General features: G+C 41.5%; 2 protein-coding genes across 3 annotated transcripts; one reads left to right on the forward strand and one right to left on the reverse strand.

Annotated features, from left to right (window-relative positions):
- Nucleotides 1–29815: 29815 nt before the first annotated feature.
- On the forward strand, nt 29816–51424 carry LOC143887681 (U-box domain-containing protein kinase family protein). 2 transcript variants are annotated; one of them, XM_077391809.1, is made up of 9 exons: nt 29816–30191; nt 36469–36590; nt 36675–36790; nt 46748–46869; nt 46992–47386; nt 48104–48205; nt 48324–48752; nt 49364–50113; nt 50535–51424. In XM_077391809.1, the coding sequence occupies exons 1-9, from the start codon at nt 30017–30019 to the stop codon at nt 50727–50729; spliced, it is 2406 nt and encodes an 801-aa protein (XP_077247924.1). In that variant the 5' UTR covers nt 29816–30016; the 3' UTR covers nt 50730–51424. The 2 variants fall into 2 exon arrangements, with proteins under 2 accessions (XP_077247924.1, XP_077247925.1); XM_077391810.1 differs by having other exon boundaries at nt 36472–36590.
- A 297-nt stretch (nt 51425–51721) lies between these two features.
- LOC143888609 (uncharacterized) lies at nt 51722–58240 on the reverse strand. Its single transcript, XM_077393050.1, has 4 exons — nt 57024–58240; nt 55631–56375; nt 55188–55465; nt 51722–51836 (listed from the first exon to the last, which is right to left on the reverse strand). The coding sequence occupies exons 1-4, from the start codon at nt 58238–58240 to the stop codon at nt 51722–51724; spliced, it is 2355 nt and encodes a 784-aa protein (XP_077249165.1).
- Nucleotides 58241–72089: the final 13849 nt, after the last annotated feature.

Raw genomic sequence — 72089 nt, forward strand, 5'->3', positions numbered from 1 at the left:
CGCATGTGCGGAATTCCCTTGGTCGGATCTTCGTATCATGGTATCTAGACACCTTCTGCTTATACACTGCGGATCTGATCTGTGACTCCTCACGGACTTCCTCAAGCAAGTCGAGGTTGACACGGAGCCCGTCCCCATTAAGCTGTTCATTGAAGTTAACAATTCTTGGGGAAGGAATGCCGATGTCAACCGGGATCACAGCCTCTGTTCCGAAGGAGAGATTGAAAGGCGACTCACCCGTTGCAGTGCGTGGGGTAGTTCGATACGCCCAGAGCACGTGGTACAGCTCGTCAGCCCAGCGTCCGACCTTATCATCCAGTCTTTTCTTTATCCCCTGCAGCAGAGTCCTGTTCGTCACTTCGGTCTGTCCATTCGTCTGAGGATGTGCCACGGAAGTGAACCTTTGCTCAATCTTCAGATCTGAACAAAACTTTCTGAAGTTCCTTGAGTCGAACTACTTGCCATTGTCTGTTATGAGGACCCGGGGTATCCCGAATCTGCACACCACTGATTTCCAGAAAAAGTTCTGGACGTTCTGCTCGGTGATCTTGGCCAGAGGTTCAGCTTCTACCCACTTAGTAAAGTAGTCGATGGCGACAACGACGAACTCGCGGCCTCCGGAGGCCGGCGGAAAAGGGCCTAAAATGTCCATTCCCCAGACAGCAAAAGGGAGAGGGCTGATGATCGGGGCCATTGGCACGACAGGCTGGTGAACGGCCGGGGAGAATTTCTGACACTTCTCACACTTCTTCACAAGGCTCATAGCATCTTGTTCCAGTGTGGGCCAGTACAGGCCTCTTAGAAGGTCTTTGATGGCGAGGGCCTTGCCCCAGAGATGCTCTCCACAAATCCCCTCATGGGTCTCTCGCAGGGCGTACAGGGCATCAGTTGGCCGGAGACACTTCAAGTACGGGAGGGTGTAAGATCTCTTGTACAGAGCTTCGCCGTCAAGGGAAAACCTTGCTGCCCGCTGTACGACTTTACGGGCCTCTTTTTTCTCTCCGGGGAGCTCTCCGCTGCGCAGATACCTGATGATCTCATCCATCCAGCACGGCTCATCGTCGACCTGCATTACTACGATGGGCTGGCCATCAATACTGGAGGTTTTTAGGAACTCCATACGAATTTCTCTGAGAGCGGTGTAGCCCGATGCCGCTAGCTTTGAGAGCACATCAGCCTTTGCATTTTCAGTCCGGGGGACTCTGATGACCTCAAAACTTCCGAACTTACTGGCCAGGCTACGCACCCTTTGCAGATACTTGATCATTCGCTCTTCACGGGCCTCATATACTCCTTGGATCTGGCATACAACTAACTGTGAATCGCAGTACTCCTTCAGTCTCTGAGCGCGGGCCTGAATGGCGAGGTTCATTCCGGGGATGAGCGCTTCGTACTCTGCCTCATTGTTTGACGCACGGAAACCAAACCTCAGGGCATAATTCAGGACAAAGTCCTCTGGTCCTGTGAGAACTAGTCCGGCACCGCTGCCATTTTTGTTTGAAGATCCGTCGACATATACCTCCCAGAGCGGCTCTTCAGAATACGGAAGCGGGCTGAGTGGTGGAGCTGCATTCTCAAGCCCGGGAAGCGGAACCACTTCGGCTTCGATCTGCTGCTCGGATAGAACCGGCTCTGCTTCTAAAGGAGGCGCTGCTTCCGACTCGGGGTCTGAATCTGGCATTGTACATTCAGCTATGAAGTCTGCAAGAACCTGAGCTTTGATGGCTGGCCTGGGCAGATATTTGATGTCAAACTCGCTGAGCTCCACGGCCCACTTCACAAGTCTGCCCGAAGTATCTGGCCGGTGGAGTATCTGCCTGAGGGGCTGTCCCGTCAAGACCTTGATCGTATGCGCCTGGAAATACGGCCTTAACTTTCTGGCCGCCATAACGAGGGCGTATACGAGCTTCTCGACTTGCTGATATCTGGTCTCTGCATCATGGAGGACCTTACTGACATAGTAGATCGGCTTTTGCTGGTGGTGCTCCTCTCTGATCAGTACCGCTGCAACTGTCAAAGGTCCCGCTGAGAGATACAGAATCAGCTCTTCTTCTGGCTCTGGCTTGGACAGCAACGGCGGAGAGGACAAGTACTGCTTCAGCTCTTCAAATGCCGCTTGACACTCCGAAGTCCAGGGCGCTGTTTTTATACCTTTGACCGCGTTGAAGAACGGAAGACATCTTTCCGCGGACTTAGAGATGAACCACCCCAGGGCAGCCACTAACCCGGTCAGTCGCTGTACTTCTCTGATAGTTCTGGGCGGAGTCAGCTCCATCACCGCCTGATTTTCTCAGGATTTGCCTCTATCCCTCTCTGGCTTACCATGAAGCCCAGAAACTTGCCTGCTCCGATGCCGAACGTACACTTGGTCGGATTGAGCTTCATGTTGTGCTCCCTCAAGACTTGAAACGCTTCTTTGAGGTCGGCAACATGATTGCAGGCAGCTCTGCTCTTGACCAGCATATCGTCCACATATACTTCCATATTGCGGCCGATCTGCTATTTGAACAGCCTGTTGACGAGCCACTGGTAGGTGGCCCCTGCGTTCTTCAGTCCAAAAGGCATAACCCGATAGCAATAAGTCCCCTGATCGGTTACAAAGGATGTCTTCGGAATGTCGGACTCATGCATTTTGATCTGATTATATCCTGAGAAGGCGTCCATGAAACTTAGCAGCTCGTGACCTGCAGTAGCGTCGATGAGCTGATCGATCTTTGGGAGCGGGTAGCTGTCCTTCGGGCAGGCCTTATTCAGATTTGTAAAATCTATGCAGGTCCTCCACTTCCCATTAGACTTCTTCACCACCACCACATTCACGAGCCAGTCCGGGTACTGGATCTCGCGGATGAATTCGGCCTTCAGAAGCCTTTCCACCTCTTCTCTAATGGCCCTTCGCCTCTCCGGTGCAAAGTGCCTCCTCTTCTGCTTCACGGGCTTGCAGGTCTGATCAACCCCGAGCTCATGGGTGCTAATTGCAGGGTCGATGCCGGGCATGTCTGAAGGAGCCCAGGCAAAGACATCTGCATTGGCTCTGAGGAACTGAGCAAGATCCTGCTGCGCGGCCTCTGACAGGGCAGAGCCGATCTGGACAACTCTCTGGTCGTCATCGCTGTACAAAGGGATAGATATGAGGTCCTCGGCCGGTTCGTTTACTATGATCTGGGCTTCATCCCTTAGATCAAACAGCTCGATTGGCAAAGACTCGGACGCATTCTTCCCTTTCAGTGCCGCTGCATAGCACCGCCTCGACTGGGGCTGATCCCCTCTGATTTCCCCTATACCTCCTGGCGTAGCGAACTTCATCTTCTGATGATAGGCGGAGGGAACAGCTCGGAGGAGATTCTGGCCGGGCCGTCCCAGGATAGCATTGTAGGCCGACTTGGCCCTTACCACCAAGAAGTTCACCATGGCGAAGGACTGGCAGGGTGGCCCCCCGATAAGAACTGGAAGCTCGATCTGCCCTTCAACTTTGACAACTTCTCCGGAGAACCCGAACAGATCAGAGTTGGCCGGCTTCAGACGGTCAGTTCCGATCAGCATCTGCTCGAAGGCGTGATAATAGAGGATGTCTGCGGAGCTCCCGTTGTCGACCAAGATCTTCTTCATTTCCCAGTTCGCCACCAGCATGGTGATGACCAGGGCATCATCATGCGGGAGGATCAGGCCGTCGAGATCTGCATCTGAAAAGGATATCTCGTTCTCTAGCCTGGCCTTCTTGCTGCAGGTATGGACGGCGTTAACCTGCCGGGCATAAGTCTTGCGGGCTGATGAAGAGGTTCCTCCTGCGGTCGGCCCTCCTGAAATGGTACCAATAACACCATGAGGTTGAGGTTGAGGTACCTGAGGAGGGGGGCTGGCCGGGGCAGGAGCTTGGATGCGGTCGCCCAGAGGTTGAGCGCCCCGGGGGCTTCTGCCTCTGGTCCTCGGCTTGTCCTTGCGCTCTCTTCTGTTGTCATCATTTCTTAAGTACCTTCCGAGGTACCCTCTGCTGATCAGCTGCTCGATCTCCTCCTTCAAATGAAGGCACGCGTTGGTGTCATGGCCGTGGTCCTTGTGGAACCTGCAGTACTGGGACATGTTTCTTTTCCCCGACGAGGTCTGCCTCTCCGGCCACCGGATGAAATCCTCTTCCCGAATGGCTGCCAGGATCTGTGCTCTGGACGCGGTCAGCCGCGTGTAATGCTCTCTCGGGTGGGGGCTCCTCCCCTTTCGGGAAGGGCTTCTCTCCCTGCGGGAAGGGCTTCTCTCCTTGCGGGAAGGGCTTCTCTCCTTCTTCTCAGATTTATCATCCCTACGCTGCTTGGTAGGGTTCTTCTCCTCAGGCCTTCTCTTGCTAGCAGAGTCCAGGGCGGCGAGAGTTTCCTCCACCGAGATGTACTCCTCCGCCCCGGCCATCATGTCTGCGAGGGACTGCAGATTGCGCCAGGCCACTGCTCGTCTGAAGTCAGTTGATCGGGCGCCGGCAAGAAGGGCATTCGTGGTCGCGGAGGGATCCAGGTTGGGAACCTGAAGGGCTTCCCTATTAAAGCGACCAACGAACACTTTCAAGGCCTCATCATCTCCCTGCCTGAGGGCCATCAGCGAAGCCGTCGTCTTCCTGGGTCTTCTGCTGCTCATAAAGTGACGGGCCAGGTCGTCCCCAAAGTCATCGAAATTGTCCACGGACCTGGGTTTGAGCAGCGAGTACCAATCCCTCGCGGCTCCGGTCAAGGTGGTGGGGAATGCCCCGCAAAGGAATCCATCCGACGCCCCGTGGAGAAGCATTGTAGTCCTGAAAGTCTCCAGGTGGTCCACGGGGTCGGTGGTCCCATCATACTGCAAAAGCTGCGGCATCTTCCAGCCCGCGGGGGCTGCCGCGCTGAGCACTCTGTCCGTAAATGGGGGAGCGCTTGTGAAGATCCGGGAGGCAGGCCGGCCCTGCTCTCTGGCGAGCTCTTCAATCCGGTTGTCGATCTGCTGGATCCTTAGTAACATCGGGTCGTCTCTTTTCTCTGCCCGGTGGACGGGCCTCTCTCTTCTTGCCGGCGGGCTCATAGCAGAGCCGGACTGACTGGCCGGACTTCCTCGCCGGCGCCGCGATCCTTCTCCGTGCATGGGGTCTCTCCTGCTACCATGCTTTTGTACGGAAGGAGATCGTGACCGGTGATGTAGGCGAGGCTCGGGGCGCACATGCTTGTCCCGGGAGAGGTGATCTCGTCTTGTGGAGTGACGAGTCTGTTCCCGGGGCAGGGGCGTGTGCTCTCTGCGGGAGCTTCCCCTCCTCAGGGTGGGCTGAGAAGCCTCGGCTGGGTGCTGCTGGAGTGCGGGGCCGGAGTCCTGAACTGCGCAATCACAGCGGTCATTTCATGGAAAAGGGCCCGCATCTCCCTTGGGGTCGGGGTAGGGTCTGAGCGCTCCGAGCGAGTCGGACTTTGCTCCCCGACCGCCCCGGCCTCTATCTGCGAGGCCAGTCGCTCGCTTCTTCCTTCGCGGGGGGCCATAGCTCGGGTCGTCCGGGAGGTTGGCACATGCTTTACGTTTTTCCATACCATTGCTTGAGTGAGGTTCCGAACAGCTTTTTGTTCCGGGGTCCCATGGATGGCGCCAAATCTGTTAGGTCTAAAATTGGTAACAGGTTATGGTAGGGCCGGAAGGGCTGATCTGACAAGCCACAGCTGAAGGGCTAGTGGAGTCCTGCGCTGCACAAGCACAGACAAGGATGCAAAGGGTCAGAAGACCAACCCGGAGTGGTGCTCCGGACGGGCGCTTCGACACTCAAGTCAGTATGAGCAGGAGTGCAGAGCAATGTCAGAGCAGAAAGCTTAGGGTTTTTTATCTCAGATCCCTCACCTTAGCACAAGTGAAGGCTATTTATAGTGGTTCTGAGCCACCTGTCCAGGACAGGTGGTAGCCCCTGTATGGACCAGATCTCATACCTAGGAGGGGCAGGTGGAAGTCCCCGATTGGTCCAGGTGTCATACCTAGCAGGGATAGGTGTTGGCTTTGCAGTGGTCCCTGTGAGGGCCACGTGTCAACAGCCGATTGGTTACAGATTTTGGACCCCATCACCAACAACATTTAAATCCCCTAACCCCAGCAAATCATTGTATTTTGTTACCTAGGAAAAAAACAATCTCCAAAAATATTCAAATCCCCCAACCCCAGCCAGGAAAAATATCAAACCCTTTTCCCCAAGTTGCAACCCTACAAAAGATCTTAAAGAGTAAAAGCTAACCTGAATTGGATGAAGGTTTTGACGGGGAAGGTGGTTGGATCTGTGATTAGAGCGAAGAAATCGTCGGAATTAGTGACGGTGATCAAAGATAGATGATGGTGGTGGGCTTGGTGGCTAGTGGGTTAGGGATAGGTGAAGGAGATGAAGAAGATCTTTTTTTTGGGGAACTAGGATTTCCACAGTACGGTAGGGGAGGTGGAGGTGCTCGGAGCTTGAAGACGGTTCTCTCAAAACCCAAAAGAGGTTGAAGAGACGGCGATATTTTTTTTTGTTTTGCGGAACTAGGGTTTCCTTAGTACGTTTTATTTTTTAAGAAGTTATGAATTTAGATTAAAAGTTAAAACTTTAAAAGCCAAAACGTTAAAGGTGGGTGCATTTATCCGATTAGGGTTTGGGCAATTTAAAAGCCAAAACGTTAAAGGTGGGTGAATTTATCTTTTGTAGGGTTGCAACTCGGTTCTCGATTCCGGATCCCTAACCCAGAACCGAACCGATTTTCCACGGTTCCAGAATTTTGGACTCGGAACCAAACCATATAAATCAGGAATCGAACCGAACCAAATTGGCTGGTTCGGTTCCCCGGTTTGAACCGAAACCATGTCCACCCCTACTCTGCGGTACGCATTCGCCCCCCCCCCCCCCCCCTAAAAAGCATTAAAGTTGCCCACTGTTCACGTTATAAGGGGGGCCAATGCATACTGCAAAGAGGGGGGAGGTGAAAATATCATCTCCCTAAAATATTGCTTTATTTGATTTTGTTAGATTTCGTTCGAAATTTCAGCTGAAATTTTGGCTTCTGTGAGGACCGAAATGCATTCTGAAACTGAAATTTGAAACCATGCCTATTTACGTTGTGTCCCAACAAATGGACGGTTATGATCATCCTATGGAGTGTCGTACCGTATTTTTTGAAAAAATATGGGTTTGTACAACCGCACACCATATAATTTCTCAAAATGGTGTATAACTAATAAGGGCGCCTTATCCCCCTATCTATCTACCTATCTATCTATCTATCTATGATATGTACTAAGCATGTTTCTTTCCACTGTTATTCTTCCTTTTTTCCAAGAAAACCTTTTTTGAAAAATATTTTCTCTTAAAAATTTGGTTTTGCCACTACTATTTTCCTGCTGCTAATTCTATTTTACCGCTTACATTCATTTTTTAGTTTTGCCCATAACCTTCAAAGAGGAACAACTTTACTGCAAATCTGTTTACCCGCTGTCGAATTAATCGCCAAGGCCCTGTTTGTTTCAGATTGTGACCATGCTTTCTGAAAATATGCTAGGCAACCTAAGAGGGGGGTGAATTAGGTTTACAAAAATTGTAGTTTAGAAACCCTTGTTTTTAAATATCTTTTCTTTATGAATCACAATATAACTATTTAAAAGAATATTTGTAATGCAAGGAGATTAGGATATTACGAATATAATTGCAAAGAGATAGTGAGAGAGTAAGTAGAATGCACACCACAAGAACATCGAGATTTATAGTGGTTCGGTCCACAAACGAGACCTACTCCACTCTTCTTGAGGTTGCACTCAAGGTTGTCCACTATCCGAAGACCACACAACGCCCGGCTTCGATGCTCCTTATAACAATCGAGTCTTTAAACTCACCGAGTCTTGAAACTCTTCGAGTCTTTAAACTCTCCGAGTCTTTAAACTCACAAAGGGTAACAACCCTTCTTTTACAATAGTAGATGAAAAAATAAAAGCTCTCAAACCTCTTCAATAGGCATATACAAATGTAGGAGAACAATAATAACTATTGTCTCTCACTTAAGAAAATCAACCCTAAAAAGTTCTCTCTTAGAAGATTGAAAGTAATGGCACACTAGAGATAAACCAATGTAGAAGAATCTCACAATCAAAATCAAGATCAGAGTAGGTGTGAGAGTTAATGGCTTTGAAGATGATATTTAGGGTTTTTAGAACACAAGAGTTGTGTTTATGGTTTTCCAAGATGTTGTTTAAATAGCAAGTCACAAAGAAACCCTAACTTTTGGCTTTCAAACGCATCGCGGACGAAGTCCCGGACGTCCGCCCAATATAGCCGTTTGAATTCAAGACGCGCGCTAAAGTCTGTCCACGGACGTCCGCAAGATCCCGGACGACCGTCGTTTTCTCGGTTATTTTTACTCACAATTTCAGGGTGCAGACGGACGTCCACCAGATTTCCGGACGACCGCATTTCTCTCAGTTATTTCATTTGAGATCAAAAGGTTCAGACGTACGTCCGCCAGTTTCCCGACCGTCCGCATTTTCCTCTGTTATTTTTCAGAGGTGCAGGCAGACGTCTACCAATATCCCGGGCGTCCGTAATTCCTCTGGATACTAAATATCATATTTCTTGAGGAACTTTGCTACAAACTTGAACCTACTATAGGGAGTGTGATTCCTAGAGATGTCTAAGTTTATTTTAGGACTCCTTAAGTGCCATATGTGTACGATCAACCAAGAGAGACATACAAGACTAAGGGTATGAGATCAACTTTATCTTCTGAGCTTCTTGAGTCTTCAATGTTCTTGTTCAATCTTCTATTGATCTTCAATTTGTGATTGTTGTGATGTCCATGATGTCATGCTTGCATTCAGCGCATTAACCTGTTCATATCATATGCAAGCAACTTGACATATTCAAGCAATATGGGTTTGGATTCAATCAAAACTTTAGTGAGCGAAAGCCTTCCGGCATACATTCTCCCCCTTTTTGATTGATGGCAAAACACAGATTGATTGCGAGGTAGGAGCTAAAGATATGTAACATATAAAGCTTGCTCCCCCTCAACAGAAGCTCCCCCTTAATAGATGCACCAGTTTGTATAGGAAACTTAGTATAGGGAACTTCTAACTCAATTATATAGTATGTGCAAGCAATCAAGTTATATATAAGTTTTCGCCCCCTTTGACACAAGCAAAAAGGGTTCCATTCAACAGTAAATCAAATAAAGAGATCATGGCATGGTGAGAAGTAAGTAATCCATCAACCAGTTAAAGAAAAATAGATCAAATCAGTGCATACAATTCAACCATATCAACCATATGATGTTCATACCATTCAACCAACATATAGATCATCCATACAATAAAAGAAAACCATATCAGAGCATATCAACCATGTCTAAGTTATGGCATCAAGCAACCAAGCCATAACAACCAAAATAAAGAGTTAGAAAACTCCTAAAGAGTGTATCAAGTGCAATGCTGGAAAAAAGTAGTTGGTGAAACCTGAATAGTACATGCCAAAATAGAAATAATAAACTGAAGTTCGGGCATGCAAAAGATGCAATAGGACTCGAAGTCCTAGTCCTCTGGTGATGGTGGTGGCGGAGCGGCACCAAAGCGTTCCTTGAATGCAGTGAAATCCTCATGAAGGTGCGTCACGTCGATTGACAGATCCTCGATGGTGCTAGAGAGAGTTGCGATGGAGCCGGAGAGAGTGTTGTATTGGGCCTTGTTGGCCAATTGAGTGTGCTCCACTGAATGCTGGAGCCTATCGAAGTGGTGAACGAATGAACCTTAGAAACCACGGTAGAGGATATCAAAATCGTGTTCTGTGCCTGTGAAGGTAGGAGGAGCGGGACCACCAGTATATGAGAACGGTGGTGAAGGTACTGGAGCAACGAGTGGAGCAGCAGGAGCATCCTCATCAGCCTCGTCGGCACTGTCCTCAAGGACATTTGAATCAACATGCGCAGGGAGGTTTTCTAGGAATTGAGGAATGCTCGTCCATCGAAGGGTGGTTTTATCAATGTCCATAGTAGCCAGAGAAGATTTCACATTCTCGAGAGGGATATCAAGAAATTGAAACAAACGGTTTAGGAGCAGACCATAAGGAATATGAGTGTGTGCCTTTGTAGGGACCTTTGCCATATGTCGAAAGATGACATAGGCGAGACTGACAGGAGCATTGGTAAGGAGAGCAAATGTGAGAAACGGCTCAAGAGGGCGCACCTCATCCTTACACCCGGCCCGAGGGGTGATGTTACAGTAAATAATCAGATGATAGATACGGGCAGTCTCAGAAAGGTCGTGAGTCTTGACCGAAGTGGATGGATCATAGGCTTTGCAAATGCTGGAATACACGGTGAGATATGGAATACAGGTAGAATCAATGTCGTCATGAGGCCAAAAATAAATAGGAGCGCCATTATTGGAAAGTTTTAAGATGTTGGCAAACTCATCTAGGGTAAGAGTTACCTTTTTATGACGAACCTTAGTAGTGAGTCTTGTTTTCAATGGAAACTCGAAGATTTGTATAAAATTCATGAACGAGAGAGGGATATACGCACCATGGACCCTCGTAATGAGAATACCTTCCCAACCAAGGGTAGCGAAGTCGTTGATGAGAGAGAATCGCTCGTAGGCTTCCGTGTCGACTCGACGTCCACTTAAAATCTTCCGCTTGGGGATTTGTTGAATCATGAGCTCCGAATATATTTGAGGAGGCGGCGGAGGAGCAGAAGGTGATCGATCTTGATTGCGAACGCGTTTTCCCTTGTTTCTTCCTTGTGAAGAACCTTCACCTTGAACAGTGCGTGATTTTGGCATCGTGCAATGAACATGAGGCAAAGAGAAGAAAGATACAACGAAAATGATGGAGAGGTGAACGCCGAACGAAGCAGCATCGCCGGTGGGAGCAAGTTGGCGAAGGACTTGGTGCTGAAGGAAGGAAAAACTCTGACGGAGTTAAAAAAGGAGAGAGGATAAGAGAAAAGATAAAAAGATAAGAAGTGATAAGTGAAAAAGGGTTTTTAACCCATTCGTCTGCGCATCGCGCTTTCTTCCGGAAGTCCGGGAGATGGCGAGCGTCCGTCCGCCCAGAAAGCGCCAGTTTAATGATTTTAAGTGTTTTGGTTCAATTTTGAGCCAATAAATGCATCTTTGAACAGCAAAAACCATCCAATGGTGTGTGAAATGAGTAATTCATAGAAATAAGTATATATGCACACAATTATCACACACAATAGCCAAGGAGACTTGCCCACACATCAAATAACCAAATTTCAATGAGGATTATCAAATTCCAATACATGAGACATGCTCCAAATGTTTAAACCAATAAGGATTTCACAAAAAATGTTTTCATTAAGAGGTTTTGTAAAGATATCTGCTAGTTGATCATTGGTGTGAATGTATTCAATTGAAATGTCTCCTTTCTGAGAGTGATCTCTCAAAAAATGATGTATAATCTCAATGTGCTTAGTTTTGGAATGCTGGATTGGATTTTTGGTCAGATTTATAGCACTAGTGTTATCACAATGAATAAGTACACATTTAAAGTTTAAGCCAAAATCCAACAGTGCAATTTAAGAACTTGAGCACAACAAGCTCCAGTCGCAATATATTCGGCCTCAGTAGTAGATAGGGCAACAAAGTTTTGCTTCTTGCTAAATCAGGAGATCAGTGATCTCCCAAGAAACTGACATGTTCCACTTGTGCTCTTCCTATCTACTCGACAACAGGCAAAGTCGGCATCGGAGTAGCCTTCTAGGTCAAATGAATCTGATTTACCATACCATAGACCAAATGAGGGAGTTCCTCTCAGATACTTAAAAATTCTTTTGACTGCAAACAAATGGGACTCTCTTGAGTCCGATTGAAATCATGCACATACGCAAACACTGAACATGATGTCAGGTCTACTAGCAGTCAAATACAAGAGGCTACCAATCATACCTCTAAATTTCTTTTGGTCAACTTTTGCATTACTATCTTCTTTAGATAGTTTTGTAGATGTACTCATGGGAGTAGGTTTCACAAGAGATGTATCCATGCCAAATCTTTTCAATAGTTCATGTTTATATTTTTCTTGATTAATGAAAATAGAATTATTCAATTGATGTATTTGAAGACCAAGAAAGAATCTAAGCTCACCCGTCATTCTCATTTCAAATTCATTCTTCATGCATTGGGAAAACTCATCACACATACTTTCATTTGTTGAACCAAAAATAGTATCATCAACATAAATGTGCACAATCAACATATCATCATTCTTTCTTTTGATGAAAAGAGTCTTATCAGCTTTTCCGGTTTCAAAACCTTTGTTCAACAAAAATGATGTCAATCTTTCATACCAAGCTCTAGGAGCTTCTTTTAAACCACACAATGCCTTGTCCAATTTGTAACATTGATTAGGATATTTAAAATTTTCAAATCCAGGGGGTTGTTCAACATACACTTCTTCCATTATATAACTATTTAGAAAAGCACTTTGAACATCCATTTGATAGAGTTTGAATCGTTTATGACATGCAAAGGCAATGAGCATTCTTATAGCTTCTAATCTAGTAACCGGAGCAAAGGTTTCATCATAATCGATACCTTCTTCTTGGTTGTAACTTTGAGCAACAAGTCTTGCTTTGTTCCTTTGAATGTTTCCATGTCCATCAAGTTTATTTCTATACACCCACTTTGTGCCAATGATGGATTGATTGTTAGGCCTAGGAACCAACTTCCAAACCTTGTTTCTTTTGAATTGGTTGAGTTCCTCTTGCATAGCAATTATCCAAAATTCATTTTGTTCGGCTTCGGTGATGCTTTTAGGTTCAATATGAGATATAAAAGTAAATTCTCCACAAATAGTTCTATATTGTGCTCTAGTTTTGATTTCATATGAAGGGTCATCTAAAACTTGTGAATTTGGGTGATTCTTCATAATTCTTTTTCCTTTGTTAGTCATGATTTCTTCCTCCTCTTCTTTCTCTTCTTCAATTAATTCTTCATTTTCAAGATTGACTTCCTCTAGCTTCTTTGTTAAATCAATTGTTTCATTGTTTTCTAAACATTTTTGAGGGTTTTCTTCTTCATCATCATTAGTTGTTGATTTAGGGTCTTGAGATTCATCAAATTTTACATGAATGGCTTCTTCAACAATCAAGGTTCTTTTGTTGTAAAATCTGTATGCTTTACTTCGGTTAGAATAACCAAGATAAATCCCATCATCCGACTTTGGATCGAATTTGTGAAGATTGTCCTCGATGTTTAGAATATAGTATTTACAACCAAAAACTTTGAAGTGACTTATGTTAGGTTTTCTCTCTTTCTAAAGCTCATATGGAGTCTTAAGAGTCTTCAGTCTTATGAGAACTCTGTTAATGACATAGCATGCCGTGTTAACGGCTTCGGCCCAAAAGTTCCTAGGAGTGCTCTAATCATTTAACATTGTTCTTGCCATCTCTTGAAGCACTCAATTTTTCCTTTCCACTACACGATTTTGTTAAGGAGTTCTAGGTGTAGAGAAGTTATGATCAATTCCATGTTTAGAGCAATAGTTTTCAAAGTCAATGTTTTCAAATTCGGTTCCATGATCACTTCTCATAGATGTTATGAAAATTCCTTTTTTTATTTTGAACCTTATTGCATAATTTGAAAAACATTTGAAAAGTTTCATCTTTACTACTCAAAAACATAACCCATGTATATCTGGAAAAATCATCAACAACAACATACACATATCTCTTCCCATCAATGCTACAAGTTTTCATAGGACCAAAAAGATTCATATGAAGAAGTTGTAGAGGTCTAGTGGTAGACATAACACTTTTGGGTTTAAAAGAGTCATTTGCTTGTTTTCCTTTTTGACACGCTCTACAAACATGATCATTTGAGAACTTGAGTTTAGGAAAACCACTGACTATTTCTTTATTGCAAAGTTTTGACAATAATTCAATATGTGCATGTCCTAATCTTCTATGCCAAGTCCATGAATTGTTATCAATAGAAGAGGGACATTTGACATTTTGTGTTGTGAGTTCTTCTAGTGCAAGAGTGTAAACATTATCATTTCTAGTGGAAATGAAACTAAATGTGTTACTGTGTGTGCCTTTGACAATGCATTTATCATTTGTAAATGTGACCTCATTACCAACATTATAGAGTTGACTAATGCTAAGCAAATTCATAGCCAAGCCATCAACAAGTAAAACATTTGATATAGTGATGTCTGTAAAAGTAATCGTACCTTCACCAATGATCTTACATTTCTTGTCTTCGCCGAAGGTGACCTTACCTTGATTCCCCACGGTGATTGATGAAAACTTGGATGGGTCTCCGGTCATGTGTCTTGAGCACCCGCTATCCAAGTACCATTTTCGGTGGTGACACTTCCTTTCACACAAATCTACAATAACAGAATTCATTTTCTATACTTAGGTACCCAAGTTCTTTTGGGTCCTTTCATGTTAGTATCATAAATTCATCCTTTCTTACCCATATGTACATCACATTTACTTGCTTTCTTACTCTACAAGCATAGTTATTATGTCCAATATTTCCACAGTAATGGCACGTAGGAACATACGAGTTAGTTTTTGTATTTGACCTTGAGTTTCTCTTTTGTTTATACGGTTGGACAAACTTATTATTGTAAGATTCTTTCTTTTAAAATGGTTGGTATCCCAAACCGGTCATTCCATTGGAAAAATTCTTTTCAAGAATTTCATCAAGCTTAGATTTTTCACATGAAAATTTTAATTGAAGTTTGTCATTGTCTTGTTTCAATTCTTTATTTCCATGAAAGAGTTTTTCAATATCTTCAAATAGCTTGTTATTTTCTTCTTTCAATTCATTGTTTTTCAAAACAAGATTGGCAATCCTTTGATTCAAAGAGTTGTTTTCATAGACGAGAAGATCTCGTTCCTTTGTTAAAATTCCAAACTCTTTGGTAATTTTTTCAAGTGAACTCTTTAGGTTCTTGGTTTTTGAAACTTCAAGAAGGAGACCTTCTTGAAACTTTTCATAAGCATCAAAGAGTTCATCATAATTAAAAGATTTTTCAATATCATTTTCATTGTCAATGAATTCACTTTTTGAGTTAAGGGGTTCGACATATACCTCTTCTTCATAGGATTCAAGTGCCATGAAGCATACGTTAGCATCTTCCTCCTCACTTGACTCACTTGCGGATGAGCAACTAAGCCCGTCCCAAGTTGCACTGAAGATTTTGTTCTTTTCCTTCTTCTTTCTTCTTGAATTGTCTTCTTTAAGGGACAATTGGATCGGATGTGTCTGACTTTCTTGCATCTATAGCATCTTGGAGGATCATCTTCTTTTGCATCTTTCTCTCTCCATGATGGCTTATTCTTCTTGAAGCCTCCTTTATTTCTCCTTGAGAATTGACGAAACTTCTTTGTGAGGAGAGCTAATCCTTCTCCTAGATTTTGAAAATTTTCTCCTTCGCTCCCCCTTTCACTCTCCGTGTTTGCCTCGAAGGCAACTCCCTTCTTCTTTGAGCCATCTTTGTGGCCTTGTTGATTCGCTCTCTTTTTCATTTTCATCTCGTGGGTGATGAGATACCCAACTAGTTCTTCTAGAAGAATAGTATCAAGATTCTTAGCTTCTTCAATAGCGGTGATCTTTGGTTCCCAATAATCGGGGAGTGATCGAAGTAGCTTGTTCACAATTTCTTCATTTGCGTAGGTCTTTCCTAGTCCTTCCAACTCATTGAGAATGTTAGTGAAGCGGGTATACATATCGGAAATAGATTCATCATTTTTCATTTTAAAAGCTTCAAAATCACTAACTAGAAGATTTATTTTAGTCTTTTTAACTTGAGTGGTTCCCTCGTGAGTAGTTTCGAGGGTGGTCCAAATATCTTTGGCCGTTTTGCAAGTAGGGACTCAATTAAATTCCTCGGGAGACAATGCACAAAAAATTATTTTCACTCCTCTGGAGTTTAAGGCGGCTCTCTTCTTGTGAGCATCCGTCCACTCACTTCTTTGGGTTGAAGGTGGAATGTATCCATCTTCTACTAGTTCCCACATACCATAATCATGTGATTGAAGAAAGAAAGTCATTCTAGTTTTCCAATAACCATAGTTAGTGCCATTAAAATATTGTTGTCTTGTTACGGATTGTCCTTCAACATTTCCTGAAGAGGTTGCCATGATCTTTTTACTCTTGTAAGATTTTGAACACTCAAAATCCTATATTAAGAGCCCAAAGCTCTGATACCAAGTGACAATATGCTAGGCAACCTAAGAGGGGGGGGGTGAATTAGGTTTATAAAAAATTGTAGTTTAGAAACCCTTGTTTTTAAATATCTTTTCTTTATGATTCACAATATAACTATTTAAAAGAATATTTGTAATGCAAGGAGGTTAGGATATTACTAATATAATTGCAAAGAGATAGTGAGAGAGTAAGTAGAATGCACACCACAAGAACACCGAGCTTGATAATGGTTCGGTCCACAAACGAGACCTACTCCGCTCTTCTTGAGATCGCACTCAAGGTTGTCAACTATCTGAAGAGCACACAACGCCCGGCTTTGAGGCTCCTTACAACAATCGAGTCTTTAAACTCACTGAGTCTTGAAACTCTCCGAGTGTTTAAACTCTCCGAGTCTTTAAACTCACCGAGTCTTTAAACTCACCAAGGGTAACAACCCTTCTTTTACAATGGTAGATGAAAGAATAAAAGCTCTCAAGCCTCTTCAATAGGCATATACAAATATAGAAGAACAATAATAACTCTTGTCTCTCACTTAAGAAAATCAACCCTAAAAAGTTCTCTCTTAGAAGATTGAAAATAATGGCACACTAGAGAGAAATCAATGTAGAAGAATCTCACTACCAATATCAAGATTAGAGTAGGTGAGAGTTAATGGCTTTGAAGATGGTAGTTAGGGTTTTTAGAACACAAGAGTTGTGTTTTGGGTTTTCCAAGATATTGTTTAAATAGCAAGTCACAAAGAAACCCTAACTTTATGCTTCCAAACACGTCGCGGACGATGTCCCGGACGTTCGCCCAATATATACGTTTGAATTTAAGACGCGCGCCAAAGTCCTTCCACGGACGTCCGCAAAGATCCCGGACGACCGCATTTTCTTCGGTTATTTTTCAGAGGTGCAAGCGGACGTCCGCCAATATCCCGGACGTCTGTAATTCCTCTGGATACTAAATATCATATTTCTTGAGGAACTTTACTATGGACTTGAACCTACTATAGGGAGTGTGATTCCTAGAGATGTCTAAGTTTATTTTAGGACTCCCTAAGTGCCATATACCCAATCAACCAAGAGAGACATACAAGACTAAGCGTATGAGATAAACTTTCTCTTCAGAGCTTCTTGAGTCTTCAATGTTCTCGTTCAATCTTCTATTGATAGTCAGTTTTTGATTGTTGTGATGTCCATGATGTCGTGCTTGCCTTCAGCGCATTAACCTGTTCATATCATATGCAAGCAACCTGACATATTCAATCAATATGGGTTTGGATTCAATCAAAACATTGGTAAACGAAAGCCTTTCGGCTTATAGTTTCAAATTTTGGTTTCGGAATGCATTTCGGTCCCCACCGAAACTGAAATTTTGGCTAAAATCCGATACGCCAATTTTAAGTAATATTATATCTAATACCAAATTTTGGTCAAAATTTTAAGAAAACTTTATATAGTTAAAAAAAAAATGAGATTTTCGCGTTGAAATTTTGAAATTTCGGCCGAAAAAAAGTACCCTTCTCTGGTATGCCGATAACCTGCAGAGAGGAACAACTTTAGAACCTTCGGTTTCGGCATTGACCGTCAGTCGAAATTTAAAACCATGATTTTGACAACTAATGGTGAGGGCCCTAACCCACTCTTGGCTCAACGGATAGTTGTCACAATCTGAAAGGAACAGGGCCTGAACTATGTTTCTGCTACTAAGTCGATTTTGAAGCTTACATTCAGCATTTCAACACGTTTGCAAAAGCAGTTGATGCTCAAAAAGTATATCAATGACAAAATGTTGTACGGAACCCACTCCAAAACCCAAAAGCACATCAAAACAAGTCCCACTTTCGGAAATCGAACATGTACCGATAGCTTGCTTTTCTATTTTCAAGCTTTTCATTCGGATTTTGAGAATTGATTTTGAATCCAAAACTGATTATTGGTGAAATACCCCAAACCATCCAAAACATGGGGACGTTTTGGGGGACAGGGTATTTTTGTCCCAAAATATTAGATTATTAATTTTTATTAATTAAAGAAAATTAGAAATAGTTAGTTTCCCAATTTGAGTGGGTTAGGGTTTCCAAAAGCCTGCTAAATTAGGACTCTTAAAAGCAAGAGTCTATAAATAACTCTTAAGCTACAGATTTTGGAACTCTAAACCCTAAGAGAGAAATTGTGTGGAGCTTTTGGGAGAGGAGATCAAGAAAAGCTTAAGAAATCAATCTTCTAAAAGGTATGTAAGTTATAATTATGGTTTACTTTCTCCCTAAAGAGATTCTAATCTCTCAAGAATAAAGATTATAGTGTAATCATGGTGATTAATTTGGATTTTGTGTTCTTCGATTGAAGAACCATCGATTAGGGTGGATGAGATTTGGTTTTCCTCGAAGATCTTCGCGTTCTATCGTGTTAGATGCCTTAATCGATGGAAGAAATTAATATATAACTTGTTAGGGTATTTAACAAGTGTTAAGGGAAGAAGAAAGATGAGATTTCGGGTAGCAATCCGGAAAGGATTACTATTTTTGGGGTTTCGATCGGAAAAAAACAAGTTTTGCAAGGGGCAGCCGACTGGTTCGACCAGTCGACTGGTGCGCCAAAACAAAGTTTTGGCCGTGAAACAGGGGCAGTTGACTGGAGCGCCCACACTGTGTTTTTATGATTAAAACAGTAGTCAAGGGTCAGTCGACTAGTGGACCCCAGTCGACTGCCAATGACTTTAAAAAATTGTAAAATGATTTTGGGGGTTTCCCAATTTATTTCGAGGGCACGAATCTGCCCCGGGGGACTTAGGTATTAATCCAAAGTATTGATTAAGGGTTAATATTGACTGTAGGGGATACTACACAGTAATCGAAGGAGTTACTTCGTGGGAGAGAAATCAGACGAGTACCACAGGTGAGTAGACTTGTTCTACCACAGTTATTCATTATATTGAATATGATTTATTATGCAAAGTTATGCATGTTTATGATTGTTATTGACTGTGTTGGTGTACACGAGGGTCAATAGTCATAGAGTGGTATTGATTCCTAGTTCGGATCTACCATATGCACTTGTGTGCCAGTTAGACTTGATAGTCATTGTATGGTATTGACTCCTAGTTTGGATCTACCGTACCCATGTATGTGCCAGTCTTGACTTGATAGTCGCAGTTCTTGCATCAGGATATGGTGTTGTCCAAGTAAGGATGGAACAGTTAATTTTTGTTGAGACAAATTATTTTGCATGATTACTAGTGTATGGGACTTTTTCGAGACCGTCGAAGTAATGGTCAAGGATTAAGCCGCAGTATCACTTTTCGAGGTATTACGAGGGTGACATCCCGTACGAGATCGTTGGGATTCGGCTTCCTACGAGTTAGTAGGCAGGTTCCGTTGGCTATGTAGTCTAGCATTATTAGTCTCACTACACTAGGCATCAGGCGAAGCTACAACTACAGTTACAGTTACAGTTACAGTTAAAGTTACAGTTACAGATACAGTTATGCATGTTTATGCCAGTTATACAATTTGCTAGCTAGATTGCTATGCCAGTTACAGTTTTACATATGTTGCCAATTATTCTAATTATTTAATTGGTATTATGTTGTTAAGTGTAGACATGTTTATTTCACTGGGCATTAGCTCACTCCACTCATTCTATGTTACAGGTGATGGACAGTAGGATGCATGATTTGCGGGCTTGGGAGTGAGCAAGGGCGATAGTTTAGGATTTATTATTTTAATATTTCAGACAGTAGCTTAGGTTGCAACAAACATTCAAATATTTATTTTGATTTAAATTGATGTAGTCCGTTGGACAAGAGGTTTAACTTCCTCCTTGAATACTCTGATGTTGATGAATTAATAAATTAGTTTTGCTTAGTAGCTCTGTTTATTGCATAGTTCTAGTGTGAATGCCTTACATATTCGTGATTTAATGAATATGTGGCGTTGTTATGTGCCTAGACCGAAAACTCAGTTTGGGGCGTGACAGTTTTGTGGTATCATAGCATAGGTTCGAGAGACATAAACACCTAGAACACATTTTCAACGTGAGAGTGGGGACCACATGGGAATCGATAAATGTATATAAGTATATGTGTATTTAATATATACAATTTTGTTTATATATGAGTTTCATATATATAAGGAACCTAAACATATACTTATAGACATTTATTTATTGACATTGGTCGAGATGCCTCCTAAACGGTACAAAAGGAAAACAACTAATCAAAGGCAGTTGTCTGTTCCACAGAGGACAGTATAAGAAGAGTCCCAAGAATTAGTTGGACAATCTCTAGACACAAATGCGATAATTGGAGCAAATGTGAACCCACAAGAAAACCAGTATAAGGAAGTTCTTATTAACGATCAGCAAGTAAGTTCCACACATCCTCCGTCTGGGACTCAAAATGGGAAGGAAGAAGAACAACCTGGATCTCTGAGCTTGAGGGATATGATGAAGACCCTAGTGGGGGTGGTGACTATGCAAGCGAAGCAGAATCAACCCCAGCCACAGCCTCAACTAAAACAGTCGCCAGTCAGAATTCCAGAAACTGACAACTCCTTTCAAAGGGAATTCAGATCCACTTGAGAGTGAGGAGTGGTTGGATGATACAATAAAGATTTTTGATTATCTGGAATTTACAGATCAAGAGAGGTTGGATGCAGCCATGGTTTAAAATTTCGATTTCGGTACCGGTTTCGGACTTCCAGAAAACTGAAATTTCAACCGAAATTCTGAAATTTCGGTCAAAATTCCTTCGAAATTCCAGACCGAAATTTTGTAACGCTTTTTTTTTAAATAAAAAATGCATTTTCTCGAAAGTTCGGACCGAAATTTGGTAAATGGCAAAATATTTAAATTTCGGATTTCGGTCGAAATTTAAAACCATGGATGCACCTTTAAGCTCCGTGGTGACGTAAATTATTGGTGGAAGATGGAAAGGGGTACCACGTGGAAGGACAAACAAGGAATTTCAGAGAACCTTCAATGATAAATTCTTTCCCGAAGGAATTAAAATTTTAAAGGAGAATGGATTCTCTAATCTAAAGCAAGGGAGCATGACAGTGACTGAATATGAGGCCAAATTTAGCAAGTTGGGAAATTTTGCACCTTCAAGACTTATGGGGGATGACGGAGCCTTAGCTCGTCGATTCCAAGAAGGTCTTAGAGAACCCATTAAACAAAGAGTTAAGGATTTCCAAATCCGCACATATGTTGAATCTGTAGGAAAGGCCTTAACTGTTGAAGAGGGTGTAGTGAGAGCCCAACAAGCTAGAGAACTTCAACAGAAGAAAAAGTTTAAGAACTTTGAATCTCAAAGTGGCCAAAGTTCGGGTAATAAATATAAGAAGCAGAAACCAAACCAAAATAGAGATGGCCCATCTCAGAATCAAGGAGGACAGAAAGGAGGGGACAAAGGTACATGGTGCCAAAAATGTAAGAGAAACCATGACGAGAAGGGATGCCCTTTTTGTGACGGGTGGTTGTTTTGTCTGTGGGTAACTCGGACACAGAAAAGTTGATTGCCCTCAGAAGAAAGAAGAACATGGTCAAGGACCGAGTCGAGTGGCACCTGCACAGTCAGTACCTGCAAATCAGAACCGACAAGTTAATGAAGGGCCTCGAGGACAAGCAAGAGTGTATAATATCAACGAGCAGGATGCTCGAACCTCAAATGATGTGGTGACAGGTACCTTATTAGTTTCTTATGCATATGCATATGTTTTGTTTGATTCGGGTGCGTCCCATTCATTTGTATCTACTAGTTTCGTTAGAAAGAACAAGTTAAAAGTTGAGCCTACGGGAATGGAACTAGCGGTAGACACCCCTATGGGAGATTTTATTGTGGCAGACAAGGTCTGCAGGTCTTACACAGTTGAAATAGAAGGCAAGAAGATACCTGTAGAGTTGGTGATCCTAGAGATGAAGGACTTTGATGTCATCCTAGGGATGGATTGGTTAGCAACAAATCACGCTAATCTTGACTGTCATAAGAAGATAGTAAAGTTTTGCATTCCAAACCAACCAGAGTTTATTTTTAGAGGAAGTATGAGAGTAATACATCCCCGAGTTATTTCTGCCCTACATGCAAGAAGGTTGTTGAGGAATGGATGTCAAGGGTTCTTAGCTTTAGTGAAAGATGTCAGTCAAGGAGAACTTAAGTTACAGGACATTTCTATTGTGAGGGAGTATCCGGATGTTTTTCCGGAGGACTTGCCTGGATTGCCACCTAATAGGGAGATAGAATTCACTATTGACTTGGTACCGGGTACGGGACCTATTTCGAAGACTTCCTATCGAATGGCTCCAGCTGAGTTGAAGGAACTCAATGTTCAGTTGCAAGAGTTGCTAGATAAAGGTTTTATAAGACCGAGTGTGTCGACTTGGGGAGCACCAGTATTATTTGTGAAAAAGAAAGATGGTAGCATGCGACTCTGCATAGACTACAGTAGGGCTGCAATAGGGTTGGGTTGGGTCAGGTTTTTCAAAACCCAAGCCCAACCCTGGATCCCATTATCTCAGCCCTGACCCGCCCTGACCCTGAGTCAGGGCCGAAAACCTCAACCCATTGCCCGCCCTACATGGCTCAGTGTTGGCCCTGCCCCGCCCTGATTGGCCCTGATTGGGCAGGGCCAGGCCTGGCCAACCCTAATTGACCCTAGTGCAAATACCTGTTAAGAGTGCCAAAAATAAAGCAACCACTTATCATATAGAACAAAATGATCAATAAACAAAAAAAGGGAACAAAATTAGACAATATGAATTCAACAACATGACGGGCAACAGAGACAATTAATAATAATAATTTAAAGAAATATCAATCCAAGATAATAGAAAACATTAGCAAAAGAAACATGCACAGATGGTTCAATTCTATAATAGAAAACTTAGGGTCGGGCCGGGTCAGGGTGACCCGAGGCATTAACCCAAAACCCGACCCGACCTGAGTCAGGGTCTAAAAAAATGAACCCTGACCTGCCCTCAGGGTTGGAATATCCAGCCCTGACCCTGTTCGGGTTCAGGGCGGGTCAACGCTGGCAGGGCCAAACTTGCACCCCTAGACTACAGGGAGTTGAACAAGGTAACAGTTAGGAATAAATATATGTTGCCAAGGATAGATGATCTGTTTGATCAGCTCCAGGGGGCACAAGTGTTTTCAAAGACTGATCTTCGATCTGGTTATCACCAATTGAAGATTAAGGCAAAGGATGTGCCAAAGACCGCGTTTAGGACTTATTATGGCCACTATGAGTTTCTGGTGTTGCCATTCGGGTTGACGAACGCTCCAGTATCTTTTATGGATCTAATGAATAGAATCTTTAAACCTCATTTGGATAAGTTTGTGGTCGTATTCATTGACAACATATTGATATACTCTAAGGGAAAGGAAGAACATGAAGAGCATTTGAGGATTGTCCTACAAACCCTTAGAGAGCGGGAATTGTATGCTAAGTTAAATAAATGTGAGTTCTGGCTTGAAGAAGTATCATTCCTTGGGCATGTAATTTCCAAAGACGGTGTAACTGTAGATCCTCAGAAAATCCAGGCGGTAGTGGAATAGAACCGGCCAACCAACGTATCAGAAGTACGAAGTTTTCTAGGATTGGCTGGTTACTACAGGAAATTCGTTGAAGGGTTTTCAAGTATTGTAGTTCCGTTGATGCAATTGACTCACAAAGGCCCCAAGTTTACATGGACAAAGAAGTGTGAGAAGAGTTTTCAGGAACTGAAGGATCGACTTGTGTAAGCTCCAGTACTTACTATACCATCAGGTAATGGAGGTTTTGTCATATACAGTGATGCATCTAGGAGTGGCCTGGGGTGTGTGTTGATGCAGCATGGCCGAGTTGTGGCCTATGCATCCAAGCAGTTGAGACCATACGAACAAAACTATCCCACTCATGACTTGGAGTTGGCTGCAGTCGTGTTTGAACTCAAGATTTGGAGACATTATCTCTATGGAGAGCAATGTGAGGTGTTTACTGATCATAAAAGTTTAAAGTACATTTTTACTCAGAAAGAGTTGAACATGTGCCCGAGAAGATGACTAGAGTTGTTAAAAGACTATGACTTGAAGATCAGTTACCACCCAGGAAAGGCGAATGTGGTTGCCGATGATTTAAGCAGAAAATCAGAAGGGAAGTTGTTAGCCTTGATCACAGATAAGAGACAAATCTTAGACGATCTAAGAAAGCTAGAAATTATGGTGATGCAGTTTGAGCCAAGAGCTTAGTTGGCAAACCTTCGAGTTCGACCAACTTTGCTAGAGAGGATAAAATCTAGCCAGACAAGTGATGAGCAACTTCAGAAGACTCGAGCAGCAATAAAGTCTGGAGCACAAACAGATTTCAGAATCCATGAGGACGGATCGTTGAGGTTTGGTAACCGGGTATGTGTGCCAAACAATGCAGATTTAAAGAAAGAGATCCTGGAAGAAGCTCATAATTCAGGATACTCGATTCATCCTGGAGGTACCAAGATGTACAGAGATTTGAAAGAAAATTTCTGGTGGAACAATATGAAGCGTGAGGTAGCGCAGTTTGTGGCACAAATGCCTAGTATGCCAGCAGGTGAAAGCTGAACACCAGAGGTAGGCAAAAGAGTTAGAACCACTCCCTATTCCCGAGTGGAAATGGAAGAGTATCATGATGGACTTCGTGACAGGGCTACCACGGACGCTAAAGAAGAATGATGCAATTTGGGTAATTGTGGACGGATTGACAAAGTCGGCCCATTTCTTGCCTTATGGAGTGGGGGTTACTACTCTAGAGCAGATGGAAGAATGGTATGTCGACGAAATCGTGAGGTTACACGGAGTTCTAGTGTCGATAGTGTCGGACAGAGATCCTAAATTTGTGTCACAGTTTTGGCAGAGCTTACATAGAGCTTTGGGTACCAAGTTGGATTTCAATACAGCTTACCATCCGCAGACAGACGGACAATCAGAAAGAACTATTGAAACCCTCGAGGATATGTTGAGGGCGTGTGCAATTGATTTCAAAGGTAATTGGGATAAACAGTTGCCTTTGATTGAGTTTTCGTACAACAACAGTTATCAGGCCAGTATTCAGATGGCACCATATGAAGCGTTGTAAGGAAGGAAGTGCAGGTCTCCTATTTGCTGGGATGATGTTGCAGAAAGAGCAATCTTGGGTCCATAACTAGTACAGCAAGTAGAAAGGAAAATACGTCTGATCAAAGAACGACTTAAGACAGCTCAAAGTAGCCAGAAAAGCTATGCTGATACCAGGAGGTGGGATTTAGAGTTTCAACCCGGTGACCACGTGTTTCTGAAAGTCTCTCCTACCAAAGGAGTGATGAAGTTTGGAATTCAAGAGAAGTTGAGTCCGAGATTTGTGGGACCATACGATATTCTTGAGAAGATTGGGACAGTAGCATATCAACTTGCCTTACCACCGGCATTGGCAGGTGTTCACAATGTCCATGTTTCGATGCTTCGGAAGTATGTCCCAGACCCGAGTCATATTATCCAGCAAGTTCCGCTTCAGTTAAGGGTGGATTTGACCTATGACGAGAGACCAAAAAGAATAGTGGATCGGAAGGATCAAGTTTTGAGGCGTCGATCAATTCCATACGTCAAGGTCATATGGAGCAACAATTCTGAAAGAGAGGCCACATGGGAGTTGGAGGAAGAAATGCGAGAAAAGCACCCGCATTTATTCTCAGGTACGCATCTAGTTGCCAAATTTCGCGGACTAAATTTTTATAAGGAGGGGAGAATGAAATTAGCCAAACCGTCCAAAATGTGGGGACGTTTTGGGGGAGAGGGTATTTTAGTCCCAAAATATTAGATTATTAAATTTTATTAACTAAAGTAAATTAGAAATAGTTAGTTTCCCAATTTTAGTGGGTTAGGATTTCCAAAAGCCTGCTAAATTAGGACTCTTAAAAGCAAGAGTCTATAAATAACTCTTAAGCTACAGATTTTGGAACTCTAAACCCTAAGAGAGAAATTGTGTGGAGCTTTTGGGAGAGGAGATCAAGAAAAGCTTAGGAAATCAATCTTCCAAAAGGTATGTAAGTTATAATTATGGTTTACTTTCTCCCTAAAGAGATTCAAATCTCTCAAGAATAAAGATTATAGTGTAATCATGGTGATTAATTTGGATTTTGTGTTCTTCGATTGAAGAACCATCGATTAGGGTGGATGAGAATTGGTTTTCCTCGAAGATCTTCTCGTTCTATCGCGTTAGATGCCTTAATCGATGGAAGAAATTAATAAATAACTTGTTAGGGTATTTAACAAGTGTTAAGGGAAGAAGAAAGATGAGATTTCGGGTAAAAATCCAGAAACGATTAGTGTTTTTTGGGTTTTGATCGGAAAAAACTAGTTTTCCAGGGGGTAGCCGACTGGTTCGACCAGTTGACTGGTGCGCCAAAACGGAGTTTTGGCCGTGAAACAGTAGTGTCGGGCCAGTCGACTGGTTCAACTAGTCGACTGGAGCGCCCACACTGTGTTTTTATGATTAAAACAGTAGTCAAGGGTCAGTCGACTAGTGGACCCTAGTCGATTGCCAATGACTTAAAAAAATTGTAAAATGATTTTGGGGGTTTCCCAATTTATTTCGAGGGCATGGATCTGCCCCGTGGGACTTAGGTATTAATCCAAAGTATTGATTAAGGGTTAATATTGACTGTAGGGGATACTACACAGTAATCGAAGGAGTTACTTCGTGGGAGACAATCAGACGAGTACCACAGGTGAGTAGACTTGTTCTACCACAGTTATTCATTATATTGAATATGATTTGTTATGCAAAGTTATGCATGTTTATGATTGTTATTGACTGTGTTGGTGTACACGAGGGTCATTAGTCGTAGAGTGGTATTAATTCCTAGTTCCGATCTACCATATGCACGTGTGTGCCAATTAGACTTGATAGTCATGGTATGGTATTGACTCCTAGTTCGGATCTACCGTACGCACAAATGTGCCAGTCTTGACTTGATAGTCGCAGTTCTTGCATCAGGACATGGTATTGTCCAAGTAAGGATGCAACAGTTAATAACCGTTGAGACAAAGCATTTTGCATCATTACTAATGTATGAGACTTTTTCTAGACCGTCGAAGTAATGGTAACGGATCAAGCAGCAGTATCACTTTTTGAGGTAATACGAGGGTGAAATCCCGTACGAGATCGTTGGGATTCGGCTTCCTACGAGTTAGTAGGCAGGTTCCGTTGGCTACGTAGTCTAGCAGTACTAGTCTCACTACACTAGGCATCGGGCGAAGCTACAACTACAGTTACAGTTACAGATACAGTTATGCATGTTTATGCCAGTTATACAATTTGCTAGCTAGATTGCTATGTCAGTTACAATTTTACATAGGTTGCCAATTATTCAGTTTATTTAATTGGTATTATGTTATTAAGTGTAGACATGTTTGTTTCATTGGGCATTAGCTCATTCCACGCATTCTATGTTACAGGTGATGGATAGTAGGATGCATGATTCACGGGCTTGGGTTTGAGCAAGGGCGATAGTTTAGGATTTATTATTTTAATATTTCAGACAATAGCTTAGGTTGCAATACACATTCAAATATTTATTTTGATTTAAATTGATGTAGTTCATTGGACAAGAGGTTTAACTTCCGCATTGAATACTCTAATGTTGATGAATTAATAAATTAGTTTTGCTTAATAGCTCTGTTTATTGCATAGTTCGAGTGTGAATGCCTTACATATTCGTGATTTAATGAATATGTGGCGCTGTTACGTGCCAAGACTGGAAACTCGGTTTGGGGCGTGACAATTTGACTCAAGCAATTTTGAGTCCAATAATCAGTTTTGGACTCAAATTGATTCTTAAAATACAAATTCCCTCTTTGTTTTGGATTTTAAGAACCAATTGTGAGCCAAAATTAATTAATGGAGTCAAAATTTTGGTCTCTAAGATCGATTCTTAAAATCCAAAGGCCCTCTTTGTTTTAGATTTTGAGAATCAATTGTGTGATTGGACTCAAATTTATATAATCAGTTTTGGACTCACAATTGTTCTCAAAATCCAAAACAACCAAGTACTAAGAAAATTAACGAAGATCCAGAGTCGGTCATATCAAATTAATATTGGGGGATTTTATATGATGCGTGGCTGTATAAAACCGTATTTAAAATAAAAAAAAATGTACGGCCCACTCCATAAGAAGATCCAAACCGTCCATTTGCTGTGCCACAACATAAATAGGTTTTGGCCCAAAATCATTTCCTTAGGATGATCCTGACCCTCTCATCTATAGAAGTTTCCGCTATGTAGATTGAACGGTATGGAGAAGTTTTTGTGAATGCACTGTTAGATCACCCAAACAATGTGGGCTCCACCATATAGTTTCTCCTCGAAAGAATGTAATTTTGACTTGGAGGCTCACAATCTTAGGGCTGCAACTCGAGCCGGGTAAAACCCGACCCGCATCGACCCGACCCGAAAATAGCCTGGGTCGGGTTCAGGTTTCATGGGTTTCGGGTCGAGCCGGGTTCAGCATTCAAAAGCCCGCATGAATCTCGGGTCGAGCCGGGTTTGAAGGGGCCCGACCCGACCCAACCCTTACATAAGTTATAGTATGTATAATTTTTTCTATTGTTAGTTAAAAGTTAAAGGGATAATTACATTTACACCCCCTCTAGTTTCTGACACATCCACTTCCACCCCTATAGTTTAAAACGTGACAAATACACCCTTGTAGTTTCAATTTGTTTAAGGTAGGCCCCCTCAGCGGAAGGTTCGTCCATATATTGAAGGGTTAGGATGATCCGATGGAGCTGATTTTTTGGGCACACCCTAACTATGTCAGGACCCATCAAATGAACGCTTTGGATCATCCAAACAATGTGGGCCCACATTATTTGGATGATTTTTTGGTAGTGTTTGGATTCGGGTAGGGGCCCACATTATTTGGATGATCCAAAGCGTTCATTTGATGGGTCCTGACATAGATATGGTGTGCCCAAAAAATCAGCTCCATCGGATCATCCTAACCCTTCAATCTATGGACGAACCTTCAGCTGAGGGGGCAAACCTTAAACAAATTGAAACTACAGGGGTGTATCTGTCACGTTTTAAACTATATGGGTGGAAGTGGATGTGTTAGAAACTAGAGGGGGTGTAAATGTAATTATCCCAAAGTTAAAAGTGAAAACCCACACGCACCGACTGTTACTGTATGTGAGTGTAATTTCTGCTTCTATAAGTTGAGTTGATTCAAGTGTTTGATTCAGCATTATTTGATTGTAATTACAACATTGTTTGATTACAGCATTGTTTGATTCAAGTGTGATGTGAGTGTAATTATATCATTGTTTGATTCAAGTGTAATGTGAGTGTAATTTCTGCTTCTATGAGTTGAGTTGCCTTGCCAAACAAGAATTTTCCTTAAAAATTTGCGTCAACGTGAAAAAACCCGACCCGACCAGAACCGACCCGAGATTTATCATGGGTAGGGCCGGGTTTGGGAATCGTGGGTTTTCCGAAAAAAAACCCGACCCGACCCGCCCGACCCGAGTTGCAGCCCTACACAATCTCAAACGAATGGGGCCTAAGGTGCGACAAAATGTAAGTGAAACAGTAGTCCCCACTGTACTATCTCTCTGACAAGTAGTTCCGAAGCAGACGACCAAGTCCATACCATTGACTTCTGGTAAACGAAGTTGGCTGTTTCTAATTCCAATCAGAGTCTCAAAACGGAGAAACCCTCTTATTTCCCTTCATTATTAATCTCCTCGAATTCAGATTCAAAATTGAGTGAGTTTGGGGCGATTCTTGTATGCAGATTCAATTCCGGGAAAATTTAGGGCGATTCTTATTCTTTCGGATTCAATTTTGGGAGAATTTAGGGCTGAAAAATGAAGAGAAGCAACAGCAACAATAGTATGAGGACGGTGGCCGTGGCAGTGAGCAGCGGATACAGTCGGAGTAGCCGGCGGGCTGTCCGTTGGGCTGTAGAAAATCTGATGCCCCAAGCCCACCGCTTCCTTCTCCTCCACGTTGCCCCTCTACTCAAATCCATCCCAACTCCATGTATGTATATTTCTACTTCATCTCTTCAAATTCCAAGTTTCTCCTTCCCCAATTTCTTGTTTTGGTTTGATGCTTTTTTGTTGCATGTGCATGTTTGGTTCTTCTCATTACTAATGAAATGATGTCTAAAATCCCTGTATTGATAATGGCAGTGGCACTACACAATTTTTTAACCACTTCTTCTAATTGGAGAGAATCTTGGGAATTGTATCAGCCTTCAAAGCAATTAGAAAAATGTAAAGTAAAATTTAGGGTGCCATTATCATTAAATAAATAAATAAATTAGGGGTGCAGATATGAATTTATTATTATTATTATTATTATTATTATTATCATTCTCCTAATTATTATTATTATTATTATTATTATGAATTCCCAACACAATGTATATCAACTTCATCTCTTCTCATTTCAATTAAAATTCCAAGTTTCTCCCCCAATTTCATGTTTTGATTTGATGCTTTTTTGTTGCATGTGCATGTTTGGTTCTTCTCATTACTAAGGAAATGATGTTGACACTCTCTGCTTTGATAATGGCACTCTACACTTGATTAACCAATTTTTTGATTGGAGATTATCTTGGGAATTTTAGCAAATTAGAAAAATGTTTAGTAAAAATTTTAGCAGCCTTCTGCTTTGAATTTCTTGTTTTGATTTGATGCTTTATTTTGTTGCCTGTTCAAGTTTGGTTCTTCTCATTACTAGGCCTCTGTTTGGATTGCTTGAATTTTGTAGAAAAGTTTGGAAAGGAAAAATATTTCTAAAATTCCCTACTTTTTTAACGCATGAAAAGATAAATTGAGCCATCCCTATTCAATTTTTACTTAGAAGGACCTTCAATTTATGATAATATATCTCTAAATTAATCACAATCACATTATTTCCCTCTGAATCATAGAAAGGAAGAATTTTTTCCTTCAGAAATGTTTTTCTTGCAATTCAAACTGGAAACCACTCCTTGTTTTCATAATGTAATTTCACACTTGATTAACTACTTTTATGATTATCTTGGGAATTGTGTCAACCTTTAAAGTAAATTACTGAATTAGAAAAGTGTAAAGTAAAAATTGTTAAAACAAGGGGTGCAGATATAAATTCCCTATTATTATTTCTATTGTTTTTCTTTTGTTGATGATTCATGGTAGCCGAAGTAAAAAAAGATTAAAATGTTAGTATAAATAAGTAAACATGGCAGTAAAAGAAGCAGCTGATGTATGAGCAAAAATGTAGGTTACTTAGGAGTTGGTGATTTTCTATATTTGTTTTATGATGATTGATCATAGGACTTAGTTACCCTGGTCTTGTGGGAAACCTTCTAGGAATTAGGATTAGGATTTATGAGGACCATAAAAGAAAGATGTCAAATTCTTATGCAAATATGCTGGACTATGATTTGGTCTTCTACTTTAGATTGTATGCTGAGAATTTTGAATTGAGACAGTGACCCTTTGGGTATGTAGGGTAACAGCCCAAAGATTGTATGTTGGGTATTTTCGAAATGGGCGATTTCATCATCTTTTAAATTCCGACGCATTCTGATATCCCAGAATATTTTAGAGGAGCCAGTATCAAGCACCACATAGTCAGCAATTGCCGCATTTGGATTAACGGCCAATCGGAACAGATTCGGATATTCCTCCAATAGAAGACGCTCCCCACACCATAGATCACACCAGAATCTAACCTTGTTGCCAATACCCACTTTAAATCTGACGTTTCTGTGGAATTGATCCCGCGCAGAGGTGATAGATTTCCATGCTCCTGAGCCCTTCCCCGCCACCACACTGTTATAGTTCCATTCTCCCCAATTACAACCGTATTTTTCTTTTATTAATTGGTGCCATAGCGCTTCCTTCTCCACCCCAAATCTCCACAGCCATTTATCGAGTAGGGTTTTATTGTGACACCTAATCTTTCCAATGCCCAGCCCCCCATTCCGACGAGCTCTACAGACCTTTTCCCACTTCGATAAGTGCTTCAATCTATTTCCCTGCTCCAGTCCTTCCCAAAGAAAATCTCTCTGGAGCTTTTCAATTCTTCTAGCAATCTTAACCGGAATTCTAAAGATTGACATATAGTATACTGGCATATTGCTCAGGGCCGCCTTGATGAGGGTGATTCTTCCCCCAAAGGATAACTATTGTTTTTTCCAAGTGCTAAGCTTTTTCTCCACCCTTTCCACAACAGAATCCCACAACGATGCTTTTCGAATACCGAAACCCAGGGGTAACCCCAAGTATTTAATAGGTAAATCAAAATGCAAACAACCCATCACTGAGGCATATTCATTAATACGACCCGAGTCCATATTGATACCTGCCACCGCGCTTTTTTTGAAGTTGATCTTCAGTCCCGATATAATCTCGAACCACCAAAAGATTCTTCTGATATTAACTATTTGCTCAGGTCCATCCTCCAATAATAAGATGGTGTCATCAGCAAATTGAAGATGAGATATTGAGGAGACATTAGCGCATGGTTTGAGGCCCTTGATATAGCCCTTCAATTTAGCATGAGATATGAGGCGGCTTAACGCTTCAGTGATCATGATGAATAAGTATGGTGATAACGGGTCTCCCTGTCTTAAACCACGGGAGCTTTGGAAAAACCCCGCCGGAGATCCATTAATTAGTATAGAGAAAGATGCAGACGAGATGCACCCCTTCATCCACAACGCCATCGCTCCCCAAATCCCATCCTTCCCAGCACGTAATCAAGAAATCCCCAGTCTAGCAGGCTGAAATCTGTTCAAAACTCCGATATGGATGAAGGACCTCCAAACAGTGGCATGGGTTCAATTGATTAAAGTGACAAGAAATGTGCATTGGTTGTGAAAGTTTTAGGGAAAAGTGAAATGACTGGAGATCTTTCAATCACTTGTATAGGATTAGGATCATCAACACTAGTTGATGTCACTTTTACTGAATCAATGAAGGATATGGGTTCAACCATTGGTGTGGGATCTGTTGTAGTTGTCTGAGAAGCGCTGGTTACCGCAGAAGGACCTTCAGCTAGGGAAGGGGCCTGACCACGAGAATCAAGTATGCTTGTTGTAGCAAAACATGTTATGAGGCTGATATAGGTGCTGGTGGATAAATATAGTGCCTAAGATTAGGCCAAACCCACTGTAAAATGTCAATCGTTGTCTGCAGAAAGAGAATGAGACTCATAAAACACATCTCACACAACCAAATTTTGGATCTAGACAATGATAGACTTTGTGATTGGCTCGATTTCCAAGAAACATACAGGGAGTAGTATCATAATTACCAGACGCTCCCTAGTTTGGTCATAACCTCGTTTCACACAACATGAGCCGGCAAAGGTCATGATCCAACAATTTTCACATTCACATCTACACTTTCAAGCATTTTTTCAAATTCCTTGATCTGGTCAAGACTCCAAATATTTAAATTACTTCTAATTTCACAAAATCTTTCTTCACTAAGGGGTTTTGTGAAGATGTCAGCAAGCTGATCATCAGTATTCACATATTCACTAGTTATAACCCCTTTAAGTGCATGATCTCTAATGAAGTGGTTGAAGACAAGGAGGTGGCTGCATGTAGACACCCTCTTTTAAATCTCAGTGGAAGAAGGGATTCTTCATGTCTAGCTGAAATAATGGCCATGACTGATTTGCCGCAAGAGAAGTTAGCATCCGAATGGATTCATTTTAGGTACAAGTGCAAATATCTCACTGTAGATTCTACAAGTCTGTGTATTCCCTTTAGCTACTAGCCTTTCTTATTTTTTAACTTATCGATCTTCTATGTACTTCATCGTTAGGACCCATTTATAACTTAATGTCTCTTTCCCTGAGAGAGAGAGAGAGAGAGAGAGAGAGAGAGAGGGTTGTCTCACCCCTCACTAATATATATATATATATATATATATATATATATATATATATATATATGTGTGTGTGTGTGTGAGAGAGAGAGTGTATTTGCGCGTGCGCATGTGTGAGAAATACAATGACCAAAATACCCTTATGTACATATAATGCATCTAACAAATGATATGGGTTCAACCATTGTTGTGAGATCTGTTGGATTTGTCTGAGAAGTGCTAGTCACCGCAGTGGGAACTTCACCTAGGGAAGTCGGCTGACCACGAGAATCACGTATGTTTGTTGTAGCAAAACAGGTTGTGAGGCTGATATACGTGTCTTATAGTGCCGAAGATCAGGCTAAACCCACCGGTCCTTTCATGTATAACCCAAGTGGCTCACGTATATGGTTGAAAGGGAGAGGGCACTTGTTCCTCTCTCTCTTTTTCTCTCACTTCTCTCACCTCTTATGAAACTTCCAACAAATGCAACAGCCAAGACACTAGCTTTAAATTTTTGCATTCCCATTTATCATATGCTGGACCATTCTTCCTTTCTTTGCCCAATGACATACCAGTTTACTGTTGCCAATATGTATCTTAGTGGATTGTGACCACTAGAGATAATTTGTGCCTTCCAACACTAATATTGTCATCTGCACATGTTGGGAATTATCTCTATAGCTACACATAGTAGAACTAATTCTTAGGGTTCTGGCTGCCGCAGAAGTGATCTCTAAATTAGTGCTAGTTAACATACTTTCTTGGAAGTCAATTCAATGCCTTGTACAGTGTAAGATCTATCCGTCTTCGTCTAAGAATGTCTCCAATCATTAATACAAATGTAGAAAAACAGTTCCGAACTACAAACCTTCATATATGATCCGAAAAATTTCAGATCTAAATAAACAACTCTGAATCAGATTCGGAAAAAATAAGATCTTACAAACAACCCCAAATCTGATCTGAGGCATATCCTTTATGATAGTCAACGTATAAAACTCTTCCTTATGCCCCCATACACTCGTATCTAGTTGCCAAAGAAGGACAACCTTATATAGAGGTGATGGACATACATAATGAGCATGAACTTTTTACGTACTTCCTTTCTCATCTTCCCCACAATATTATTTTCTCTATTTTACCCAACTGCTTTGGAGATCATTCCACCGAGTTCGGGCATAAAAGAATTGGCTATGAACTTCACCTTCTTATCATTAGGCTTCTCTTTGTATTTGAAGACCTTTTCTTCATTGAGGAGCCAATGAATTCTTCGATGTGCATTTGTCCTTGGAATTTGCGTATCTCCACCCCTATTCCGGAGTCCTGAGTACATTCCAAACAATGAGCGAGTTGTTCCTCGTCAAACCACTCTTGATAAGTGTGGTAATGTACCAGAGCCCACTAAATATGGAGGGACGTGCTGCGTAGGAGCGTCAGTGATGCTATCGTTGTTTTTGTATTCTCTTTCGCCTGGTATCCTCCACCGGGCGAGTCCTTTGGGTATCTCCACACTTATTCTGGATTCTCGAGTACATTCCGAAACAGGAGCGAGTTGTTCCTTGTCAAACAAGTCTTGATCAGTGTGGTTATGTACCAGAGCCCCACTAAATCCAAAGGGATGTGCTGGGCATGAACATCAGTGACACTTCCACTACACTCATTCGGATCGGCTGGAGTCTACTTAGGTGGCATTGCGTCCACATTCCCCTTCAAGATCAACTGGATTTGATACCAAGCTGATGGAAGTAAGGGCTTAAACTAAATTCACATTCACAAACTTACTGAAAAATCATGACATCTTGCAGTAACTTCACAATAAAATTCAGAAATCTGAAGTTCCGTGAAGGAACTGATATCAAGTGTCTTCAAAGCAACAACCAAGCAAGAAGAAGAGTGCAGTTACAGAAAATGAATGAAAACTCGAAATTCCACCAAAATATAAAATAAATCCAACTAAATTCAAAACCCTTGGCTTAGAGTTGTAATTCCCAAGAAACAAAGTTTCAAAATCAACTAACTACTTATGATTTTTTTTCTTGAGTTGGAACCCAACCTAAACCAACTAACACTCATTAAAATCTTCACATACTCCTAATCTCATTTGGTCTCTTTGATTAGATGCCCAAACCCAATCTAAACTCGTGAAATTTTCTATGGAAATCCTCCTATAATAAATCTTCCCCAAAAATCTACTTATTCAGCTTGCATAATCCTCTTCAAATACTTCTCCTTCCAAACCTTTCTAGATAACATAAAAATTCTGGAAAAACGACAGAGTTTGGAGAATTCCAGCTCCATCTGATAAGGAAGCTTCGATGACGTGAATTCTATGCTTATGTGTTCCTTTCTATATTGCCTAACATATGAAGTGATATCCTACATAGTAAGACTGCTTATAGTGAATTATTCCTGATGTTATCCTGTTCGGATAATTCTTTCTACAGCAGGCGACCAGGTCCGTATCCAGCAAGTGCGTGGTGATGTTGTGGCCATGTATATGCAGGACATGAAGTTAAAATCAGAGGAAATATTTCTCCCATTTAAGAGACTCTGCAGAACACTAGAGGCGAGTATTTTCTCTCTTTTTTCAATTCAACCCTAACCTCGTTGAACATTAAATAGTTAACTGTTGTTTTCAAAAATTGTCTAGATGGAGACTTTGGTTTTGGATGATGACAGCCCTGCAACTGCGCTTTTGAAATATATATCTGAATCCGGTACTGAAAGTTTAGTAATGGGTTCGTCCTCTTTGAACTGTATTTTGAGGTACGAATCTAGAGTATAAATATATTACTAACTCATTTACTGGCACATCCATTTTATGATAATTACCTTAACACTGTACACATTTATTATATTTTGTCTATATGTTACTGTCTGAATGTATTAGTAACTCATTTATTGACATCCATTATATGATAATCACCTCAACACAGTACACAGTTATTATATTTTGTCTATATTTTACTGTGTTGCAGGATCGATGTTTTAAATTTTGGTTTCGGTGTCAGTATCGGTGGGAAATTTCGGCTGAAATCATGTAAAATTAGGTTAAAAATTTCTGTGGAAATGTCTAAAATTTTGGTGGAAATTTCAGCATTCAGTGGAAATTTTTAAATTTTTTTAATTTTCGTTGGAAATCTTTATCATTTCAGTGAAAATTTTGTAAACAAGGCTGAAATTGTCACTGAAATCTTTTCAGCCTTATATACAAAATTTTCACTGAAATGATGAAGATTTCCAACGAAAATTAGAAAATTAAAAAATTTTCACTGATTGCTGAAATTTCCAAGAAATGTATACTAGAAAGTGTAACAGTAATTTTTTCTTATAATTCTTGAAATCTAGAACTTCTACTGTTTATTTGTTTTCTGCGTTGAAGTTAGGGAACAATTGGACTTGGAGTATTATGAAGAAACATTTAAGCCTTGTGCGTTTAAGATTATGACAACTGATTGTGAGTGCCAAACCTATTATTGGACTCAAAATTGCATTTAAATCTGAGTCAAATGATCAGTTTAGAGCTCACAATCACTTGTCATAATCTTAAACAAACAAGGCCTTGATTAAACACCCTAGTGACAGGTTTGTACATCACATCCGTAGATAAGGGATGAAGAAAAGGGTTCGATCCTATGATTTAGCCGACACTTTGAATTTATTGCTGACACACGTGTCCTGCCGTGAGGGCGAGCCTTGGCGCAACGGTAAGGTTGCTCCATTGTGACTTGGTTGTCACGGGTTTGAGTCACGGAAACAGCCTCTTTGCCAAGCAGGGGTTAGGCTGCATACATCTAGCCCTCCCCAGACCCCACAATGGAGGGAGCCTCGTGCACTGGGGCGCCCTCTTTTTTTTTTACACGTGTCCTGCTGTGTCCGACACGACACGCGTGTCCACATGTGTCGACACTCCTTTGGACACTTTTAAATGCATTTCTTGGAGTGTTAGAGTTAGTGTGGGCATGTGCACACATATTTGTGTATTAATCAATAATTTTACGTGTATGTACGTATGACCATTTCTAGATTTTTAGTTGTTTCCATGTCAAACAACTCATATCCGTGTCGAAACTTGACACACGAATCCGTATTGAAAAATTATGATTATATATACTTTCTATTTTAGCCATTTCCTCATTTCTAAATTTTGGGGGTTTGCTGTGTCTGACAGTCCGTGTCAGTGTCGACATGCGGCACTCGTGTTTGTGTCCACAAATCATAGGTTCGATCTTGTCTTCGAAGGATCTATCCTTAAATTTATTTTAAGGATTTATTTGACCCACTGAATGAGGGGAGAGTATATCTTTCTATTTGGATTTTAATGTGTTGGATTGACAATAAATATATTTTAATAACTGTTACAGTGGCTGCAATGGTATACAAAACAGTCTTAAGTAGTACATCACCCTTAATGAGGGTATTTTATGGTTTAGCACTCTGATGCTTTACCATAAACATAATCACAACATCAACTTTTATCGAAAAGGGACTGAAGTGATCTTATTGAAACGAAACCTAAGTAGTTTTTCCTCTTACTGAAATGAGGGTTTACAAACCCATTCCGTCCTTTCACACATTCCAAAATCATGTGATCTCAAAATGTTTATTTGGAGCTGATAGCAACGTTATATCCAACCTTAATGAGGGTATTTTATGGTTTAGCACTCTGATTCTTTACCATAAACATATTCACAACATCAACTTTTATCGAAAAAGGACTGAAGTGATCTTATTGAAACGAAACCTAAGTAGTGTTACCTCTTACTGAAAGGAGGGTTTACAAGCCCATTCCGTCCTTTCACACATTCCAAAGTCGTGTGATCTCAAAACATTTATTTGGAGCTGATAGCAACGTTATGTCCAACCATGTCAAAAACCGTTATACACTCCAAGAGAAAGCTGTAGTTTGCTGTCCTAATTTTTAACTGCTACATGCATTACAGTTAATAGGATGTTGGGGTTGGGCCTGTAGCTTAATGGTTGAGGCTTTGGATCTCGACCATGAGGTCTGAGGTTTGATTCAAGCTTACCTACCCAAAAAAAAAGGTTAATAGGATGTTGCAACTTGATATTTTGTTTGGATATTTGATGGGATTTGCTAAGAATGAAGCTAAGGTCTACATCATGAAGAAAATTGTTGCTCCTTAAATCAGCTGAGTGTATGATCTAGTTTCAGGTACGACAGTGTCATTCTTTTTTTAGATATTGTATTCCCTTGTAATACATTAAATAGGTCATTCAACCTATGGACTCGTAATGAGAAAATATGATTGAACTTCTTCCTCTGCAATGGATATTTTTTTTTGTCATGGTATCATAGCTGGCTAGTGCAGGTCTGCAGGAAGAGTATGAACCTCGGGTTCACACAAGTTCTCTCTTTCTCTCTCTCTCTCATATCCTGGTCTTTCCAAAATTTTCCCTGTCAAATCCTTAAATTAGATTACCAATGTCTGAATGTGGATGGAACTGCATATAGACTATATATATATATATATATATATATATATATATATATATATATATATACTGCATGTGCCTCAAATTGTTAATTTGACAAATACTCAAATAGTATTTCAGCTCCCGAATGGCCTTAGGGTCGTCTCCTTTGTTGGTGTGACAAAACTATCATTGATATTGATGTGAGAATTGTGGTTCTATTTCCCTTCTTCCTATCTCCATTAAGAGGTTAATATCTGCATTGCATAATGGGAAATTCCTTTCCTGGTCGAAATACCTGCATCCCTAAGAAATACTGCAAGTGCCTCAAATTGTTGATGTCACACTACTCAAATAGTCCTTCAGCTCCTAAATGGCCTTACGGTCGTCTCCTTTGTTGGTGTGACAAAAATATTATTGATATTGCTGTAAGAATTGCGTTTCTATCTCCCAAATGACCATCAAATCCTCCTTTTCAAAAAAGAAAAAGAAAAAAAGACCATCAAATCCTAGATCTACTGTTTATTGAAATCCTTATGCTCTTGCTGCTATCTGACATGTTTCTGGATGACAAAACAGAATGACTCAACTATTCAAAATAACCATGTACTCAGAGTCTCAGATATTGCAATTGTGTCGTGAAAGGTTTTTTCTTGCTTTCCTTGTAATTTGACTACTACTAGCAAGACCTAGATACTTGTAACTCCTTCAATATTTCACAATATGTTTACACATCCCAGTGTCCCTTCTTTTCAAGTAAATATCCTTTCAATGAGAGTTACCTTAAAATCCTATATACAACTTCCAAATGATCTGGTGATAACTTATGACATGCCTATATCAGCACATGCAATGGTGAGGTATATTTGCTTGCAGGTATGTCTTTGTTATAGCTGCTCATCTTTCAACACATCGCCTATCTGCACATATAGATTGTGATTCTGCTCCATGGGAGCATCAATCAATTTTTGTCCAATCTTCTTATGTCCTTTCGAGAGGGCAAGCCTTGGCGCAACGGTTAGGTTGCTCCATTGTGACCTGGTGGTCACAGGTTCGAGTCGTCACGGAAACAGGCTCTCTGCAAATCAGGGTTAAGGCTCCGTACATCTAGCCCTCCCTAGACCCCGCAATGGCGGGAGCCTCTTGCACTGGGCCGCCCTTCTTATATCCTTTCGCCCTGTTCGTTTAAGATTATGACAACCGATTGTGAGTGACAAACCTATTATTGGACTCAAAATATCATTTAAATTTGAGTCCAATAATCAGTTTAGCACTCACAATCGGTTGTCATAATCTTAAATGAACAGGGGCTTTAAGAGGTTAATCTATGCATTGCACGATGGGAAGTTCCCTTCTTGATGGAACTACCTAAATCCCTAAGAAATACTACAAGTGTCACAAATTATTGATGTCATACTACTCAAATAGTCCTCCTAAATGGCCTCAGGGTTGTCTCCTTTGTGGGTGTGAAAAAATATCATTGATGTTGCTGTAAGAACTGTGGTTCTATTTCCCTTCTTGACAGGCGTAGTATGATTTGTACTACTTTGTTTGGACCCAGCCGCTAACATCGCACTAACGGACATGTCAAACCGCAAACACAGTGAGTCGGTGACTGCTTAAGGTCATAGAAGCCTTCTTTGATTGGCACAATTTTCTTGTCCATGAGGTTGAAACTTTGGAGCATTAGGATTCATGTATATTTTCTCTTGAAGATCCCTGTTGATGACATTCTTTAGATCGAGATGGTGTCTTGGTGAAAGTGACAAAGAAATGTTAGCCGCAAAAGATAGAATGACCAATGTTGCCGAAAATGCCTATAGGGGGTCCGAAGCATGGTTACGTAATGTGGGAAGCGCGCTTCCACTTCGTTGGAAACACGTTTCCGTGTTTGGGTAAGCGTGTTTCGGGTCCCTTGGGATTCATGTCTCGGGCTTTTTGGAATCGTTCAGGATTCCGTTCGGTTCCTCGCTTCCTCTTCTTGTCTCTTCTTTGTTTTCTGATGAATAACAGGAGAAATACATGGAACTGGGTATTTACATGCAAAGTCATTTAAGTAAATGTCTTTGCTGATGATTTACATGTATTCTAAAAGGATAAAATTTCAACGTCTCAAACCTAGTACAGGAGAAAATATATGATGAGTGGGCGCACAAGGACGTACTCATCATCCCATCCTTGATATTTGATCCAACAACCGTTCACTTTTTTAGAAGCTGCTATTGGATCAAATATCAAGGGTGGTACTTCCATCATACCACTTTATGTCTTTGTACGTCCATTCATCGTATAATTTCTCATAGTATAAAATCCGACCTTTTTCGGTCATTTTGAAAAGGGTCAAAATCTTAACTTCCAAATGATGGGGTACTTTGCCAATTTAAAAATTGTTAAATTTTATCATGTCCAACCATTATTAAATCCCAAAAGTCCGGTATAAATTCTCATAAATTGGTCTAAAAAATTTTCATTTCAACTGACAGTGATTTTCCTTTAAATATGGGATCTTTACAACTTGGGTAAAGAGTTAGGGGCAGACCGAAAACAACTTGGGTAGAAACAGTGAGGAAAGACTTGATAGCTAGGAACATAACAGAGAACATGACCTTGGATATGATAGAATGGAAGAAAATGATCCACGTAGAAGAACCCAACTAGAACCAGGATTAGAGCCAGGTAGATTCCTTTTACCTTCTTTATGAATTTTTCTAAGGGATTTATTTAGCCGACCCCAACTAGTTTGGGAATTGGGACAAAGGCTTTGTTGAGTTGAGTTGAGTTGAGATTGGATCTTTACAACCTTGATGTTACAATGGATTGGGTTGCAGAGGATGACCCTGTTATTTTCACAATAGATGATTCATGCTGGCAAAAATGTTGATGATCCTTCATGTTTCCCTGTCGCCTTTCTTCACGCTTTCCCGTCACTTCCCTTCGTGCTTCACCAACCTTTCATGCTTCCCGCTTCCCACCTTCCCAGGAGCCTTCGCTTCTTGCTTTGCTTCCTGCACCAACAACTATGAGATTGACTCTCAAGAGAGTTCAAAACTTCAACTAGGTGATTGGAGCAAATATATCCCAATAGTCCACTGTTAGCCTTTGAATATAGCCTTTAGCCCCAAGGTTGGGTTTTTGCCTCACCATTATATTAAATACCTTGTACTTTAGGGTGTACTACATTTTCTCCTTATTGCTCAATTTCCTTTTGCTAAGGTTATGTTTGGCAACTCTTTTTGTGATTCTTCGACGAAACTGGTAGAAATGGGATAATGAGAATCTTTTGAAGCGGATCATAGTTGCTTTGAGCATGTTTAGATAACTCACAATTATCACAATGAAATCTAACCGGCTTATGTAATGATTTAAATTGAGGTACAATGATGCATAGGGAATGAAAGCCTACATGGCCGAATCTGGGTATCTCAAAAAGAGTTTTATGATCGGCTACAATATGGAACAGAAAGCTAGATATAAAAGTAGAGGGATCCATAGAAGAATCCACAACTCCAGCAACCAGACAATCACATGCAACAACCATGATTTTAAATTTCCCCGATTTTTTTTTCAGAAACGACTGAAATGTTTCCATTTCCATCCCCACCGATACACGATTTTATTTCACGTCATTGTTTCCCTAAAATTTTGTCCAAAATTCCCAAAATTCTCTAAATTCGACCGAAATGCTCAAAATGACAAAAAAAAAGAAAGAAGGAAAGATATTATTTGAATTTCTTTTGTCTTTTGTCTTTTCTCTTTTGTCTCTTTCTCTTTGTATTTCTTGTGGACCATCTCGGTTCTTTTTCAATATATCATATTACCATTTCAAAAAAAAATAAAAATTCTTTGAATTTCATTTCATTAATGTAGAGAATGATATTTGGTAGGCAACATAATTGAGCTGCACAACAAAGTAACCGTATCTTATGCATGGGATGTTAGATTGGCATAGGACCAATAATACCTCGTAACTCCGTGGTATTGACTTAGGGTGTCTAGAGGTGTCAACAGGATATCCAATAAGCTTGTAGCAGTGATCATGCTCATGGCCAGACTTGCCACAATACTAATATGTAAAGGCTGATTGGCCATGACCACGACCGCCATGGTCACCAATGGGTGCTCCGCCCGTAGAAGGTTGAGAATCAGAAACTCTGGTACCATAACTCCTAGTAGGTCTGAAATCAGAAACGAAGCCAGTACGATGATGAGAGATCTTGGGGTATCTACTCATCGGAGAACGATGCTCTTCCTTATCGAAGAGAATGCCATACACTGTGCTAAGAGGAGGAAGAGAATGAGTTACAAAAATCAATGTCCCTGTTTGCTCAAACTCTGGACGAAGTCCACAAAGAACGATGTATATCTGATGGTACTCCTCCCCTCCCGCTTAGCCAACTTAGCCGCATCGTCTTTGCAAGAATCAGGAAGTGGTTCATAGTGATTTAGCACATCCCACATCCTCTTAAGATCCCACGTGATCTTAAGAGAGCTAAAGTATTACCCCATCGTGCTATCTCCCTGCTTGCAGGCTGCAATGGCCTGGGTGAGTTGATAAACCCTGTTATCATGTTCCATAGGTGCAAATTTTGCCCACAACTTTGAGGCGGATTTGTAGAACATGTATACCCTGGAAACCTATGATTTGGCCGACACTTTGAATTTATTGTTGACACACGTGTCGTGTCCGACACGACACCTGTGTCCACAAGTGTCGACACTCTTTTTGACACTTTTAAATGTATGCAAGAAGTGTAGGTAACTTTATATGTATGGACGTGCCGGAGTTGAATATCCATCCAAGAAGGATGGATTCATTGAAATTTTCTGTATCACTCATGCCTATTTGCCATGGGGTAGCCCCAGTTAGAAGGCTCATTTTCATATGGCCTTGCACACACAGAATAATGGCTCGTAAACATTGCAAGTAATTGGAAGAAGTGAGTTTAACCGTGGTAATGGTGGTTGGATTATTTCGGAAGTCATGGACTTATAGATATCAAGAGTAACCATTGCCATGATTAGGGTTTATGTCTAACAAACAAGATGGATAAAGAAGAAAAAACACCACAAGAACACAACAAAAAGGAGATTTTGGAAGCCAAATAAAACCTAAAAAAAGCCCCCAAAGATTAAAAGGGAAGATCCAAAAAAGAACAAAGGGAGATGGTTAAGAAACAACCATCAACAATTTCCAAAACCAGCCAAAGATTTTTTTTCTTTTTTTTTGTGTGCGTGGGAGTGGAGAGAGGAAAACTGAGAAAAAAAGGGCCCAAGGAAGATGACACCCTTTTATAGATGAAAACTAGCATGTATCTTTGGATCTAGCTAGGAATGGAAGGAGACTTGGGAGGGAGTGTTGGTAGGTAGAAAGCAATTCCAATGGAGAGAATCCCCCTTCCAAATGCGTACTTTTGAAACAAGATCAAGGTGGAATCCCCCTTGCTGGGAAAGATGATGCTTTTAGCCCTCCCTTCCTCCCTCCCTTCCTCCCTCCCTCCCTCTCTCTCTCCCTCTAAAAAAATAGACGATTCTAGATTCTTTGAAATGGAAAATAAAGATTATAGTTCACCTCAAGATAGCACTGCCATGATACCATAACCATTCACCCTCCATTTTCCAGGAAATAGATGAAAAGAAGATTTTTCTTGGTTATCGGGCAATGATAAACACAAGAAGTAAAAACAAAATTTAGCCTTAATGTGGATCTGATTCCATGTAGCTTGATGGTTGATGTTAGAGTGAACGGGGAATAAGAAACTGAGAAGAGAGTGGAAAAGAGAGGAAATGTGGTGTGAAGAGCATAAGGAGAGGAGATACTCCTTTGCCTTATATAAACATTCTTTATTATAGTAACCAAACTACCTTTAATGAGGGCAAATAATAATTAAAACAAAACAGACTAGTACATGACAAACTAACTTCATACCAACTATACATATGACCAAGGGTCTGAAATTGGAATCCAATCGTAAATCGTAACAGGGTTCGAATCGTAAATCGGATTGTAAATCGTAAGAATTTTTTCAGATTTATATATAAAAATGAGATTTTTTAAAAAAAATATAAAAAAGACAAAAATAAGAATAAAATGAGTTATTATCTATTTTCCATTCAAAACTATTAAATTAAATATTCTATGATGAATAATCCAAAGCACAAACTATTTATCATACAATAAATCACTAAACAAAGCACAAATTATATTCACCGTACAATAAATCATCATATAATTTATCACAACAATAAACAAATCACATACTCAATTCTATAATAATGATCATACAATTAATCATGCTACAAAGAAATGCCAGCAATAAACAAAGCACATTGAAATGATTTCAATATTGAAATCACAATCAGTTCTTTAAATCCATAACAAACAGAATCGCAAAAATCGTAAAAAGAATTGTAAAAATCGTACAATTCGAAGTTGAATCGTATGATTTTTACGAAAAACGATTCTTCCTTCCGATTTGAATCGTTCAACCCACGATTCGATTTGAATCGTACGTTTCAAATCGTGAATCGTACGATTTTAACAACATTGCATATGACGTAGAACAACACATTACAACATGTAGGGTGAATGGTACACAAATGTCTCCCTTTGTGTAAAGCAATATGTAAATCAAGGTCGGAACTAGAATGCTAGGAGAGGAATTGACATGTGAAGAAGCAAAAGGTGGAGTCAAGGTTCTTGGGTCTTAGGTGTTAATTTGTTGTTCATTCGAGCGATATAGGCCATTAACTGTCGAGTGTACGCAACTATGTATTCAACTTTTTGATAAGTTGGAAAGATCAACAGACGATATGGCCAGTGGGCCTTTGGGCTCTTAGGGCCTCCCCCTTAGATGGAAAAAGTTAATACTTCAGTACTATTGAAGAAGGAATCTAGGAAAATCTTAACTGGGACCTGACTAATGTCACTGGTCACTGAAATGCAGCTCCCATGGCAATAGTGGACCAAAGCGGAGGTTCTAAGTTCTAGCTTCTCTTTGGTCGTTGTTTTGAATCTTCTTTGGCACATACTTAAAAATTTGAAAGGGATTCTTGAATTCTTTTCCGCTAATTTTTCCATCTTTAAATTCTCTTACAATTGCACATCCATAAAAATATCAGTAAATGACATGCTACAAATGAACCCATGAAATCCCCAAATCATGACTGGTTGAAATTGACTGATAATCCATGAGCTTTATATGTATTTACTTTGATTGGTACTTCTTTTGTTGAAGAACCTATGATATATTTGGTTATGATTCTAAGCTTTCAGTTGCAATTTCTTAGGAAATTAAGATGTGCAGATGTACCGTCAACTGTCCTGAAACAGGGGTCCAACACTTGCAACATTTATGTAGTTTCACGACACAAGCTCAAAATGAAATTGGTTGATCCCTATAATCTTGAAGGTATGTTAGACAGCTTGCTTATTCATGCCTATTATAACTTTTATTTGAATGATAAATCTCTATCATTTGTTGCTATGATTTTGTGTTCATCACGTTCTGTGATTATGGTGTGATCCTTACAGGGCCTCATACGGCTTCACAAATTCATCACCCAAGGAAGCGTCATCAATCAATTAAACTCAAAGTGTTTGCTAAAACAAAAGGTGGTCATAGTATTGATAAACTAACGTCTGGGCTTGGTTCTTTTGTGGGGACAAAAGGTCAGAACTTGGAAGTGTCAAACAAAGAAGATTTTAATGGCACATCTTCTCGAGCATCTAATGATGGTGATTCTTTTACTAATGTTGGAGCAAAATCCCAAGTTAGTTTCCTATTGCCTTCCAGTGAAAGAGAGCATAGGGAAGGAAACCTTGATAATTTAGAGAATAGAACCCTTGAAGTACAGACGTGTAAAGAACATGATATTGTGGCTGCTTTTAAGGATACACCTTTGAGTCTTCTACAATTCACAGAAGAGGTAAGGATTTCTAAGTTCTGTTAGGGCCTATTTGGATGCCGAGAAGATTTTGATAATTTGGATCGGATCAAATTCTTGGATTTCTAATTCAGCAGCTGACAGTGAAGAAAAATCAGATTTCTAAATTTGCTGTGGAAATAAGAAATTGGAAATCCACAGATCTGGCAGTTTCCTTCACCCTCTTTGCTCCTCAACCTCTCCCCTCCACTTGGAAGTACCCCCTTCCTTTCTATCTCCCTCTACATGAGCTGCCGGATCTATTCAATTTGTATTCAAAACTCAATTCCAAATCCAAATACAAAATGGGAGGTATCCAAATGGGCCCTTAGTCTACAGCTTCATGAATTTTTTCATAAAAAAATAATCATAGTTCCAAAGGGAGACAATTCCTGTCCCCATGCTCATCGTTTGAAATTTCAGCCGGAAGTACCTGAATACGATATTTCGCCCAACTTTCCAAGATTTCCACCAAAATTTTAAAAAAAGATTTCCACCGAAATTCCCAAAATTTTGGCCGGAATTTCCACCGAAATCCTGTAAAATACCGAAATTGTTTTCTGAAATTTCGATTGAAACCGAAAAATTTCGGTTTCGGTTGTGGCTGAAACCGACATTTAAAACCTTGCCCCTGCTAACCTTTTGCCATACACAATATATTGTGGTAACAACATAAATATGAAGTAACTCTTATATCTATTGGATCGATTTTTTGTGCAGTCTGATGTTCAGGCTGAAATAGAACGGTTGAGGCAAGAACTACAAAACACTCTGACCGTGTATAATGAAGCTTGTGAAGACTTGATCTATGCAAAGAGAAAGGTCAGAATTGGATTGATTTGTATCACAATAATCATGTCCACACACATTCACACGCAAACACATACACAAATAAATATATGATTGCATCCTGTTAGATAACCACAGGTGCTTTTCGCAGGCCCAGTTTCTTTTTGTTGAATGCTCTGAGGAGGCAAGGAAAGTGAGAGATGCCCTAGAGAGAGAAGAAATATCTAAAAGAGTTGCTGCAGAAGAGAACACCAAGCATTTGGAAGCCATTAAGGAAGCTGAGGTGGCAAGACAATTGTTTGCAAAAGAAGCCCATGAAAGACAGAGAGCACAAATGAATGCCCTTAAAGAGTCATCCGAGAAAAAGAAAGTAGCGGATGCTCTTTTTTCAAGTGACAAAAGGTGCAGATGGTACTCCAAAGATGAAATAGAAGTCGCAACAGATGGCTTCTCTGAAGCCAAAAGGATAGGTGAGGGCTCTTATGGGGCAGTATACAAATGCAATCTCGATCATACACCAGTAGCTGTCAAGGTTCTTCGGCAAGATGCATCTGACAAGAAAGAGGAATTTCTTAGAGAGGTACATATGAGTTTATCTATTTGATCCTAATGGTCTACCATAATATCAAATTAAATGCAGACTTAGGTTGAAGTCCTGCAATCAGTCTGCCTTAAACACTAAGTCACAAATATATATTACTTTTTTTTTGAAAGGTAAAACTTGCATTCGGTCACTTCACTTATCATCACTGCCCAACACTAAGTCACAAATATCGTTCTCGGGAATTTCTCGGCAAGGGAAAATCTCCTGATATATTACTTTTTTTTTTTTTTTTCGGGTTTATATCATGAAAAAGCTGATAAATATAAAATTATTTTCAAATATATAAAATTATATAAATCAAGAAAAATAGAAAATATCGTGATATTGTAGCGATATTATCATGGTAAATGAAAACATCACTTTATTTTTTGAACACTCCGGATTATTTCGGGATTTTATCGTTTTATCAAAATGATGCGATAAATACGCTATATTTTGAAAATATCAGGGATATTTGTGACATAACTTAAACCACTTCTTATCTGTAGCGGAAAAAGGAGATAAGAAAACCTAGGGTCTGTGCCTGACATCAACTCTGAAGGTCAACTGGATTTAAAATTCTACTTTTTTCTATGACCATTTTGCAGGTTGAAATTCTTAGTCAACTACATCATCCACACATAGTCTTACTGCTTGGTGCCTGTCCAGAAAATGGGTGTTTGGTATATGAATACATGGAAAATGGAAGCCTCGAGGATCGACTTTTCTTCCCTGCGGCCACCACCCCCCTTCCGTGGTTTATTCGATTCCAAATTGTTTATGAAATGGCTTGTGGGCTTGCATTCTTACATGTCTCAAAACCCGAACCAATTGTTCACCGAGATCTGAAACCCGGAAATATCCTGTTAGACAAGAATTTCGTGAGCAAGATTGGAGATGTTGGTCTCGCTAAAATCATCTCAGATGTTGTTCCTGATGGTGTTACAGAATACAGAGATACTATTCTTGCAGGTACACTCTATTACATGGATCCTGAATACCAACGAACCGGTACGGTCCGACCCAAATCAGATTTATACGCTTTTGGAATCATCACCCTCCAACTTTTGACCGCGAAGCATCCATTGGGGCTGTTAGTGACAGTTGAAAGTGCTATTAATAATGGTTCCTTTGTAGACATACTTGACAAATCAATATCAGATTGGCCGCTTTCAGAGTCGGAGAAGTTAGCCCAAATTGCATTGAAATGCTCAAGACTAAGATGCCGGGACCGCCCAGATCTTGAATCTGAAGTGTTGCCAGAACTCAAAGAACTCTTGGATGTAGTAGATGCTCACATTATACTGCAAAGATGCAATATCCCTCCACTAAGCCACTATTTTTGTCCGATCCTTCAGGTGCAAAATTGATACACTAGACCATGAACTTTGGGTGATCAATCATTTAATTTTTTTTTTTTGGCATGGATTTAAATTTCGGTTTGAGTTTCGGTTTCGGCCTTCACCGAAATCAAAATTTCGGCCAAAATCCGGTAAAAAAAGTATTATTTTATTATTTCTGAAAGTTCGTCCGAAATTAGCAAAGTCCGAAATTTCAGAATAATAGTATATTAAAAAAACAATCAATTTCTTCAAATTTCAGCTGAAATTCCTGAAATTTCCAAAATTTCAGCCAAAATTTGGGAAATCCGAAGAAATTTCGGTTTTGATCCCACTGAAATCCGAAATTTAAACCATGCTTTTGAGTTGCATCTTTTATACTGTCATGCGTTCATGTGTATATGTCTCAGGTGTGTGCATTTTGTATGTGCCTGTGCAGGACGTGATGGATGATCCGTACATTGCGGCTGATGGATTTACATATGAATATAGAGCGATCAAGGCATGGCTTGAGAAATACAGCATCTCTCCTGTGACCAAACTTAGGCTCGCACATAACCAGCTAACGCCAAACCATACAATGCATTCAGCCATACAAGAATGGAAGTCGCTTACAACATTGTCAAGTTCTTGAAAAGGCACAGATGGTCGGGACCTTGACTACTTGAGAAGAGTTTGCATCTTAACGCCATTCATAACTTCACGAAGCTAGTGTGGCAGAGATGGGATTAATAGGGCACATGTGTTGAAGCTATGTGTAGTTATAGAGCCTACTATTGCAAGAGCTTGAATGTCCTTAGGTTCTCTAGTACAATATAAAAGTAGTTTATTTTCGAGTCATTGGCTGAAAAATTCAATTTAAGAATGGAACATATGCCCATACTTGTGGGTAAAAATACCATTCAAAAAAAAAAAAGACTTGTTGGTAAAAAGATTATATTGATGTTTTCCCCGTTTTAAGTTCCCTTTTAGCATGATGTATATATATATATATATATATATATTAAGCTGGCCTTTTGGTAATGGAATGATCACGTAACCAAGTTGGAGTTGTGGAAGATACGGTTGGACATTTGATGCTGAAGAGATGTTTATCTATAACTACCAAGGACATAAAAGGTGTGTATTCTAAGGGGTCGAGAGACTGTTTTGAGGTTGGAAACAATTGTATTATAGATTAGCTGGTACTCAACTTTGGATGGATCTTGTGGACATTATCTTTATGCATTAACTGGTTTTCAGCAAGGATAGCTGTGTAAATTTCATACAAGATGGGTGGTTGTTGGTCATCCTTTTGATATTCACGATATTGGTATCAGTTATGTTTTATCCATGTTGTTCAAAATTTTCATTAAATATTTGTTGCTGTGTTAGCATCAGTAACGTATTAGTTTTGTTGTAGAGTACCAGGGACTATTGGACCGAATGTGAATGGGTGGTACTTATCCAGTTCTCTCTGATATTCTAAACTTCCCATCCAAGCCATTTTATTTTCTTGGAACTAGAATGATTACTGTAAAGCACAGTAGAAATCAAAACTTTTCTTCATTAGAAATTGTTATTTTTATTTCAGTTCCCAACCAGAGTGGAAGCAAGAAGGGTTTGATCAGGATCAATCAATTAGCCTCAGTCTTGACGTGTTTCCTTTGAACTGTGAAGCAAAGTTTGTCCACTTGCTGAGTCATCACCAGAGTAATTTTCTAGGCAAACAAATGTGGGAGCAGTTTGGAAGTAACTGCCACTACATTGGAAAATTTAGATTGAACAATTAATTCTTTCTTCTGAGATTGGTTTAGGAGCAACAGTTTCTTTGTGAAATCCCTGTATAATATAGATTTAGGAACAGTAGCATTTTGATTTATGCACGGTACTCTTGCTGAACATGGTTATATCCTTTTTCTAATGGTAAAACATGGTTATATCCTTGTTTCATTCTTTTAAGTTTTTCTCTGAATAAATTATGTCTGTAGTGCTAATAAGGCATACTATCTTTGCATTTTCCACCCTTTAGAGGTTACTTCACAACTGTAAGTAGTTTAAGGTACTTCATCGGTTTTTTTTTTTTCTTTGCTAAATTTATTCTTGAGAAGACCATGGTAGCCACATCTCTTTTCTCTGAGCTCTCCAACTTATCCCTTTTCTCTGGGGTCCATCACATCTCTTTTCTCTAGGCTCCAACAACATTCTTATCAGTGTTGGCCAGTTTCATGAAACTCGTTTATTCATCTTTTTTATGAATGTGTTTTAGATTCCACCAATTGGATACAGTCAAGTGTATTCTGATGCAACGAGAAAAAAAACAGGTTCTGGGAGGATTAATGGACATTTTATTGTTAAGACCCCTTCAATTGCAACCAACATGTTAGTACAGATAATTCTGGCAACTTTTTCTTTGAAAGGGAAACCAAAAATTTAATTCTGATTCTGACAACGTTAGGAATAGATAATGGATGGAATCCAAAGAGATATGGGGAGACAAATGCCTAAAATCTTCCACAAACCACAAGATGATATAATCCAGCAGAGGGAGGAATCCCCTATCTAAATCAGAGGCACTGATAGGAAATGTTATTAAATTGTCTGAATTGGTGTTTCCTAGGTTTTGGAATTTGTTTACATCCAATGTTTACTATATTGTTGATTGAACTTGTAAATTCAAATCAAAGTCTTCTTTTTTTGTCTTTTATATATGTGCCCTTTTTTTTATCTTTCTTTTGACCTAGGACCATTCTAAACATCTACTTCCCATCTACTGACTTTTTCTGATTTTTCATTCTTTTAGGTGTTTTTTGGATTTTTTTTTTTTTTTTTTTGGGTGAAAGATTTTTTTAAGACAATGACTACTTACAAAAGAAGAAAAATAAAGCAGAAACAATTAGAAGTCTCTAGTAAACGATCTCTGCTAACACCACCTTTGGCAAGCGAATCAGCTATACTGTTTGCCTCTAAGAATGCGAACAATAGAAATATCCTTTCCACTTGACAGATTGGAAACATGGCAGCGGAAGCTGAAATCACCCGAGATGTCTGCTAACTTTTCACTAACTACTACTATCATTCTTGCGTGATAGTTACAATGTTACCGTTGTAAAGAGACTATTGAAAGGAGGTGGACACTAGTTCATCCTTGCTATCTTCGTTATAAGATACCTGATTGGCCGGATTGCCCAAGCTGGTTCACCATATAGATCTTAGAAAAAATTCTGCAAAAATCTGAAATCCTCTGCAAAAATCATCTCCATTAAACCCATTCTGCAAAAATCCATTCTGCAAATCATCCCATCAAATCATCTCCATTAAACCCATTCTGCAAAAATCTGAAATCCTAAGAACCCTAACTAGTTTTCCCCCATTTTGCAGACCCCCCATTCGTTTAGAAAAGTACACAAAGGATTGAGAGAGAGAGAGAGAGGGAGAGAGAGGGATCCATCATATTTTCCGGTCAGATTCGTTGGCCTCTTCTTGCCGGTGCTGAATCTTCTACCTGCAAACCCTCGGCATCATTCCACCTCGTATCTTAGTCGAAGCTCAGGTAACATCTATCCCCCCCTTGTATTGCTGAAATTTGCATGGCTACTTGCCTTGTTTTCTGATAATATAGTATTAATTCATGGATTTGGCATTAACTTGGTTCTTGTATGCAATCTGATTTCCTGTGTTGAATGGATTATGGAGTTATGAATGCTCAATTGATGTAGGTGTTAGACGAAAGTTTAGACAGAGAAAATAGAAGAGTTAGGGTTATCTCCCCCTGACTCATATCTTTATACTAAAACATAAAGGAATGTACAAAGTCCTAAATGCCCTTAGGCAAGTTACATATTCCAACACTCCCCCTCAAGCTGGAATGTAGATATCATACGTTCCTAGCTTGTTACATATATCATTCAATTTTGACTTATTTAAGGACTTTGTAAACATATCAGCTAATTGGTCCCCTGACCGAGTAAACACAGTGCAAATCTCTCTTTTCTGGATTCTTTGACGGATAAAATGACAGTCCACTTCAATATGCTTGGTGCGCTCATGGAAGACTGGATTGTTGGCAATGTATATTGCAGCTTTGTTGTCGCAATAAAGCTGTGAAGGAGAAGATGAAATGAAGCCAATTTCAGAAAGAAGTGACCGTAGCCAAATAAGTTCCGTGCTTGTCTGTGCCATTGCCCTGTATTCAGCCTCTGCACTGGACTTAGCTATAACATCTTGCTTCTTACTCTTCCATGAAACAAGATTGCCACCTACAAATGTACAATACCCAGTGGTGGATCGTCTATCTGCTGGGGATCCAGCCCAATCTGAATCAGAGAAGCCTTCAACTTTCATATGGCCATGTCTTTTGAACATCAATCCCTTCCCTGGAGCCCCTTTCAAATACTTAAGAATCTGTGTCACCGCAGCCCAGTGAGAAGTACGTGGAGAGCTCATATACTGACTGACAACTCCAACAGCATATGAAATATCTGGCCGAGTAACCGTGAGATATATAAGTTTACCGACAAGCCTGCGATACCTGCTAGGATCCTCCAACAACTCTCCTTCTTCTGGAACGAGTTTCACATTAGGATCCATGGGTGCAGAAGCTGGTTTAACTCCAAGATTGCCTGTTTCTTTTAGCAAGTCCAAGACATACTTTCTCTGTGATAGGAACAAGCCTCTAGAGGAACGAGCAACCTCTATCCCCAAGAAATACCTGAGCTGACCCAAATCCTTAGTAGAGAATTCCTTTTGCAAGAAGGTTTTCAAACGTTGTATACCTTGTGAATTGCTCCCTGTGATTATTATGTCATCCACATAAACTATCAACAAAATACACCCAGCTGAAGAGTGATAACTGAAGACTGAGTGATCCACTGCGCATTGTTTCATGCCAAAGCGCATGACTGCCTCACTGAATCTCCCAAACCACGCACGCGGAGATTGTTTGAGGCCATATAGTGACTTGCGTAGGCGACACACGGAGGAGGAAGTCTCCCCCTGAGCAACAAACCCTGGTGGTTGCTCCATATACACCTCCTCAGTTAGGTTGCCATGGAGGAAGGCATTCTTCACATCCAGCTGATGAAGGGGCCAGCTATGATTAACAGCAAGAGACAGGAGCACACGGACAGAGGGAATTTTTGCAACGGGACTGAATGTCTCAGTGTAGTCAACACCAAAAGTCTGAGTGTATCCTTTCGCGACTAACCGTGCTTTTAAGCGCTCGACAGTACCATCAGGGAGGTATTTGATGGAGAAAACCCACCGACAACCAACAGGACGGGCACCAGCGGGTAGGGAAACCAGATCCCATGTATCATTACTATGAAGAGCGCCCATTTCTAGGTTCATAGCATCACGCCAGCCAGGATGGTCAAGAGCCTCAGCCACTGACTGTGGTAAAGAGATAGAAGACAAGGAGGAAACAAAGCTCTGGAAGGTACTGGTGAGCTTATCATAAGAAACAAAATTCGAAATAGGATGTGCAGTGGAACGGGATCTCGTATGAGATGCAATAGGAGAAGCAGAAACAACAGAGGAAGGCGGAAGAGAAGATACCTGAGAGCGAGAGAGAGGGATCATCGGCTCAGAAGATGATTGTGCGAGAGGAGGTAGAAGAGACCTATCTGTAACTTGGCGCCGCTGATACTGCTGTGTAATTTTAGGTGGAGCTGGCTTCTCCAACGTGGCAGAAGAAGTAGAAGCTGCAGAAGCTGGCCGCACGGAAATAGGAGATGACGGAAGAGAAGCAGGTAGATCTGGTAAGGGAAGCGAGACCTCGGACTCGAGAGAAGGGGTGAAAGATGCCGCGCCATGTTGGAAGAATGCCTCAGACTCAAAGAACGTAACATCGGCTGAGACAAACCAGCGACGTAGACGAGGGCTATAGCAACGATAGCCTTTCTGCGTACGGGAATACCCCAGAAAGACACAACGCTCAGACCGGGGATCGAGTTTGTCACGGCCAGGTCCAAGGTGATGAACAAAACAAACGCATCCAAATACACGAGGTGTCAGAGGAAACTGTTCCTTACTAGGAGATAAAATCTCGAAAGAAGAGGCACCCTCTAAGACAGAGGAAGGAAGGCGATTTGCTAAGAAACACGCCGTGAGAAGGGCATCACTCCAGTATGCCTTAGGAACACTCATCTGAAAAAGAAGAGTGCGACCTACTTCAGGCAAATAACGAAGTTTCCTCTCAGCAACACCATTCTGTTGAGAGGTGTACGCACATGACGACTGATGTAAAATCCCATGTTGGGAGAGATAGGATTGAAAGCCATTAGTATCAGAAAAATATTCTCTAGCATTGTCAGTACGAAGACATTTAATATTGCAATTATATTAATTCTTAATTTCAGAATGAAATGTGCGAAAAGCAAAGAACACGTCGGATCGACTCTTAAGTAAATATAACCAGGTCATGCGTGAGAAGTCATCAATAAACACAATAAAATACCGAAAGCCAGTACTAGACGCGACCCTAGAGGGTCCCCATACATCAGAATGGACTAATTCAAATGGACTAGACACTCGACTAATGATCCGGGACGGAAACGACACACGACGGTGCTTCCCGAGTTCATAGGACTCACACTGAAAACTAGAAAAAGGTCCGGGAACCAGAGAAGTCTGCAGCCGCTGAAGTGAAGGATGCCCCAGGCGACAATGCCACTGAAAAGTATCCAATGAGCTATGTAAGACAGTAGGCGGCCGGCAGTCAAGACGATAGAGTCCATCTACCTCACGACCCGTTCCAATCGTCTTCCCAGTCGAGAGATCCTGAAACAAACAGTAAGATGGGAAAAATGAGACAGAACAATGAAGAGAGTTAGTAATTTGGCTAACTGAAAGTAAACTAAATGGTGATTTTGGGACACATAAAACAGAAGATAAGGTAAGAGCAGGATGAGGGGAGATATGACCAACACCACTGATAGGTGTAGTGGACCCATCAGCAAGGGTGATAGACTGAGAGGGAGATGAGAAAGATCGAAAAGAATGAAGCTGAGAAGAGTTACCAGTCAGGTGATTGGATGCCCCATAGTCAATGATCCATGACCCTGAGCTAGATAGAAGGGTAGTGGGTGAACTACCTGGCTGGGCGAAACCTGCAGAGGGAGGACGAGAACTGAGCCGCAGACGCTGGAACTCCTCATAATCGGCACGGGATAATGTATAGGTGGAATCAGCTGGTGCAGGAACAGAAGCAGAGGGAGCGCAATCTGAAATCGAAGCAGTAGTAGCACCCATGTGAGCCGAGCGTGCCTGACGAAGCTCGGGATACAGGGTATAGCAATGGTCAATATAATGTCCCTCGCGCTGACAGTGAGTGCAAAAAGAACGGCCACGGCCACCACCATAACGACCACCACCACGGCCGGTACGACCACGGCCACCACCAGAGGAGGCTCCACCACGAGGCGGGCGAGTAATGCCATTATAGGTCGCGAGAGCAGAACCATCAATAGGAACAGATATCACTGGATCACCAGGAGAGCGCTGCTGGACCCTGGAGTAAACCTCAGTAAGGGAAGGAATAGCGCCAGAACCGATAATTTGCTGACGAAGATGCATGTACTCTGGACCCAAACTCTCAAGGTACTGCACAACACGGATCTGATCCCTCTGACGAGCAGCCTCTGTGAGATCCGTGGTAAGCGGCATGTAAACATCAAGCTGCTGACAGAGGCCAACGAATTGGCTGTAATGGGTGGCAAGAGGAAGATCACCACGGCGGAAACGCATCCACTCAGAATAGGTAGAGCAGATCCGACTAATGTTTGCCACGCCAGAGTAAAGAAGAGTAACCTGATTCCATATCCGTTTCGCAGTAGGCAAAAGCATCAAGGGCCCAGAGACGTGAGGGGCCATACTCTGCCACAGAAGGGTGCAAACAAGAGCATCCTCCTGTTCCCATCGATCAAAGGTGGGATCCGTCGTAGGAGGAGGATCACGACGAATGACGTGGGCTTTCCCACGAGCAATAAGATACTTCTCGACGGCTGCTTTCCAAGTAACATAGTTTGCCCCATCCAACTTAACAGTAGTGATATGTGGGAATGATCCATCCATACAGAGAGATGATGACGAAGAAGACGCCAAAGAGGGTGTCGGACGAACACCAGGAGCCACTCCTGTGGAAGGATTGTCAAGCACCTCCTCCATAACAACAAGCAAGAAAGAAACAGACAATCCAAACCAAGACGAATAACAGGAGATAACAGAATAGGTGGGCAAACTAGGATAGGCCAAGAAAGCTAGACGCAGCTCCAAGAATGACGGGCATCGACGAAGCTTGACAAGAGGGAAGCCATGAGACACAGAGGGGAGCCGCAAAGACAAACAAGAATCAAAGTAGGGTAAGAGATGAAGATCTAACACATAATAACAGGGAGAAAATAGTGGTAGGGTTTACCAAGGGAGGAAAGGAAGAGACGAAAAAAATAAAAAATAAAAAATAAAAAATGTTGTGGGTTGAAAAAGTTGGGGTTTGAGGCTTACCAGCAAACCTACGAATTGGGTGCTGGAAAAAAAAAATCTGATGCAAGGCGAAACACAGCTTTCCAGGAAAGTGATTTTGTGGGGGGGGTCAGAAAATATTTTCTCGGAAAATTTTGAGGGGGTGCAAATCCTCGGTCCTGGAAAAAGTTTTCCGGCTTGGAGGGAAAATATTTTCCTGGAAAATTTTGGGGGGTGCAAATCCTCGGTCCTGGAAAAAGTTTTCCGGTTTGAAATTTTGGGGTGGTGCAAATCCTCGGTCTTGGAAAATAATTTCCGCCGTAGGTAGAAAATCTGGGGGGGGGGGGGTTGCTGCGCGGGGGTACAGAACCAGGACCTTTGCGCAGAGGAGGGCTGGGTTGGGGGGAGAGAAACGGGGCGGGAGGGAGGGCTGCCTTCGGCTCGGAGAGAACGGCTCCTCCTCGGGAGTAAAAAGATGTCGTGCCGGTCTGCCTCCGATTAAACTTGGCCCGGAATTGGGTTTCGCGGTGGGGAGGGTGGCGGAGAAGATGAAGGCTACTAGAGAACCCTAGGGATCAGAAAACCCTAAGGCTCTGATACCATGTTAGACGAAAGTTTAGACAGAGAAAATAGAAGAGTTAGGGTTATCTCCCCCTGACTCATATCTTTATACTAAAACATAAAGGAATGTACAAAGTCCTAAATGCCCTTAGGCAAGTTACATATTCCAACAGTAGGAAATCAGATGATTACTCTACTCCATGTCGTGGGTATGAGTATCATCTGATTTCACTGGAGGCCCCATGTATGGTTGTGTGAATTATCTAATTTCATTTCATTACCCCATGTCGAGGGTATAGGTGTATGATTCAATTATATTCATCTCTTGTGATGGGTTTGTTTTGTTTGGAAATTCTGTTTCTAGAATATTTGTTGAACAGGTTCATTGATTTTGCGAATTTGTTACATTTGGGAGATAGATTCCTTCAAATGAGTTGTTAATGAATTTTCTGATAGGTCACATCGGAAATTCTTCTTGGAATGAATTAATTACCAAAGTTTCATGTTTTGTTGATGTTTCTAATGCTATAGTTTCCAAAAAGATTGAAATTGTTCCCTAATTGGTTCTATCCATTGTCGAAGTTCAAAAGTTGCATTCAGCAAAGTTGTTGGGATCTTTCTTTCAAAGATAATGAGGTTTTAGGGATTTTCCCCTAATTTTGTGGCAGTGATTCTCATGCTCATAATGGTTTGATAAAGTTAGATTCACGTTCTGATTAGGGTCAACTGAAAATGATTTTGTATAATTTCCTTCCTGTTGGCTTAATTTTATGATTTCATTAAAAAGACTGGATTGCTATGTGGTAATAAATGCATATTTCTTGTTCTTTTCCAAAAGGATTGTGAGGGTTAGCTGAAATTGAAATTTGTTTTTATGGTTCATCATGAGTTTCACGGGTTCATGAATGCCTGAGTTGTTATACTTAATCCCCATAGATTTCCCTCTTAAATTCTTTAAACTGTAAGAGTAAGAAAGGTATATCTTAAAGATTACCAATTGGAATTTGGTTTTGGGTTACAGAATTATTGAAACTACTTGGGTACCATAGGTGTATATTTAGACAATTTATAAAAATGGAATTTCAAACAAGCGGTCACATTCTTTGATGTATATACGACAAATTTTTTTTCACTATCACTGGTGTTGCATTCATCAAGGTCATCTGTGGGTATGGAATCATCTATAAGATTGACACAAACAGGTATGTAGTGTTGATTAATAAGAACCTCATTTAGGCACCATGGTGTGAACAAGAGTAGTAGATGATGACATAAATTTTGTTCTTCTCAAATGATCATTAATCCCTCTTGGTTGATATGTTTGCAATTCATTTGCATTGTTCCATTAGCAATCTCTTGCCATGATTATATACCCTAAATGAATGTTTCTGAGTTTATAGTCACACACATAAGAAATGCTTCTGAGTGCGTTCACTTAAGTTGTTGAAACTTAAGAGGTATGCCCAAGTCCGTTTGTCTGTTGGAATGGCTATTGTAGTATTAAACATGTGTACTGAAAAGAAAGAGATTATCCTTTAGGTGTTATATCTACATGCTCAGGAAACGCTTTGAATGTATTCATTTGATATGTAGGGTGATTATGTTTGCATTATTCTGTGGGTTTCAACAATATGATTATTTGTTCACATCTTTGTCTGCGAAAGTATGAAATTTTTAGATATGAAGTTTCCTAGTCTTGTTATTCATTGTTCTGCGAAGTTAATTGAAGAATTTGGGATGCCTTTTGAATTACACTCATAACCCTCTTGTCACTGAAAGATTTGAAATAACAAGGCTTCGATATAATTATCAAAGCATCATATTAAAAGTGTCTTCATGTTGGTAACTGGAATTTGAGCCTCTCTTCTACCTGATCTTGTTGACTGTGATTTTCAAGTATATGAATTAGATTAGGTGTCTTCGCATGGTGACTGCGAAAAAAAAAAAAAAAAAGGTGTTATAGGACATGTGAATAAGAAGTTCATAGCGTCTATAATTTTGTCTGCACTGAATTGTCTTAAGGTTGTACCTTGTATTGTGGCCCTTTATCTTTTTCTTCAAACCTTCTCTTGGCATTTGACATATATGTTCCTTTGAGACTAGGAGCTCTATTCATTTGGAAATCTATCTCCCCCTTGGGTCCAGGCTATGACGGAATGCTTCTTGAGCCAACCCTTCCCTTCCTGCCTTAGAGTTTTCGCAGGTTGAGGGATCTCTTCCTCTTTAGGGAGAGTTAGGAGTCTGTCCTACCGTCATAAGAGTTAGGAGTCTGTCCTACCCTCATAGAGTTAGGAGTCCGTCCTGCAGTTGTAGAGCGTTGGGAGTCTGTCCTACCGTCATATAGAGTTAGGATTCTGTCCTACCTCTATAGTGTCACAGGAGTCTGTCCTAGCTTTATAGAGTTTAGGAGTCTGTCCTACCCTCATAGAGTTTAGGAGTCTGTCCTACTCTTTATAGAGTTAGGAGTCTGTCCAACCTCTATAGAGTATAGGAGTTCGTCCAATCTTCATAGAGTTTAGGATTCCGTCCTTCCATCTTTCAGAGTCGGTCTTTGCATGTTCCTAGGCTTCGTAGTTTAGAAAACTTCCGAACTACGGATGGCTTGATCCCTAGTTGAGGGGTACGTAGGCAGCTCAGGCTTGCAGCTGGCATCCTGAGTTCAGTCACAACTTCAAAAGCTTCCATAGCTTAAAAACCTTTTAAACCTTTTAAAAATACAAATATTCTTCAAAATAACCTTGCAAACCATATTTTCAAAAGATCTTCCCATAGAGTTAGGAGTCTGTCCTAGATTTGATGCTCTGTGGGTCTTGTCTTGTGAGTGTCCCTAGAGTTAGGAGGCCTCGAGTCGTGGTTGGTTAGACACTTAGTCGAGCCGATGGCTAGACTAGGACGCACTTAGATAGCCCATTATTTTTCTTAGGACACACAGCCTAGTCACACATAGGATATAGGGACCCCCTGCGTTAGTTTAAGGCTAAAACTTGTAGTAGTTAGGGCATATAGGGAGTCCTAAAAATTATAATTCATTTGAACTTAAGCGATCGCACAAGAAGCTTTAAAAACTAGTCGAGTCTAGTTGATCGAAGCAGCAAGTTTCCTCCACCTTTTTACAAAAGTGGCAAATGTCTCATTGGGCTCCTGTTTAGTTACCTCTAGATCACGGATTGCACCTCAGATCCGTCATCATAAGTAAACTGTTTGATGAATTGCTCAGTAATCTCATTCCAGGTTCTGACATTTGTCTTATCCAAACTCAGATACCATTTCCATGCAGTGTCAGTCAAAGAAATGGGAAACAACTGAGCCATCTGCTCCGAATTCAACCCTTGGGACTGCAGCCGTATGATGAACATTTGTAAATGAGCAGTAGGACAACCTGTACCATTGTATTTATCAAAGTCTGGAATTTGAAAGTTTGGAGGGAGACGAACATTCGGAAACAGAGTCAGGTCATCAAGATTAAAACTGCTTGACTCTCGGCTCTTGATGCCCTTGACGTCTTGAAGCAACAGTTCAAATTTCTTATCAAGGGATTTCTCTTCAGGATGAGGAATTGGAGTGCAATTTTCTTCGCCGTATTGCTCTTGATCTTCAATAGTGACAGAAAATAACTTGGGTTGAGGGAGAACCTCAGATGTGGTTGCTATAGATTTTCCTTTTGAAGCGGGAGTATCAAATTTTTCCTCCCACTGAGCCTTCATGATCTTATTTTCTTCGCGAAGTAGGCTCATCTGACGGGTGAGTTCGACCAACATATCATCAATGCGAGGAGGCTGAGAGTTTTTGGTTGGTTCAGACATTGAGACGACAATGGGAGAAGATGGAGGTGGAATTCTCACAAGACGATTGGAAACTCGGGTCCAAGTTGCTTTTGGATGATCAATGGTGAAGACAAGAACTCCCGATAAAGAAAAAATTGGAAGTTTAGACACAATAGTGTTGTTGATTGAAAATGTGTATTGGCTAGAAGGACTAAGTTCCCACACACATTTGAGACCGATAAATTTTTCATTGAAAAAGATGGTCTTATGTATTTAAAAATTGAAAGAATGCGACCAACGGATGGGTGAGGCATGAACCTAAGAGGGGGTGACATTTTAGGGGTTTTAAGGATACACTCGAAGAAGATGCCCCTAGTTTCAGGGGAGATAAAATCCTAGGCTAGAGTTATGAGATGAGTCCTTGAAAGGGAACCCTAACCTAAAGGATATCAACCCACGATAAATGAATCGTTGATTAATGAGAGATGGGATTTCCTAGATCTAAGAGTAACGCGATTATTATCCCAACCTCAAAGGCATTTTCTTTTTGTGATTCACTTGGAGGGTGCAATTCCTAACCCCTAATCTAGCGGAACCAAGAGATTTGGTTCACGACTTTGTTCATTTTCCTAAGACCGATCATAGCCATTGGAAAATGGACTACGGCCTAATCTAGGCACAGACGGGTAGGATATCCTAATCAAGTCTCACACACGTGATGTACGCATGTCTGTGCTATATGCATATGTGGGGTGATCTAGAGGTAAGGCCAAGATTTCTCTTAGCGCGAATCCGTGTTCGATATACTCTACCGGTGCCCAGAGTAGCAGTACATGAACCAACAGATCCGTTTACGCACCATAAAGGTACTAGGCTAAGGGTAGAATGCTTCTCTAACACAGAGGCACCGGGTCATGACCTCCCAGTCAACTATGCTAGATAACACTCCGGCTTCCTAAATAGGACGTGTGTGAATGTGATATGCAAGGGTGTATGAAATTCCAAGGGTGGTCCCGAGTACGACAACTAAGGAGGAGGTAAAATTAGGTTTCTAACAAGTTTTAACCTTTCGAAAACTTCTAACCCAATTTTGAAGATTAAGAGATCAAGAATGAAATTATAAGTACACAAGTTAAATCCTAAGTGCAAATAAAAGAAAGGAAAGAGATAAGAGAGATTGCACTCGAGATTTAAAGTTGTTCGGTCCTCAAAATGCGAGGCCTACTCCACTCCACCAACCAAATCCGTTGATGGCTTCACTATTTGATCTTCTTAACTCCGACGAAGATCGGTGCCGATTACAATTCCAACCGCCTTTAACCTTGGTGGCGATCTTCACCACGGAGAGTGGGCTACGCTTCTCCGAACACTCGCCCGAATACAATGTTTAGAATAAGAAAGAAGGAAACAAAAATCCCTCACAAGGGTTTACAAAATGTAGAAGATGTACAAATTTGAGCCTAATGATCCAAATCCTAATTCAAGAGGATGAGAGGCATAAACAAGCTTTAATCACTCTTTGGATGTTCAAATGAAGTTTTTGAGTGTTAGGATTGATAATTGGGAAGTATAGAATGCCTATATATATAGAAGAACCAAAATATGACAGTTTGGTGGCATTGTCGTAAATCTGGCAAAGTTACCAACGGCTCTTTTTTGTTCCCGAAATAGTGGTCTCGGAGTTCCGAGAATTGAAACAGAAATTGGAAAAATGCTACTGGACCATTTCTCGGAGCTCCGAAGAATGTCTTGGAGTTCCGAGCTCGGAGCTCCAAGAATTCTCTCGGAGTTCCGAGAAGCCTATGTCAAGCAGATTTTCATTTCTGGTTTTTGGGCTTCCAACTCTACACCAAGTTGGGATTGTTATGAGTGTTCCAAAGTGTTGGAACACCACAGGGACAATCACTTAAACATTTAGGGTGTGTGTTTATTTACTTAATTTATGCCTCTTAAAATCTAATACTAGGATTGGATCTTATACATTCTAATATGACTTCGATCTTCAATTGATTCTTCAAGTCTTCATTCGTCTTGGATCTCCGATGTGTTTAGCCTTCCGAATGTGGTCCAATGAGAGCTTCTTGGCCTCAATCCAAGCAATCTTGTCTTTAAGCAATCATGATCTACAACTTAGACAATCGAACACATTAGTGATCTTAAATCACTTGTGTATTGGAATCATCAAAATAAGATGGGAATTACCAAGGTGGGAACCATTGGGCTTACTGTAAATGCAAGTGATGTGAGTGTGTGCAGTTTGGGGATTCGCATCTAATGCCCTCAAGTCCTTTAATTAATCTTTTGAAGATTTAGGTGATGGATTATTCAAGTAAGCACAAAATATTTTTTGTTTCTTTTTCTGTTTTTTGAATTTTTGAGTTTTCTTTGTGTTTTGTTTCACATTTATCCCCTTTAATTATACCCTAAATGACTAAATCTTTTAAAAGTTATAAAGTTAGGTAATCAATCCCCAGCAGAGTCGCCAATCTGTGGATCCCGTCCCGGAGGGTGGCCCACGAGGGTGTGTGTTATGATGATGATAGTGCCTTTGTCCATTGGATTTGAATATGATTGCATTTTCCATAAATTTAGGATAAAAGTCCTAACTTCACGAAAGAAACAACTGACCAGAGTCGCCACCTAGATTAGGGATCTAGGACCCATGATTAATTCTGTATATTTGGTCTACGATTTAAATTTTGGGTAAGTTACCTGGTTATGAGATCAGAAGGTGTACCGCACGAAGTGTACAACATCGATCTTTCCTGACGAAAGTCAGACTTTACCTTTTAAATGCTTTAGTTGTTTAAGTTTTAACTAAATGGGTTAAATGTGAGTTTTATTTGCGAAATCTAAATATTACTTATGATTTGGCCGTTCACAGTTTAGACTCATGCGGGCCAGGAGTGATGATCCTAAATGCCTAATTAGAATGCTTAGATGCCAATATGACTGATTTGACATTTTATGAGATTTGATGAGATTTGGTTTAAGTTGAATTCGATTAATTGATTTGACTTAAAATGACCTATGCAATGGACCTAAGTTGCATTTTCAGTATATTTGTGAAGTTTGGGCTCTAAGATTCTATGGTGGAACCTAGAGTGCAATCTCTAAGTTTAGAACCTAAAGCATTTTTAGAATTTATGATCTTGAATTGATTTCCCGATCAGGTGAAAATTCTTAGATTCTTTAAGGCTTTCAAATTCCAAAGAGTTCCAAATTCAAACAAAATAACTAAACATGCAATTTCTGCCAAAGACAAGTAACATGTCATTTTAAAGTGATAAAACATGCAAAGAAACTAAACATATGAAGCAAAGTAACTAATCATGCAAAATGACCAAACAACTAAACATGCAATCAATGATTTGAGAATGGGAGAAGGGATAGAAAGAGTGATGGAAGAGATGAAGAAAGGTGTGAGGGAACGGGAGCGGCTGAACTTGATTTTGCCATTGCCTACGTACCCCGTCGTGAGGATCAAGCCACACGTAGTTCCTTGGAAGGACTTAGATCTTGAATAGTGGGATCGAAAATTGGGATTGGTATTTGTATCAAGTAACCATTCATGAGGGATTGGGAACCAAAAGGATGTCTAAGAAACTTGGCCAATGGGATTTAGCTCGAGCTGGGGATTTAGGGAATATGACTTGGGTGAGTCATGGAGTGCCACTCGATTAGTTAATGAGTAGCGCCAATGAAAACATGAGGGTTAAGCTAACTGACCCAGTGAAGATTTTATATGACGCAAGTCCTTATAGCTTTGAGTATTTTAAAAAATATGTACAACCAACATAATAGATGACCCAAACCATCCTTTTAACAAGCCATAATGCAAACAGGTTATGCCACAAAGATGATTTCCATAACATGATCTCAACCCTCAAATCTTTAGAGGTTTCCATAATTTACAGTTCCTCTATGGACTGGAGTGCTAAGATCATCCTATGGAAATGATTTTGTGGGCATAATTTATTTACGTTTTGGACCATGGAATGGGTGGCTTCAATCATCCTATAGTATGGTCTATGCAGAAATCACCTTACAGCACGGAGAAAATGTTTGGGGTAGGATAGGGCCTGTTTGGATAAGGGTGCAGGTTAAGTTGAGTTGGGTCAAGGTCCAGTAAACCACTGGCTTGGGTTAAGGCTAAGTAAGCAATGGGTTTGGGTAGAGTCTAATGGGATGGGGTTTTGGGTCAAGGCCAAATGGGCTTGGGTTGGGTGTATGGCTGGGTTGGGTTAAACCTCAAGTTGGGTTAGGTTGGTTTTGGTTTGGGGTAGGGTTATATTTGATCGGGTCAGGTTAGATTGGATCGGGTTGGGTTCGCCTTGGGTCAGGTTCGTGTTAGAAGGGATTGAGTCTCAGGTTGGGTTGGGCGCGGGTTAGGGTCCATTGGTTTGGATTGGGTTAGGGTCCATGGATTTGGATTGGGCTAGGTCGTGGGGTGTATCTAGGGTGGGGGTGAGTTGGGTTGAATTGGATTGAGTTGAATTGGGTCCGGGTTGGACCGAGTGAAGTTGAGTAGGGTCGAGTCCCATTGTATGTACCGAACATACTAGTTTGCCTATTGAGGTGGGTTCCCATACATGTATAGCAGTACCCTACATCCTTATGTGTACAGCACATATGATGCATGTAGTACATGCCACATTGAATTATAGGGTACGTATAATGTATGGGTCTTGACTATGCATTGCATGTGAGATGCATACAATACATAAAATGTGATTTTCCTATTAAACTTGGGTTGTGAAATTGTCAGACAACACTAGGGGTATTGGTATGGGTATGGGTATGGGTTGATGGGTTTAATGGGATGGTCTGTTGTGTATGGATCATTAGGGATGGTCGGTTGAAAACTTGGGTCAGAACATGGGAATGTTGGGTTCGGCTATAGTGTACATGTAATGTATGATGGGGACATGGGTCTTAGGCCATGGGGATGATGATAAGGCATGGGTTGGTTATGGTCATGGATGTGGGGTAATAGCTATGGTCGGTTGGGATTAATTTTGATGATGTGGGTGTTGCGGCATAGCAAAATAGCTAAGGGATGTAGGATATTGGGTTCGGCTAGGAGGGTTGTGTTGGGTGAGCCGAGTGGGGTTGGGGTGAGGTGCGGCTTTGCTGTGGGGTTGTGATCAGGTTGTGGGGGGTAGGATGTGGGGTTTGGGTTGCGGGGTCGGGTTAACCTTGGACCGGTTGGGTTGAATCGGGTTTGAGGGGATGGTCTGGGCTGAACCGGGATGACTCGGATTGGGTCCGGACTAGAAAAGGCTGAACCGGTTATCGCGGTTTGGCTGGATCAAATGAGCCCGGACGTCATGAACAGAACACATATGTAGACAATGTTGGGTGGATGGCATGTGGTTACCAAATTTAATTCAAGGAGGCTAAGTGGGTGTGGTTTGGTTAATTAGGTGGGGTCTGATGGCGTCAGAATCCGGGTCTGCATCGCGCGGTGGGTAGAGGGCCTCCGCGGGGCCTGCAATCACAAACAAAGGGGTCAGGGGGTCCGGGGTGGGTCCCGGACGACCACTTCGACACCCAAGTTAGATCATTCGACCAATCAATATAAAGGACAGCGAGAAGAGGGAAAGTTTTTGATCAGGGTTACCGGGACCAAGACGCGGGTTCTTTTCTGGGTGTGCGGATGAGGGGGTCGGAGGGGACTAGCAGGGAGAGTAGGATTGAGTTCCTAATCTCCTCTGTTGTTGCCTCGCCTCTTTTTCCAGCTGTTTTGCAGGAGCTGAGAATGAGGGAAGTCTTCCAAAAACCCCTCTTTCTCTTCTTCCTTTCCCTCCATTTTAAAGGGAGGTGCGCGGGCCTTTTCATCATTATGGAGAGAAAACCTTCCTTTGTAGGATTGGGCCGTCCCCCTGCTCCGCCGGCGCACGTGGCTTTGCCGGATATTTCCTTCCATAACTTGTGATGATGAGGCCTGGACGGTGAGAGGGCGACACGTGTCATGATCGTATGGTCTTTGCCGTTTTCCAACGCCTTTCTTCATGATGGTTAGGCTCTACTTGTGCATGGACGACACGTGGCGATATCTGAGAGCGACGCCGTATTTGTGTCCCATCATAACTCCCCCTTACTCCTTTGGTCCATTTGGATGGGCCAAGAGAGTAACGTTTCGTTCGAGCGACGTCATGATGAGGGCATTTATGGGGGCCCCGGAGTACGAGGAGTCGTGCCATTTTATCCGGCGGCCGTCCCCGGGAAGCGGTGTTGTCGTTAGCTGGGTTGCCTTGTTTCGAGGCACCAGGATTCCTTTCTTGAGCTTAAAAAGGGAAATTACCCTGGCGCTTTGTTGTGGCTCTCCGTCCCCCCCCTTTTTTTTTGTAGTAGGTGTTCTTTCGTGCCTTCTTTAACAATATGTCTGGTTCTCCTTCGCGAGTCAAGGGCAAGGCCTGTCTTCCCTAGGAATCGTCGAGTGACCCCGACTTGTCTTCCGATCCGGAGGACCTTGCGGCTAGTCGGAAGAAGGCTAGGAGGAACTCGGGCCCTTCCTCGGGCTTTCCCCCCCTTCGCCTCTCCTCCTTGCCTAGGAAAGACAAGTCGTCTCAGTCCCGTGTCGCCAGGGAGTGGTCTTTTTTCTCCCGAGCCTATCACCAGGGAACGGAGCTACGTGGCCGTGTTTCGAAGATGGGTAAGAAAATCGAGGAGTTGAAGCGGGAGAACAAGGCTTTTGCAGAAAAATGTTCGCTTCCTCAACGAGCAGCTGTTTGAATATGAGGTGGATCTCCTGCTGGAGAGCTCCTAGGAAGAGGAGGGGGACCCTTCGGGAGAGGAGTCTTCTTCCGATTAGTCTCTGGCCTTTCCTGTTTTTCTGCGTGCCTTTTTTTTTTCTTTCCTTCCCCTTTCCTATCGGGGATTTTGGGGGCTGCGTGCCCTGTGCTCTGTTTCTTATTTCCCATTCTTTTTTGTAGGCCTGTGGGCCAGGAGGATGTGAATGGGCAATCTTTATGAATTTGTGCCGTGTCTCTTTGTGTTGCTTTTTTCATCTGTTTGACATAAATTATCTTCGTCGTAAGGAACAGTGACGTTTTGTTCTGACCTGTGCGGGATTCTGAGCCTTTTTCCTGGCGCGTTTAATTTTCTTCGCCTGTTGTGTTTGTGCATCGTGGTCTCGTGCTGGGGCCCCGGGCTTGGGCGTGCGTTTTTCCTCTGTTGGGGTTGAGGTCGGGCCTCTCTGCTTTGTTTCCTACCCCCGGACTCTTCCCTTTCATTCGGTGGGGAGGAGTTGGGAGTGATTTGCGACCAATCAGGTTCGGGCCTGCCGTTTCCCATTGTCTTTAATATAGATTAGGCTGTATGGGTGCATGGGCGACACGTGGCGAGATCCGAGTGCAGCGCCGTTTTTATGTCTCATCACAATAATACCTTTGGTCCATTGAATGGTCCAAGGGAGCAAGCTTGTTTATCTGGTTAAGGAATATCGTGACGAAGGCATTTATGGGCGTTTTGGGATACGAGAGGACGTGCTGTTCCGTCTGGCGGTTCCTTCCCGAGGAATTGCGGCGCCATCACGTGGTGCTGGCCGGTCATCCAATAGGAAACAGACACGTGTGGGGCAAGTCGCTTCGTTTTCCTACCCAAGGGTCTCCCATAGGGTTTATAGGGAGCGAGTTCTTCTGCTTTGCATGCAGATTAGCTTTCCGTTTCTTTCCACTTCTTTGCTTTATTTCGGCCTTTCTTCGGGTTTGTCAGGGATGTCGTCGTCTTTCCAGGGTCTCTCTCTAAGTGGCGAGGGGAGGGTTGCTAACGAAGGGAGTCCTCCTAGTAGTCCCGAGACAAACCCTGATGGGTTGGGGCCTCAGCGAAGAATTTATGGGAGGAACCCGCCTCCAAGGCTTCCTCAGCGTTCTCCTCATTCTCCCCTTTACAAGAGGGAGTCCCATGAAGCTTTTGTTCATCGCCACCGCTCGTTCTTCTCTCATGTCTATCGTAGGGAAATGGAGGTTTGTAGCCGGATGATCGACATGGATCGAGAGATAGCGGCCTTGCGTGCGGAGAATGATTTGTTGAGGAATCGGGTGCGGTGGTTAAATGACCAGACCCGATTTGCTGAGAATCGACGTTGGGGGAGCTCTTTGGAGGAGGAGCATAGTGATAAGGAGCTTTTCGATGAGGAAAACTCCTTCAGCGGCCAGTCGCTCTGAGCTGCAGGCGGTGGGGCGAGCGGGATTTTGGAGGAGGCTTTTTCCCCTCCCCCTCTCCCCCTTTTTTTTGTTGTTGTTGGGGGCCTTGTGGGCCCGGGCCTGCGTGCCTTTTTGTTTTCACTCTCCCCTTTTTGTAGGCCCGTGGGCCAAAAGGAAATAGTTATGAATGGCTCTTTTTCGGCTTTTTACGACTTGTATCTTATGTTTACTTTCCCTTCGCATGTTTGCTTTCCCTCGCGACCCGAGCCCTTTTCGCTGTGCTTGGTATTTTTTCATTTGGTGGTATTGTACGTCGGACCCTTGTGACGTGCCCCGAGCCTTTCTTGACCGTACGCGGTATTTTCCATCTTGTGGATTCGTATACCGGCCCCTTGTGATGGGGTCCGAACCTTTTGCCATCGTACGTGGTATTTTCCATCTTGTGGATTTGTATGCCGGGCCCTTGTGATGGGTCCCGAGCCTTTTGCCATCGTACGTGGTATTTTCCATCCGGACCCTCCTTTTTCCCTTAGGTGGGGAGGATTTTAGGGATGGCTTGCTGGGGAAGTTACTTAGCGGTAGGGGTGGCGACGTCTTTTCAGTATGGCGCTTCGATTTTTGGCGGTTCCCTTGAATTTCCCAATCGGCGCCACGTGTGCGCGTCCCATCGGATTAGAAAGGAAGGGAGATCAATCGACGCGTGTCGAAACCCTAGCTCTTTTTAAAGCCTTTTTGGGGATTTCATTCTTTGTCATTATTTCTTCGTCTTCCTCGGGTGAAGCGGGCTTTCTTCTGCGGCGATTTTTCTACGTATTGCTCTTCACCAACCTTCTTCTGGTTTTTCTTCGTTCGTCTGCCCTGGTGAGTTCTGTGCTTTTTATTCCATCCGACATTTGATTGTTTTACGATGTCTGTCGCAACCGTTTCTCAGAGTCCCTCTTCTGAGTCGGTAGAAGTAGTGGAGAGGGCTCCGCCAAGAAAAAGGAGGCGGCTGTTGGTAGAGAGAGGGGGCGGCGACTCTCGAGATGTATAGCAGCCCACGGAGTTGAAAGATAGCTCCGAGGCTTCTGGATCATCGGT

This window comes from Tasmannia lanceolata, unplaced genomic scaffold (genome assembly GCF_043159265.1).
Source record: "Tasmannia lanceolata isolate RefF3 unplaced genomic scaffold, GAP_Taslan_0.1 ptg000012l, whole genome shotgun sequence".
Lineage (NCBI taxonomy): Eukaryota > Viridiplantae > Streptophyta > Magnoliopsida > Canellales > Winteraceae > Tasmannia > Tasmannia lanceolata.

Bases quoted from the DNA above. Each gene is read 5' to 3' on its own strand.
- LOC143887681 (XM_077391809.1), top strand. From the start codon at position 30,017: ATGAAGAGAAGCAACAGCAACAATAGTATGAGGACGGTGGCCGTGGCA. The intron at 30,192-36,468 runs GTATGTATATTT...TTCTTTCTACAG, and splicing joins CAAATCCATCCCAACTCCAT to CAGGCGACCAGGTCCGTATC. The intron at 36,591-36,674 runs GCGAGTATTTTC...AAAATTGTCTAG, and splicing joins GACTCTGCAGAACACTAGAG to ATGGAGACTTTGGTTTTGGA.
- LOC143888609 (XM_077393050.1), bottom strand. From the start codon at position 58,240: ATGGAGGAGGTGCTTGACAATCCTTCCACAGGAGTGGCTCCTGGTGTT. The intron at 56,376-57,023 runs GTCCACTACACC...TGACAATGCTAG, and splicing joins TCTATCACCCTTGCTGATGG to AGAATATTTTTCTGATACTA. The intron at 55,466-55,630 runs GTATCTTCTCTT...TCTTTACCACAG, and splicing joins TCCCTCTCTCTCGCTCTCAG to TCAGTGGCTGAGGCTCTTGA.